The sequence below is a fragment of the Accipiter gentilis genome, chromosome 14 (assembly GCF_929443795.1).
Source record: "Accipiter gentilis chromosome 14, bAccGen1.1, whole genome shotgun sequence".
Classification (NCBI taxonomy): domain Eukaryota; kingdom Metazoa; phylum Chordata; class Aves; order Accipitriformes; family Accipitridae; genus Astur; species Astur gentilis.
Genome location: NC_064893.1, coordinates 19354739 through 19416854, shown reverse-complemented (window position 1 = coordinate 19416854; position 62116 = coordinate 19354739). Strand labels below are relative to the sequence as shown.

The 62116-nt window shown below is 51.0% G+C and overlaps 2 protein-coding genes across 5 annotated transcripts; one reads left to right on the top strand and one right to left on the bottom strand.

Annotated features, from left to right (window-relative positions):
* The first annotated feature begins 10124 nt into the window (after positions 1-10124).
* On the top strand, positions 10125-44600 carry ACSS2 (acyl-CoA synthetase short chain family member 2). 2 transcript variants are annotated; one of them, XM_049816387.1, is made up of 19 exons: positions 10125-10296; positions 10587-10782; positions 29222-29313; positions 29868-29971; positions 30269-30341; positions 31171-31246; positions 32690-32804; positions 34390-34428; positions 36309-36446; positions 36702-36872; positions 37753-37886; positions 38453-38585; positions 39041-39097; positions 39421-39501; positions 39940-40048; positions 40192-40260; positions 41528-41704; positions 42508-42582; positions 42795-44600. In XM_049816387.1, exons 1-19 carry the CDS (start codon positions 10173-10175, stop codon positions 42920-42922), a joined length of 2091 nt encoding a protein of 696 aa, XP_049672344.1. In that variant the 5' UTR covers positions 10125-10172; the 3' UTR covers positions 42923-44600. The 2 variants fall into 2 exon arrangements, with proteins under 2 accessions (XP_049672344.1, XP_049672345.1); XM_049816388.1 differs by lacking the exon at positions 34390-34428.
* Positions 44601-46675: 2075 nt separating this feature from the next.
* Positions 46676-57727, bottom strand: GSS (glutathione synthetase). 3 transcript variants are annotated; one of them, XM_049816390.1, is made up of 13 exons: positions 57700-57727; positions 56922-57058; positions 55451-55596; positions 53659-53734; positions 52968-53107; positions 52707-52823; positions 52169-52249; positions 51029-51106; positions 49608-49674; positions 48756-48950; positions 48473-48554; positions 47949-48138; positions 46676-47169 (listed from the first exon to the last, which is right to left on the bottom strand). In XM_049816390.1, the coding sequence occupies exons 2-13, from the start codon at positions 57048-57050 to the stop codon at positions 47046-47048; spliced, it is 1425 nt and encodes a 474-aa protein (XP_049672347.1). In that variant the 5' UTR covers positions 57051-57058; positions 57700-57727; the 3' UTR covers positions 46676-47045. The 3 variants fall into 3 exon arrangements, with proteins under 3 accessions (XP_049672347.1, XP_049672346.1, XP_049672348.1); XM_049816389.1 differs by lacking the exon at positions 57700-57727 and adding an exon at positions 57593-57647; XM_049816391.1 differs by lacking the exon at positions 57700-57727 and adding an exon at positions 57211-57240.
* Between the last annotated feature and the right edge of the window lie 4389 nt (positions 57728-62116).

Genomic DNA, 62116 nt, shown 5'->3' with positions numbered 1-62116 from the left:
TCCTGTGAACCTCCACTTCCCATTGTTCCCCATCCTTTTTCATGCTCTTTCACCTCTTGCCCTGTCCCTCCTCATACTCGACCTCTGGCTATCTCACCACCCCTTGTCATTCACCTCCCACACTCTCCCTGTTTCTCCTCATACTCTTCCACCTCTCCCCATCTCCCCATCCCTCCTTATCCTCCAAGTGTCCCACCTACTTCACAGATTTCCCCTCCACCCCTTCCTGACCTCCAACCATCCTTCCTTACCTCACACCTTCCTTTCTCACTGTCCTCTCATTCTCCTTCACTTCCCAACTCCATCCGGACCTTCCATCTTCTCCCAGCCTGACCTCTCCCATTCATACTCTCCTCCATCCTCCCTGCACTTTTTTATTCCATACACATCTGACTCCTGCTGTTATTTTCTCCTCTTCCTCTTTCCCCTGCCTTGTATCCCATCCCTTACCCTCCCAGGAAAGCCACCACCAGCACAGCCATCCCTGATGCAAGCAGGAAGGGCCCTTACTGTTGGGGATGGAATGTGGGGCTAGGTTAGATGGAGAACCAGCCTCCCACCCTACCCCCACTACTCAAGGTACTTTCATAGTAGAGGTAGTGGCCACAGCTTGCAGGCAGGGAGATTCATGCTGGACTACAGGAAACACTTTTCCCTAGGGCTGGTGCAGCTGGAACTGGTCACTGGGGAAGTGGGAGGATCTCTGCCCTTGGAAGGTTTCACAACTCAGCTAGATAAAGTCACCGATGTCCTGATTTAGCATTAGCCATAACTATTTTGGAATATGGAGCTTGACCAGACCCCCTTGGGATCCCTTCAAGCACACACATCTTTGGGAGGCTTCTCCAAGTAGTAGAAGATGTCCAGGAGGGGCAAGGAAGGCCAGACATGGCTTTGTATGCAGTGCTTGGAATGCTGCAGGACATGAGGAACTATCCCTGCCACTTGCAGCTGCTCCATGGTGCTCAAGCAAGACTACCCTTATGCTGCTCAAGCAGAACCATCCCATGCTGCCTGAGCAGGACCACTCCACACTGCTCAAGCAGGCATCTTGATCAGGATCACAACAGCCTGCTTGAGCAGGACCATCCCATACTGCTTGAGCAGGACCACCATATGCTACTCCAGCAGGACCATTCCATACTGCTCAAGCAGAACCACTCCAGATTGCTTGAGCAGACCACCCTAATACTCCTCCAGCAGAATCATCCCATGCTGCTTGAGCAGGATATCTTCAGGCTGCTTGAGCAGGATCATCCAATGTAGCTTGAGCAGAACCTTCCCGTGTTGCTCAAGCAGGACCACCCTATGTAGCCTGACCTGGACCACTACAGGCTGTTCAAGCAGGATCATCCCAGGCTGCTTGAGTACCATGGGCCAGGCCAAAGTGGCTTCCTGAAAGACTGCCAGATCCCAGGCCAGTGAGCTATCCCTGAGATGACCCCTCAGACCCTAGAGCCAAGGACCCTTGCATCATCTTTGTTTGCCTTCCCTCTGGCTGGGCCATGCAGGGACATGGCCATCCCCTTCCAATGACCTTATGGCTGTACTAGGGCACAAGGCTGCTGGCACTGCTGCCAAGGGGAGGACAGGTCTCCTCTGCATTCCAAGGGAGCCCCATACTCTGAGGGACCTGCATGCAGGGCCTATTCAGAGCATCCCACATCACTCATGCACAAGAGCCAGCCAGCCTCGTTTGACTGCAGACCTTGCCTTGCAATGTTGGAGGCTCCCAGCCATCCCATGGAGGGGACTCTGCCCTTTCCAAGGGGATGTGTCTGAGGGACCATCCCACTGCAATACAGGCAGGGACAGGGCAGCCAGTGTCTTGATGGGGTGGGGGTGACATTTGTAAAGCATTCCTGTCCACATGCCTTCCTGGCTGGTAAATCTGGGGGAGGGTGGAGGGAACTTGCTACCTGTGTTAGAAACTAGCTGAACTTACGTGTGTCCCCAGGCTAGATTTCTTATTCCAAATGTTCAAACTGTTGTATATTGTACTGGGATTTTTACACTGAATTATTGTAGAAAACAAAAAAATTAAACCAACCAAGTCTGTTAAAAAAACAAACATTAAAAATCTCTATGAAAAAATAAATAAAACCTGTCTTCAAGTCCTTTTCTTACAAAAGTGTCAGAGCAGTGATGTGTCTCCAGCAGTGGCTTTCCTGTTCCCAGCCCTGCCTGTCCCAGCCCCTGGGGACACCAACTATGGTGAAGATGCAGCTCCTGTGGGTTTGTAATGTCCTGGGTGATGAAGGAAACAGCCCCCATCTCGCAGCATCTGCCTGACTGTGGAGAGCCTGAGCCCCCAGCGTGAGGCTGCATGGGGTGTTTGCCAGTGGCCCCCTTGGGTCCCCAAAAGCTGTGTCCCCACCACAGGGGCAGGGCACAGTCAAGGCCACGGGTGAGCAATGCCTGGAGCCCCATTTTGGGGTCCTGGATACTGAAGACATGGCTGGGGTAGGACAAGCTGCTGCCTGTCCCCACTGAATCTGGAGGCAGCTTCCAGACAAGTCACCCACAGCTGTTCACCCTGGTGCGTGGTGCTGCAAGGTCCAACAGGTTTTCCCATCAAACAGCCATTCCCTGGCCCAAATCGCAGCCCCGAGGTGTGAGCAGCTCAGAGGGCTTTGCGCTGGGGATGCATGAGACCACACCACCCTCTGGCGTCAGCACCGACCTCAGCTCCCTGCCGGCCCTGCTGCAGCCACGTCCCTTTGCTCCCAGGTCTGCCTGGCTACCAGCGCATCCTTGCACCACCCCAAATCCTGCTCACTTGAAGCACGCCCCATCCTGCTCCCAGCATACAGACATGCCCACATGGTGTGGGGCAGGACATGGCCCAGCCAGAAGGAAGCAAAGCAAGAGTAAATCAGACCCACTTTGCCGGGTGCTGTCATCAGCCCTCGCGGTGCCACCAAGCACCGGTGCAGCGCAGTCCTGCCACCCCCCAAGCTGCCTGAGTGTGGGACATGCTCCTGCGCCCTCATACAAGCCCAGGCTTCATGTCCGAGCAAGGTGGTGGGGTACAGGACTGGGCGACAGCTTCAGCCTATCCTGTGCAGGTAAGTAATGTCTTTCTTGGTGCTGGGTACCGGAGAAGCATCCTGGTGAGGCTCAGCTCCTGGCTGCTGCAGGCTCTGGGCAGGGCGGAAGCAGATGGTGCCAGGGGACAGTGTGGGGACGTGTGTGCCCAGACCCCATGGCTGGGATGAGACCCATCGTGGCCAGCCCACGTGCTGCACCATGAGACCTGGCTGAAGTGAATTCATGCCTGGAAACCGCATCACTGGCACTTTGCAGCCTGCACTGCTGGCGCCTCAGCCCCCACGTCACTGGCACCTTGTGACCTGCGTTGCTGGCATTGTGGGCCCTGCATTGCCGGCATCGCAAACCCCACATCACTGCCACTCCAGACTCCGCGTGGCTGACACTGTATACCCTGCATTGCTGCCACTGCAGACCCTGCACCACTGGCGCTGCTGGGGATCCTGCACTGCTGGTGCTGAGGACCCTGCACGGCTGGCACTGCGGGCCCTGGCGCAGCAGACCTGCATGGCTGACAGCTTATCAGTAGAGGGCACGCCGCGGCTGCCTGCCTGCCCAGGCTGTGTGGGCCTGTGCTACATACACAAGGTGCAGGCAGGAGCCTGCAGGACATGGCTGCTCCACGGGCCACAGTCACTGAGCACCCCAGAGCTCCAGCTATCTCTTACTGCTCAATAAAACAAAGTCAAAAGAAGGTGGCTACGTTTATGGGTGTGCAAGGACACTCTCTGAAGCCTGGGAACAGCTATAAAGCCACATGGGGAAGCCAGTTATTAAACCCCGATCTCCTCTAATGTGCCGCTGATGAAGGCTCCATCTCTCCTGAGTCCGGTTTCCCTTCCTCTGCAGCCCGGCCCTCTGCCCAATCTCTTACCAACCTGGTCCCCTCTTCCAGAATGAAAATAGCAGCAGCCAGCAGAGCCCAAGTAAACAAATGAGCTGCTGTGAGAGCAGAGTGCATCTTTATAAGGTTAATTGGTCCCATCTAGGAGACAGACAGGCATTTTTTGTGGCTAGATCGCTCAAAAAGCTCAGGCAAACAGCACTAACATGTCTCCTGGGCTTGATTTATAACCCTGATTGTGTTACTAGTTCATCTACATGTAAAATGATTATGAATATATTGTCCGTACTCTGCAGAGGGCTAAATTACCAGGCTCTGATATTCATCAGCTACTCTTGGAAGCTTAAACCAGCCTGAAATTCAGAGGTCTCTCTCCCAGTGACGGCAGAGGCAGGAAGGAAACAGCTTGGACTTGATCTTTGTGTTCAGCACAACCTGGCCTGTTTTAACACCCCGATACCCCAATAGCTGGGGGCAGGCGGCTGGAGGGGAGGGAGGCTGCATGAGCCATAGGCCTGTGGAGCCAGCATGTGCCAAAACCCAGAGACATATTGGTATTTAGCAGTTACATTTACAAACAAAGGAGCTGATAACTCCCAGCAGGACTGAAAGGCTGTTATCAAGGTGCTGATTAAAATTTCCTTTGCAGTCAATGCAGAGGAGGAGTGTCATCAGTGGGGAGACCTGTGCGATCTGGTGTTTAACCTTATTGCCGCTATGTGCTGATTCATTCATCACAAGTGAAGGGCTGCCCAGCCTGGCCACGTGCTGAAAATTAACATAGAAAACCCCAGCAGGAAGATCCACAGCCCACTTCCTGGGCTTCACTGTTCCCAGGATACTGCTCTGGGGATCCACACTGCTTGAGTCCAGACAGTACTGTCATGTGCGGGAGAAGGGGGATGCCAGCGGCATAATCCAAGAGTGATCATGGTGCTGCACAGTGCTTTGCCTTCTGTCCCTGCAAGGCACGTTTGAGCCTGCAGCACCAGCCATGCCAGCCTCGAGCTTCCTGCTAGCAGTTCCGCTGCTTGCTTGTGTGTCGTCTCCCACACAAGGGTCAGCACAGGTATCTGCTGGGAGCATGAGCACGACAGACCCATTTTAATGTAGCTAACCTTGAGTACATCCCTTTGCCAGCACCAGCCAGGCCATAAGCTGACCCTTGCTGTCAGATATCCACCCTGCTCCCTCTCTCATGCCAGCTCTGCAGGTCCCAGGAGCATTTGTTGGTGTCACTTGGGATTCCTTCCAGATCCTTTGCTCTTTCTTTCTGCCCCTCAATTCCCTGCCCTTGCAGTCACCTACAGTTCAAGAAAAATTTCCCTTCCCACTGGAGGATATTCTGATAAGGCCTGCCACTGCCTCTGGCATGTCCATGCAAGGCGTAAGTTTGTTTGCGCTATGACATGTTCACCAGGGGTTGGGTCCATGCTAAAAAGATGTCTTCTCTGATTACTATCATTGGCAGCTGTATCACCAAGCTGCTGAACCTGCCTGGCCAGACCTGTTATGGCCTCGCCAGGCCCTGGTCCAGGCTGCCCTGTCCAGGAGATGCTCCAGGATGAGTGGACAGTGGGAGAGGACATGGCTTGCTGTCCTCTTCCTCCATGCAAGCCCATGGGCTTCAGCCATCACGCTGACCTTGATGCTGCTCAGAGACCTCTGCCTTCCTGGGTTGCTTCCTCCACCCTGCGGGTTGCATCCTTCCTGCTGTGCTGCATCCTGCACTTCCAGATTTTGGCAAAGAAAAACATTCAGCTGCAGAAGAGGCCCTTCCACAGGTTTTGCTCAAAGCTGGTCCCCAAAGTAGCTCACATTGACAGCACCCCAGATCTGACCCAAATCACCCTCTACACAGAGCCCATGCTCAGCAGAGCCTCATCCCAGGCAAACTGGATATCCTCATCCAGTGCACATCCCAGTGACATGGATGTGTGCTCCCATGGGAGGGCTGTGCCACAGCACTCCTGGGATGTGTCTCAGCCCTGTGGTGGCAGAGATGGTGAGAAGTATGGAGAGATTCTCTGAGGTGCATTGGCAGCATGCACTCAGTGGGGCATGGAGGTTTTAACCACTCCTAACTCACATGGATTTATCAGCAAGTGGATTTTAGAGTGGAAGAGACTTTGGATCAAGCGAGCAGGGGCAGGGGGTGGGGCAGGTGGAAGGACGAGAGGTCTGCTTGTTTCAAGCTACCACGTATCTGATATGCTTAGTTATTTGCATGAACAGGGATGTGATTCACACACACTTTTTGGCAATAAGGCCAGTCAGAAGGGAATGCCCTGTGACCCCAGGTAGAGCCACCCAGGTGAGTCAACTGCTCTACCACAGCAGTGCTTTGCCCAAATTAATGCAAGGCTGCCTCCCACTTACCCCACCGTACAGAAGGCCTGAGATGCATGGACCTTTTCTGATTTTTCCAGTTTCTTTCTCCCACCCCCAGCATCTCTAAGACTGAGGTCTTACCTGTCAGGGAAGGTACAGTGAAGAGTCCCACCATGGCTGTTGAGCTGCTGCGGGTGCTGCACTAGAAAGGCTTTTTCCAGAGTACCCCAAGTAGACAATGTGAGCAAGGCACCATGTATCCTGGCCAGTATCTTTTTTTTTGACTCTCTGAGTTTCTGCAAAAGACCTTAATATACATTAATGTGTACCTTTTATGTACTTTTATTCCTTTACAGGAAGAAGAAATGAAGGGCCCAAAATGCAGCTGCTTTTCAAGGGCTGCCTGTTGAGTCAGGAGGAGAGCTGGGAGCCAAGCTCAGAGCAAACCCTGTAGCATCCAGCCCCACCACACACCAGCTTTCAGGACAGGAGCCCAGCTGGATGCAAGCTGTGCTGGCATGGAGGGAGCTGGAGTAGCAAAGCATGGTCACGCAGCAGGAGCCCTTTCTCTAGACCCTATAAAATCACTGAAGGGTGGCCTGGACATGCCCATATTTCAGCTGTGGACCACCGAAATGAAATTTTGAGAAGGGCTGTGTTTGTGCCACAACACAAGGGTCTGACTGATGGTACCCCAACTATGTGGTTTGCGGCTCTGTACACAGGCACTTGGAGGGTTATTAGACTCCTGCAAGAGGAGAGAGCATGGGAAAAGGTGTTGAGGAGGCTATTCTGAGTTTTCCTCTTTGCAGGTGCATTGTGAGAGAGGATGCAACTGCTCCCCATCAGGCAGCTTCCTGGGCCACAGCTGTGGAGAGCTGAAGCACAACAACAAAATCCCCCGGCTGCAGCAGCCCATACTGGGCAATGCTGGACAGAGGACAGCTGATGGGCTGGTGGGACATGGTGCTGCCTTGGCCTCGTGGTTTGATACATCCTGCCCACAGCAGGCAACAGTTGCTGGAGAGAAATCATGCTGTCACTGAGCCTGGTGGAGAATTCCAGCTGGACAAATCACTGAAAGCAAAAGGCCAATGAGAAGGAAACCAGAGGGTACCTCCCAGATAAACCAGAGGGTACCTCCCAGATCTGCAAACCACTTCTTTGTTGGCTCTGGGGGACCTGTCCTGTGACAGTGAGAGTGACAAAACCCTTGCTCAGCAGTGGGGTGAACTACAGGCCCCTGCCTGGCATGTAGGGGAACAGAAGGTTTGTTAGCAAGCTGTTAAGCCCTGCTGGCTGGTAAATGCAAAATCCTTGAGATGGAGGCTGCTAAAACTAATGGTTGGCAACTTGTAATAGAAAATTTTCAGTATGAGGTGGCTTCTGAAGGATTTTAGAAGTGCTGGGCTTGTCCCGCTTCTCAGGAGAGGATCTGTGTGATTTCCAGTTGGCGTTGTTAAATGATGTGCCATGTGTACCCCAAAACTCATGGGGCTGCGCCTAGACCATGACTGCAAGGGGAGTGCTGGAGGAGTGTAACTCCCATAGCTCCTGGGGAGATTAAAAAAATTCTGTGCCAGAGGGCCCAGGCTGCATGGCCAAATTGACTTTTTCTTCAAAAAACTCTCTTTGTAATAGAGAACTTGGAGGTAATGATAGTACTGGCTGGTGGAGGGAAATACCTTGGAAGGTTTGGCTGTGTCTATACTATGTCTGCCCATGGAGCGAGCCTGTGCGTGCAGACTGGTGGTCCCAGGCTGAAACTCCAACAGGGAACGTGCTAAAACTGGGCATCTGGATGGATGTGGACTTGTGCTGGAGACTTTGCCTTCATCCATGTGATTTACTAGTAGAGACTGAGCCCCTGCACTCTAAGATCTAACTATTCCTTCCCGTGATTTTTTTGTTAATAACAATGAAATGACTAATATGAGGCCATGCTGCAGCTTTCCAGGACAGTAATTTTATACCATATGGCTAAGGAAGCTTTGTTACATGTGCTACAATGTGGTGTGAGGGCAGCTGGCCGATTTGGAGTGTAAAGCCTGCTGAGGTCATGTTGGGGAGGTTGTAGAGCATGTCTGGAGTGATGCTGCCTGCAAGATACAGCCCATGGAGGGAGTATCATCTGAACCGTTCCTGCGTTTCATCTTGGAGGAAACCAGCTATGTACTCCCAAATGGAGTCACAAAAGCAGCTTTGCCCTCAAGCAGTGTGGGCAGCCAGCACACTAACACCAGGGCAGGGAGCTGCAGCATAGATATGCCCTTCAAAACTAGGGAGCATCCTTAATAGACAATATGCACCAGCACCAGCCACTTTTATCTGTAGAACTGTTTCTGGCCTCTTTGCTCACGAGAACATCGCATGGAGTGGCAGATGATGCTCACCAGTCCACAGGTTTGCATCTCTTGCAGTGTACAGCAGAGCAATGCTCCCAGGGAGTGCACTGAACCATGGAAAACACCAAGGATCCCGGAGTGGGCTGTACCTGCTCACTGACACCTGACCACTGCTCTCCAGCATGAGGAGTCCTGTGCCAAATTCAAGGTTATGGCCTTTTATCTTTTGAGTGCTCCTCGTCCTTAGCCCAAACCACCACAAAAATTGTCTAAGGCTCCCTGGGCACAGGAGAGCTTTGCTTAAAGGGGTGATATTCCCCAGTGCAGAAGAGGCATTCAAGGTTTCAGCAGCCTACCTAGGCAATGCCATCAGGGCAGCCCAGCTCAGCACGGGAAATGTTGAGGACAGAGCTGACTGTGGGTCTGCTGCAGGAGGTACCGCCATAGGCAGCTCCTGCCTCTAAGGCCAGAGACTCACGGAATCATGTTGGTCCCTTGGGAGACCCCAGGTCCAACCTCCTCCCACAGGGCTGGTTGCTCAGGGGCTTGTCTGGTTGAGTTTTGACTGTTTCCAAGGGCTGAGACTCTACCACCTCGCTAGCCCCCTGTTCCAGCACTTGACTGCCTTCATGGTGAAAAAATTGTTTAATTTCTCACTAACTACACAAGATCTGTACATTCTTTTGCAGGGGCAAAGGTGCTCAGTGAACTGATGTGGCTCACTGTACTCAACCAGCCAGTCAGTGGCGGGGAAGTTGGAGCGTCGTGGATGGAAATGAAGGTTGTTTTCTGCAGGGGGCTGGGCACCGGGCGTGGCCATGGCCTCTGGGCTTTTTTCCGGGCTCGTGAAGGAGTGTCTCATCGATGGCGCCCTGGGCTGTTCCCCTGCGCCTGGCAAAGTGGCAGGGACAGGCCCTGAGGGGGCATGGCTTACAGGGGACACTGCTGACCAGGGAGACATGGCTGATGGGGCAACACTGTTAATGGGGGAACACTGCTGGCATGGGGGAGCTTGGCTGATGAGGGGGGGGACGTGGGCTGACAGGGGGCGCCACTGATGGAGGGGACATGGCTGACAGCGGGACGTGGCTGACACAGCGACACCACTGGCAGGGGGAGACACCACTAATGGAGGCAGCTTGGCTGGCGGGAGGAGACACCAGTGACAGAGGGGACACAGCCTGCAGGAGGAGACACCAGTGACAGACGGGACACGGCTGACAAGAGGCACATGGCGGGTGGGAGGAAACATGGCTGACGGGGCGGGGGGGGGGGGGGGTGTCATGGCTGACAGGGTGACATGGCTGACAGGACCGCACCGCTGACAGGAACACACCGCCCGCCGCCCCGCTGCCGGGTGCCGGCGAGCCCCTGCCTACCCGGGCCTCCTCCGGCCCCGGGGCGGCCCGCCGGCCTCCGCAGGCCCCGCCGCGGCGGGCGGGCCGGCCGCCTCTGGCGCTCCGGGGCGGCGCTGCCGCCCCCGCCCCCAGCGCCCGCCGTGAGGGCGGGCCGCCGCCTCCGCCGTCCCCGCCCCCGGCTCCGCGCCGCTTTGAAGCGGGCTCGGCGGCCGCTCGCACGCCCAGAGCCGCCGGCGCCCCGCCATGGTGCTGCCCGAGGAGCAGGCCCGGCTGTACCGGCCGCGGCCCGAGCTGCTGCCGGCGGCGCACGTCCCCTCGCTGCCCCACTACGAGCGCCTCTACCAGCGCTCCGTGGAGGAGCCGCACGGTGAGCGCCGCCGGCGGGAGCTCCCCCCAGGCCGGGGGAGGGCCGCGGCGGGGCGCGGGAGGCCGGCCGGTGGGGGAGCGGTCCCCGCAAGGCGTCGCCGGTTCCTGCGGGGGCTGCTCGCGGGGCGTGTGGGGGGGAGCGGGGCTGGGGGTGCCGGGCTGCGGGGGCGTTGGGGCCGCAGCGACCCCCCCACGCGGGGGGTGCGGGAGTGTGGGGGCTTGCCCCTTGAAGGGTTGTCTTCCTTATCCTGCCTGTTTCTGGGTGACGAGCTCTGGCCGTTGCCTTCGCAGAATTTTGGGGTGACATTGCTAAGGAGTTTTACTGGAAGAGTCAGCACACGGGGCCCTTTCTGAAGTACAACTTCGATGTGACGAAGGGGAAGATCTTCATCGAGTGGATGAAAGGGGCGACCACCAACATCTGCTACAACCTCTTGGACAGAAATGTCAATGAGAAGAAACTTGGGGACAAAATTGCTTTTTACTGGTAAATTTCTGGTTTTATTATGGTGTCGAAAGTGTGTAAATAGCATGCTAAAGTGTACAAACAGTGCCGATTTTTACCAAGGTGAATTAAAATGTGGTAAAACCTGAGAGGCTTTAATCTTTACGTAGGTACAGCAGGTGTTTGCTTTCTGTGTGTTTGAGAAGAGCCGTGCAGTGAAGCTTCTCTGCCTGTCCTAGGATGCACTGAAGCAGCCTAGCATAGCCGTGGGGAGGTCCTGACTCCCAGTGCTGCCTTTGCAGTTGTACCTGCTAAGAGCAGTTAGATAGTATGAGGCAGGTGCCACAATTGTCTAGCAAAGTAGGTAGATGTGGGTAGAGCCATGGGATGAGGAACAGCTAGCATCCAACAGCAAAAAGCTAATGAAACCCACATTTCCTGTATTTGTGTTTTGTGGGTCTGGCAAGTTTCCAATCCTGTGGCAGAAAGGTTCCTCTAAAACCTGAGCTTATATATTGATTCCTTGCACTTGAGTATGTGTAACACTGATGCTTTCAAAAAGGCTGGCTTCTCTAAGCTATCTTTGGGAAGAAAAGTTAACTTCCAGCCCTATCTGAAGTATGTTTGTGTTTTGTTTTTTTTTCTTTTCACCAGAGTAGTTACTAGTGTTAAAAGCCATGTGAAACTTGAAATTTTCATATTGATGCAAAATAGGTTTCACTGGTGATGTCCAAGATCCAGAATTAATGCTCTCCTACTAAACTAGCTCAGCTGCACCAGAGCTGAGTCCCCAGACTGAGAACAGTGCCTTGCCCACCCATGTATTTTGCTGTTTCCCTTGAACTAGCATGCATTTATGTTGCATTGGTATGACTGTATGTGGCAGTGCAGAAGCACAATTAAATGTACTACTTGTTAGGGATGCAGTAACTTGTTGGGTTATGGTGAGTCCCTTCAGTGGAGCAGCTGGAGAAGTCTTACTGTCAATGCAATAAAAATACCAGATCCTCCAATGATGAACAGCTGTGCTGCTCTAAGTGATTTTGTGCAGCTGAAGGCTCCCCCCCAGTCAGCTGGCATAAAGGTGACTAGGGGCTATCCTGCTACAAAAAAGAACATGTTTATACCAGTGTAGTTCTGGCTGTGACTGTAAAATTAGGTTCATACTAGAGTTTCTATCCATAGAGCTACTGTTCTAGTAAAAGAATTACACTTACTGCCTAGTAAATAGTCATATTGATAAGACACAGGTGAAATGATGGAAAGTATTTACTTTCTTGCTAGTCAAATACATTCTCTAACTTACTCAGATGTAAAATGGTTGCAGGTCCTGAATGAAAACTCCTTTGTAAACTCATTCAGGTGAAGGTGTGCCAGCAAATGAAGCCATTTGGCAGGCCAGTGCTGGCAGCTATGCTGGGGTTTATGGAGGAAGTGGGTGCGTTGTTCTTCTTGCACATAAATCTTTGGGTGACAGCTAGGCAGCAGCCTACAGCTTTTATTTGGTTTTGAAGATTTTTCTTGTTAGTTATTCTGGCAGCCTTTGTGGGGGTATTTGTGATGCTAAGCAAAATTTGGAGTGGATATTAAAATGGTGGGTGTCTGTCAGTCATGGTGCTCACAGTGCTGAAAAATAAGGTCTCTCTTCCTCCTTAGTAGTCAGTTTTCCCTGACTATTTGGGGATAAACTCTCCTAGTGTGGCTCTGTCACAAGTAACCTGGTACTGGGGTGTCTGGAGCTGTCAGCTAGGAATGGTGGTGGGAGGGATGGAAGAGGCACACTGAACACATGTGTGGTGCTGACCTGCAAACTTGTGGCACTGAGGTCTTGAGGAAGTGGGGCTAAGGGTTGAGACTTGTAAAATTACTCTTCTAGGAGCATGTGCATGCCTCTCTGGACACATGCTTTTCTTCAATAACAAAATGTAATTGCTGTCATCTTGTCCTTTCACGTTTTGTGTTTAACACTATTGAATGAGCCTGCTTTCCAAAAACACTTGAGACTTGTCACACTCCATGAAAGGTCAAAAAAGAAATGAGACCCTCTGAAAGCCAAAGAGGATTCCTGGGAAAAACTTGAATTTTTTTTTTAAATACCTTGGCCGCTTGCTTGCTTGCTTCTAAGAAAGTCTGTAACCTGCTAGATGGGAAAAGGTACCAAGGTATTGGTGACTGTCAGCTCTGTGAGAGCTTTGAAAAGATACAAGACCATGGTCTTTGCTTTCACAGAAGAGAAGTTAGGGAAAAAGTTAATGTTTCGAGGCATTGCTGAGTGTCTCTGAGAAGAGATGTGTCCTGACAAAACTCAGAGCTGCTGTGCGCTGCTGACTGTGGCTGTCTCAAGTTTTGCATGGACTGGAAGGAGTGGGTGGTTTATCTGGATCTGTTATGGTCAAGCTGCCCTGAAGGTTCCTGCACCACCAGCAGTCTAGGACTGCCCAAATTGGCTCCACTCAGAAGGTCTAATCCCAAGCCACATGGAATTGCTCTTTCAGCGCAAAGGGCAGTATGTGGGATTGCTTCATGCTGCAGAACTTGTACATAGTTGACATTTACTATTGTGGTATCATCCTCTTGGTGCTGTTAGGACTATGTAGTTCAAAATGACCATCCTGAGTTGGTAGGAAACGCGTTTACCCTGTTGCCTGTTTCACTATGATATCTCCTGCTGCTTTTGAACGTTACAAGTATTTCTGTTTCTGCCACTTTTGATTCCTCTTTCTCTGGTATTGCTGATGTGGCCTAAAAAGGAACAGAAGCTCCAGGAAATGTTTCTGATAAAGTGCTGCTCTCAGAAGTTAAATCTTTCATAATTGCATGGAAAGGCTGAAGTCAATAACACCGGTTACTGTGCATGTAGATACCTATGATGGCTTTTGCATGCCAGGCAAAATGCACTGGGCAAACTAGCTTGGACACTTGAGGGCATTTGCAGGGGACCTGAAGCTGTGCTGAGGACTTTGTGGTGGGTAGTGTTAATTAGAGCAGGAGCATAGTGTGCCTTCACCATGCTGTGGGCATACCTGCATCACATGGACAAACAAAACAAAACCTTAGTTCTGTGCTGAAGTGCCTGTTAATAATCTCATAAACATCAGCCTGGGCAGCTTGTGGAGGTAAAAATGTAACCAGGTGGGAATTCAAAAAGAACATCACCTATAACAAAACTCTCTCCAATTAGACCACGGGGTGCAAAGATACTTGGAAGCCTATTCTCTATGTAACCTATGCGTAGCTGAAGCACTAAGTTCTTGCCTTTGTTTCTCAAATCAGTCACTCCAGCTGCAGCACTGGTGGTGCCTGGTGGGATCAGGGGCCAGGGGCAGGAGGTAGTGCTTTGCACATTATTTTTAGCCTCCCTGTAGCCTAGGTGCATGGGCTTAGCAGGGTGCTGCTGGCTTCTGTCATCTTTGGGAGAGCGTATCAATTTTCTGCTTTCTTATGCTTGTATATGAAATAACACATCTAGAGAGGTGAAACAAAGATAGAAAAGGCTGCCAGAGCTTACTGGAGCTTTGTTTAAACAAAGGAGTAACTGCCTATGGTTCCCATTCTGGGCCTAGAACAAACATGACATGCAAAGATAAAATGGAGAAGGTTGGTTGTTATTTTTTTAAATGTAATAAAGGATTTAGTGGCTTGTAGCTGTGAGATTTCTTCCAATAAAGGAAAAAATCCCAACAACTGTAGAGCATGTTTAAAAAACAAACAAACCAACCCCTGAAAACAACACAAAATGGTCCAGAGCACTTCTGGAGGTTTTTATTAGGAAACTGGAAATAGTTTTTGGACAGCAGCCTTCCAGAGAGCATACAGATTGTCAGACCCTGGTTTGGTCTAAATGTGCTGCTGGGGCCTAATGGGACAAGACTATAGCTGCTGGTTCCTGGGGCCCCTGTGAACTGCTGCTGCACCTTGATCTGGTGGCTGTTCCTCACCATGGAGTGCTTCATTCTGGGATGTGCCATCCCAGAGTCAAAACTGAAGCCAGATGAAGCTGTGTTTCAGTTGCATTTCTGCTGTAAAGGTCTGGACCTCTTCTTTTTGCAGAAATAATCTTGCCTTAAACTGCTGAGCATGAAGTGCTTGGTCTCCATAATCCAGACCAGCACTGTGTTTTGTTTTTCTCTTTAGATATCTTTGCAGGTATCAGTCTTCCACTGCTGTCATATGCACAGATGCTGTGACTGAGGATGCTGGCTGTTAACAGCCAGACTTTCAGAAGTGGTTAACTGTAGCCAGCTTCTACACGATGCACTTGGCTCTGCCACTCCCACTGGCTTCAGGACTTTTTAGTGTCCTGTGCCAAACTGACTCTTCATTTCTTTGGTAACTTCCTGGATGACTTGTCATACTTCCAGTGATGCACCCTCTTTCAGCACTGTTCTGGCAGTGAAATAATGTCCCTAAATCACACAGTTTGTTTAAAGAACAAAAATTCACTACTGGGAAGGTTGCTTTTACTGATACACATTTGCAGGTGTGTGCCTGCAGGCTGCTGAGAGCAGTCAAAGCTATATTGCAGGTGCTACCAAATAGCCATACCCAATGCTGTTCTTCCCCCATTCCTACTGTGGAGGCATTACTTCCATAGGGGAATCTGAGTAAGCTCTACAGCAGTGAGAAGCATTACAGAAAAGTTCCCATATGTTTGGTTTATGCTTGCAGCACTACCCAGGGTCAGCACAGCTCCTTTCCCTGATAGGGATTCTCCATGGGAAAAGGGGTGGCCCCACTCAGCCCTGAAAATCAGGGAGGCTTTCTGGGGTGCATCCTCAGCCATCCATGTCATCTCCCCATTGCGTGTGCTGAGAGTGGAGTGATAGATTGGTGGTCTTGGCAGATACTAATTATTTTGGAAGCGTTGCTGGGCAGTACAATGCTTCTGAAAATTGGGCAGACTAGGTGCATCTAAAGTAGGTAATAAAATACATTGACTGTACTTGTATTTTATTAAGCCAGAGATCTTGTACCCTCCTTCAAGGGCAATGATAGTTGTAGCTTTCCATCACAGAAAGTGTAACTGTCTTCTGGTGGGTTTTGTGAAATCTTCCAGCCAGGGAGGGGGTTTACAAAACAGGCTGCATCTGCTTGAATGCTTTAGAGCGATGTTTCTCACACCTCCAAATGAGAACACCTCTACTTTGTGGGCCCCTTTCTGACTCTGAGCTGCGTGGGTAGTGCAAGACTGGGAATGGTGGGAGCATCAATAGAAACCTAGTATTAGAATAAGGAGTAAAAGAAGTAGCTGTTGTAGCTCAGACACACCCAGGTCATGTGCTTTCCTGATTTCTTTGGTGGAATTCTTCATCTCCCAGTTCTGGGACAGTCACCAACCAGTATGGTTAGTGCTGTGGTAGTAGTGGAAACAGCCGCTGTGTTCGGATGCTTGTAAGTAAGTGCAAACTGGGACAGGAGGGACTTGTAGCTTGTCCTCAGGTGTAGCTCCCTGGCTTTTCTCCATTGATGGATTGACTCTCCATCTTCAGCTGTGGGCTGTTTAGAGCAAAGCTGTGCTGGACTCAAAATTAACTGATTTCATATGATCACTCTGATTGTCCTACTGTGGCTTTGGTTGCAGATGAGATACAAAGATGGTGCTGCCCCAGAGCAGCATGGTGATTCCTGCTTAAGGGCTTGGAGATTGTTGGTTTGGCCTGAGGGGCTGGAAAACACAGGGATCATGGTCTTAAGCTTGTTTCCAAAGGCTACATATGTGTGTGCTAAGACCCGGCATCTGCCAGTTTTCTCCTGTCTTATCTCCAGGTTCTTCTGTCCCAAGTGTTTCTGTTAATGGCTTGTACTTGTGTGCTGCATCCTATATCCTCTTTATTACTAGTGGAAATCTCCAAGATAGCTACCAGGTGAGTGATTGTGCCACAGGAATGAACTAAATATGTGAAAGCAGCAAAATACCTACCTTCCTTAGGCAGGTACTATCCTGTGGGCTTCCAGTGTGGGGGGTGTGCTTTCCTGGATGCTGTGAGTCAGGGTTTTTGAGTGCCATGTTACTCAGCTGGCAGGCACGGAGTCACTTGAAATTGTTTTTCCTTTCTGAGGGCTGGCTGGAAAGCAGAGCTTGACTCATCCCTGTCAGGTACACATGCTGGTTAGCAGGGAGATGCTGGGAAGGATGGTTAGTTTGATGTTTTGGAGATCTCAAGTCCCGTTCCTGCTCTGCAGAGCCTTTTCTGTCATAGGATGCAGGGCAGAGCAGGAGCGGGCAGCCAGGAAGTGCTTTTAGCCTTGTGCTGTTCTGCTCTGCAGTGCGGTGAAGGAAGGAGACAAGTATTAAAGGTTGGTGACCACTTGGCTACACAGTGCCTGTGGTCTCCTGTGGTTTTGTCCATTCAGAAGCACCCCTGAACTTGTGCCTCCATGGGAGGGTGTTCAGCATTATTGAAGATTTCACTGGAAGTAGCTTTTACTGAGCTCAACTAACCTGTAATCTTGCTCCTGTAGGCAGAATGGTACTTTTCTCCTCTATTAAATCAAGTCTGTAAAGAAAGAAGGCACTCGGGCAGCACTTGTGTGGTTGCTCCGTGGCTGAGCAGTGAGGAAAGGGGTCGTCTAAGCTTTCTTGCTTGGGAACACACAGCAGCAGCAGCCTCAAATCAGGGGAGCAGCTTTCATTTGGGTTTTGTTGAAGCTGTTTGCTCCCAGCCTTTTGCTCTGAAACTTGCGGGAGCTGCTGCTGGCAGGGATACAGCATCTGTCTATATAAATACAAGGAATATTGAGGAAGTATTTGACCAGATAAACAAGTTGGATGTCAGTAAGTGCCCAGGATTAGATGGCATGCACGCCAGAGGACTGCACGAACTTGAATGTGAAATTGCGGAGCTGCTGGCCAGGGTATGCTGTATTATTGCAAAGGGCTGCTGTACCAAGGACTGGAAGGTTGCCCGCCTCTGTCTCTCTAGAGAGGGCAATAGAAAGGGGGTCCTGGAAACCAATAAATCTGACTTGCATCCCTAGTGATACAGTGGAATTGGGTCACTGTGTGCATGGACCAGTGCAGTCTGCTGGGAAAGGTGATGGAGCTGCTGTGAAGTGAAGTCCTGCTGGCAGACCTGCTGGAGTGCAAGGCAGGTGGCACTGAGCACACCGATCCGGCTGTTTTCAGACCGCCTTTGTGAGGTTTCCCACAAAGGTTGTTCAGGAAAGTAATTTAACCATGAATGGAAAAAAGGTCTTTCTATGGAGCTGGTTTAACCTTACCCTTTGCTTTTAATGGTCAATTTTCAGGACCAGCAGCAGGTCGCTCAAGGATCAGTGTTGCAGCTGAACTGCTGATGGTGGCCAGGCTCATGTGCCCTCCATAAACAGCATCTCCTGCTGCTGCTCCTGGAGACAGAAGACCGAACCCTGGTTCTGACCCAGCATGGTATTTTGTTTCAATCTAAAGGGCTCTTGGCTGAGCTGCTGTGAACATCCCAGTGCTGAAGGGCAGTACTGCTGTGTAAAAGAGACCTGTGGTACCTTTTATGTTCTTATTTAGTATTTTTTCCTCATGCTGCTCATTGCTTTGACAAAGGTCTGGCTCTCTTGATTCAGCATAAGAGATTTAATAATTTTTCACTAATTGCTTCTTACACCTCTATCTTAAAATGTTGGCTTATACCCTGTCCAAAGCCACCTTTCTGCATGATTCTGGGTGTGTGGTTGCACAATAACTACCTGGGGGAGTAGCGAGGGGCATGCGTGCACAGACAACAGGTCCCGGATTTTCAAACATCTGTGAAACTTGTAACGCTGGCAGATATTACAGGCACCTTGATATGTTTTAAGAGTAGTTTGCTTACTGTAGGGAGGGGCACCACAGTTATGCAACAATGCTATATTGTGGATCTTGGCAGAAGAGTTGAAACTTGGGGTGGGTAAATGGAGTTCATGGACAGAAGGATGGTGAGCCCCTGTATGGATTCAGGACATGGAAGATCAGAGCCTTCAGTTTGCTCATTGGACTAGAAAACCTGATTATTTTATTTTAGCTGTGTGCCTTGTGTGTTCTCCCCTGGCACCCTGGTGTGAACGGAGCAGAAGTGGACAAGGACTCAGGCTCGATGTGGATGAGATTTGCTCTGAGTAGTAGTGTTTACAGGGGACAAAGTGATCAGGCTTTGCCAGAAGACATGCAAGTGGGTGCTTGTTTCAAGCATGGCATTTTTCCTATGGGTAGTTGCATTTGTTGTGCCTGGTGGGCTTTCTGTGCCCCAAGCTGTAGTATTGATTGCCAGTGCTTTGACAAGACCTCTTGACTCTCACCAACACAATGAGCTTGCATTTTCCTCCTGTGCTCAGCCCTGCATCAGAGCTGTTATTTGTGGTTGGAGCAGGGTTTCAGTTCTCTGTTTATGTTTCTGCACATCACTTGTTGTAAATGTTGAAATGTGGTAAGATGTGAAATTGCGAGCCCTGGTAGTTCTCTGTAAATTCAAAGCCCATAATTTTCACACGTCACCTCCCTTCTTCAGGGGAATTCCTCAAGGAAATTGATGGCCTTCCTGGTTACTTTCTCACACCTGGGTACCTGATAGTGAAGCATGTTTTACATTCCTGTTGCCACTGACCATCTTCTAAGAGATGTTTGATGTATAGAACGAGCTGACAGTCCAGCAGGTGACATCTGGCCATCACCTGTCAAGGCTTCTGAGGCATGAAGTTGAAATGTCCACCAAAAATCTGATTAAAAGTTTAATTTCATCATGGCCTTGATGGATATTGTTTGAGCCTCTGTTGAAAGCACCTTGCCTGACTTTCAGTGTTTCTAGAAGGTCTTGAAAATTTGACACTATGCTCCACTGAGAGATGCAGTTTTTCCCAAAATGGGGCAGTTCCCAGCTGCAGGTGGCTTGTTGACTATTTTACCTACAGAAGCTTCATCCAGGGTATGTTTCGTGGCCTGGCTGCAAATTGTTTAAACAAGGAATCAGCTGTGTTGTGCTGAAATAAGCTTTCCTCCCATTGGACTGGTAAAAATAGTCCGTGCTCCTCTGAAAATATTACTTAGGTAAACATCTAAAATGTTTCCTCTCGTGTCAAAATCTCGTGTTCTTCTACAGCATTCTGTGGATTTGGCTTGCTGGGTTAGAAGTGCTGGCTGAGGTCTGTCAAACTCAGTGACCTACTGCATAAGTCTTGCGTATGAGCTCTGTTGCAACACTACATAATCATTTTGTTTAAAATAAACTTTAAAATTATTTTGTTTAAACATCTTAAACTTTCCTCCAAATAAAATAGGTAAAAAGCTATCATTTTTCTTCATTGGCTGTTTTCCTGCACTGTAAAATACTTAAGAAAGTAAGAACATAATTAGAGTTAATGCACATCCTCCTAACTTGCTGGTTACTCAATATGAAACAAGTAGGAAAAATGGGAAGCCACACAGGAGCAGAATTTCCTTGTCACTGAGCAGATACCCATCAGTGCAGAATGGCTGCTGACACTATCACCAGGGTATTTACATGTGTTCTGTATTACTTGTATACTGCCGTATTTTGCCAAATGTGGCAAAGTAATAGTAGATTTCCCTTGAAGAGGGGCTTGCTGACTGCTGTCGATCCTGTCTTCTCTAAAACTGTTACCCTTGAGTGTTTGGGCTCTCAGGTGTGAACACAGGCTGTACAAACCCCATCATATTGAGTTTACTCACTCGCTTACCTTGGCTTATGAACCAGCAGCAGCGTAAACTGGGAGGTGTTGGTTACTTTAGAGGTGTCTGAGCACCCCACAGCATAGAGAAAGGGGCTTGAAGTAGGTTTTAGGGTGTAGCCTGGCAGGTGAGTGGGAAAATTGGAGGGAATTCTGGAGGGTCAATAAATAAATGAGTTATCTTGAAGCAGTGTCCACCTCCATCTGGGCACTGTGCTGCAGGCATTGCTCCAGGGTATGGTGAAGTGAACAGTGGTTGGACTGCACAAGATAAATTTTATTTCTTTAGATGCCTCTGGTACTTGTTCAGGTTCTAAAAGGCTGCAAATAGAGTAGCTGAGAATATATTTAATGAGAAGGAAGGACAGAAAGATTGATGTGGTTTTTCCTATGGGACACTAGCAGCTATGCAGGGTGTTGGGTGCATTTCCATATGGCTATTTTTAAAGGTGATTAGAAGACTGATTCCCTGATCGTATCATAGAGCATAGAGATGGTGGCCCAGTGTCCTTTTAGAAATACACTCTAACTGTTTTGTAAAATACAGGTATGGTAATGCCTGCATTTGAGTCTGTTGGGCTGGAGAGAAAGGGCATTGGGGTCTGGACTGTCGTGGTTTAACCCCAGCCAGCAGCTCAGCCCCACACAGCTGCTCGCTCACTCCCTCCAGTGGGATGGGGGAGAGAATCGGAAGAGTAAAGTGAGAAAACTTGTGGGTTGAGATAAAGACAGTTTAATAGGGAAAGTGAAAGCTGTGCATGCAAGCAAAGCAAAACAAGGAATTCATTCACTACTTCCCATGGGCAGCCATCTCCGGGAAAGCAGGGCTCCATCGTGCTTAACAGTTACTTGGGAAGACAAATGCCATCACTCCAAATGTCCCCCCTTCCTCCTTCTTCCCCCAGCTTTATATGCTGAGCATGACATCCTGTGGTCTGGAATGCCTGATCCCTTGGGTCAGCTGGGGTCAGCTGTCCCGGCTGTGTCCCTTCCCAACTTCTTGTGCCCCCCCAGCCTCCTCACTGGTGGGGTGGGGTGAGAGGCACAAAAGGCCTTGGCTCTGTGTAAGCACTGCTCAGCAGTAACCCAAACATTCCTGTGTTATCAACACTGTTTCCAGCACAAATCCAAACCATAGCCCCATACTAGCTGTCATGAAGAAAATGAACCCGACCCCAGCCAAAACTAGCACATGAACACAGCACATCATGCGCCACAGAGCACAGGGCTTCTGCTTTGGCACGGCACAGCGCTGTTTGCCCACCTGGTTTGGGTTTCTTTACAGCGATAGGAACCTCTTCATCCTAGGTACATGATCAACTTTTAGTTGAGTTGGTGTGGCTCAGAGATGGATTTGACAGTGGAGCTTTGTTAGGCCCTACTACCTATGTGTATGGGGGGGCACTGGAGGGGAAAATCATAGGGTGGTTTTAATGCGGGTCTCAGGGTTAACTGTATGGTTTTAGAAGGTGATGCTGTTAAATTGGTAAGATTTTTCTTTTCCCTGAGATTTCTATTGCCAGGTTTACTCAACAGTGTTCTCTCAGTGCTGCCAAATATTTCTGAACATACTGGGAAAACCTTTTCACCAGCCCCTCCCAGGCTACGCTCCATCATTACACAACTTTTTCTTTCTTGATCCTTGTCATGCAATGGGATTCAAGCATGATTGCAGGGACCCTAGAGCTGAACTTTCTGGTAAACCTTTTACTCAAAAAACCTCTCAGCCTTCCCAGAACTCCTTTAGGTATTTGCTGCCATGCGTTACTCTGGTGGGAGATAGGTGACGTTAAGCATGGGCAGGACTGGGCAGTCTGTCCTGTTATTATGAAATGTTCTTGTGAAGGTTTTCTGCAAACCCATTTCAGCTTCCCCGGCTCCCTCCTGGAGTCAGCGGTGCAGACCCTGCTGGAGACCCTTCTCTTTGGGCAGTCTGTCTAGGAGCATTTCCATATTGAACAATCCTTGCAAATACAAGCATTTTTTTCCAATGAAACGGTGTCTTTTTCTGATTACCTTGCACAGTTGGTCTCTCCAAATTTCACATTTCAATGTAATCTTTTTTCTCAAGGACAGATTTTAAAGGGCTTTCTCTACTTGCGTGCCATTCCTGTGTCAGATGGGATAAGCAAGGCTGGGGATAGAGGGAGAAATTATATTTTTTTTCAGTTTTGGTGGCTGTTGTTTCCAAACTACCAAGCCCTCTCCAGGCAGACCCGTCTTCAAGCTGCAGGTTTCCTGAGTCTCCTGAGAACAGCCAGGGCCAAATGGCAGCAGGAGGTTTGTGAGCAGCTGATAGCGGCGGTAGCTGAGCACACAGCCCATGCATGCTAGTACAAGTGTCAGAAAGGACCAGGGCTCTCGCTGCCCATGCGGCGTGCACGTGAGCCCATTCCCCAGATGGCAGGAGCTTGGCCCAGCCAAGCTCTGCCTGGCATTTCGGCTGCTCTAATTCTGGACACAGGGTGGATTGGGAAGCCATGAGCCCCTTCCAGCTGCCCCCAGTGACCTTGCACGTGAGGAGGTGCCACTGTGCAGGAGCCTGTGGTAGAGGAAAGCTCCTGCCTTTGCCTCGTACAGTGCTCTGGGGACAGGCTGCTGGTGGAGCAGGAGCTGGAGAACTTGATGTCTCCATCCCATTGCCTCTCAGGCACCAACTTGGTCCCAGGCTTAGGGCGGATTTTGGGGTCTGAGCTTGTTTTAGTGTAGATAGTACCAGAGATGTTTTAGGGCAGACATTCCCACAGTCCCCATCTCTACTGTACTGGAGGCTTTGCACAGTTCCCCACTGCACAAATTCTTTCCATGATGTTGCATCATCTGGGAAGGGGTCCTCTCCCTCTTTCAACACCTTTTTCAAACTGGGAATCCATGTTTTCTTAAAGGTGCTTTCCAGTAGCTAAAATGCAGAGCCTTTTTCCTGCATTAAACAATACTGCTCTGTGTGCTGCCATCGCCTCTCTAGTAGTTGGGGTATGAAACCTGGTGGCTTTGAGGTGGTTTGCTTTGCTCTGAAAACTTACCTTCCAGGTGTCCCACACCCTAACTTTGGGTTAATGCTTTTATTTGAGGGTGATGTGGTCACAGGAGCTTAGAGGAGAAACTTAAATGATCTTCAGCCCCTTTGGCCCTCAGTGGGAGTATTTACAGGGGTCAGATAGGCTTTGGCTCTCTGCCCTAGTTTGCTTTGGTCTGTGATTTTTCTGTTTCTGACTGACTGTGGATCTGCAGATAGTCTGGCAGATCTTGAAAACTTGTAACACTTCACTTGCTCGGCTTCATTTCATCATTTTCTCCTGTACACCAGCTTCTTTTACTGGTGTTACAACCCTTGTAAACCACAATTATCATTGGCAATTACTTTGAAAACCATAATTCCCACTGATGCAACCTGTGCTTCCTGCTGCTCCATGCAAACACTGAGGCAGCATTGCACAGGGAAGCTGTATTCATCTGGTACTCAAACAGGTTATGCAAATAATTTTTATTTAGAAATCTGGTGAAAGAGAGAAACCAAACAGAATTTCTGATTTGTTTTTGGGTCAGCTTTGCTTGGCCCGTTTGGGTGCTCTGGGAAGCGTGCATCCCCTTGGCCACTGAGCAGTAGCAGGTTAAGAAGTTACTGCCCCTCCCTACTGCTTGTTATCCTAGAGCTGAGATGGGCTCAGCTTGCTTGGATGGGCAATGTAAGGCTTGCTTGGTTACATGATGAGTGGTTGAAGCAGACCAGTGCTTTGAAAAGTCCTGTAGTCAGCCCTGATGCTTGGCAGAGCACAGTAACTTCTTAACCTGCTTTGGTGCAAATATCCGGGAGTGCATCTGGCTACAGCTTCCCTCTCCCACGCTGCTGCTCTGCATCCCTGACTGCTCCACAGGGTCAATGCTTGAGTTAATGCAGCTCTAAAGAAATTCTCGCCTGCTCTTACAAACCATTTTCGCAACTACACAATGTATGTACAACACTAAATCTTTTGCTAGCCTACGTGGTCACTCTAACAGGGAGGCTTAACCTTGATTTAGCTACATGGTGAAATAGGTCTGTGACTTTGCATCTCCAAGGCCAAACTCCCAGCAGAGCAGGCAGGCAGTCTGTGAGCCTCCTGTAAGCGTGGTTGTGCCACAGAGGTGACAAGTGTTCAGGTTTCCCACCTGAAGTTTTCTTCCTCCCCTGCCCAAGGTGACTTCTCCATGTGGTCATTTCTTGCTGAGACACTGGTAGGGCCACTGAAGGCTTGTGCTGTGGGGCTTGTGTGCATCACGGCACCTGTTCAGAAGTGGGGACCCTGTTATTTTAACTGCTGGCAGAAGGGAGCAGTATGATAAGTGCTCTGCAGAGCCTGTGCTTCCTTTAATAGGTTGACAGGGATCTATTTTGTGCAGAGCTGGGCACTACCATCCTGCACACTGCTGTGGTGATGGTCCCTGATGCCCTTGGGCTATTTGGTCCTGACAATGAATGGCTGCAGGCAGATAGAAAGCTATCATCTTTGCATGAAACCTGACTTTTTCAACAAAGCACCCATTTTTTAAGAGACAGCCTGCCTCACAAGGTCCCCAGTTGTGCATCTGTGTGTTTGGTTTAAAGGACTTGCATTCACTTAGTTGATGGGTGGTTCAGCTGAGACCATATGGCCAAAAAATGCCTTTCTCCAGCTGAGCGTGCACACAACATGCAGTATGTAAAACATGGGCTTCTCAAGTACTAAAAAACTCAAATACATTCCTGCTGTGACCCAGGTGATACTGTACAATTTTGGATTACTAGTTGCTAAATGCAGGACTCAGTTTGAGGGAGATGAGCAAAACATCAGACTCAAACTGTGTTTCACCATGTATTTCATCTAATGATGTATCTGGGAAGTTTGGGAGGATGAAAATCAGTTTTTCCTTTCAGAAGAAGGCTTTCTGTTAGATCAAAGATTGCACGCAAGCAATCACAGCAGAACTGCTGCCAACTATTTTCATCACCAGTTCTTAAAAAAGGATATATATGGGGGATGTTGGATTCTCTGGGGCTTGGGCTGCATGCTGTAGGTATGGAGGTGAGCACTGCGATAATGCTTTCAGAAGTGTGACTTTTTAATTTTATTTTTATTTGGTTTTTCAATTTAATTTGGACAAGCACGTCTGTGTGAGAGGCTCAAGACTGACAGCTCTTGCTTATATTCAATGGGTGCCAAAGGGAAGATGCTACTCACAGAACTTTGCTGCCAGGAATTTACAGGCTTGCTTTTGATGCACGGAGTATTTGCTAGCGTGCAAGTGGGCATTCCTTTAAATGCCCCATCTAAAATACATAATTCTCTGGGCTTTTGTGCCAGAGAAGAGGACAGAGCAATCTCTGAGTGCTGCTGTAGCCTGCTGAGTGTAGCTGTAGGCACTCCAAACTATTTTCAGATGTGGGGAGACTTAAAGCAATTGCCTGCTCTTGAGAGACTGCTCAGAGGCCTTTGCCGGAGATGCGGTGAAAGGAGGCATCTTGTTCTGTAGAAATGTGGATGTGACTCATTTCCCATTAAACATGAGATAGTCGTAAAATCTGAAGCCTGAGGTTTCCCCTGCTGATGCTAGTGGAGCTCTTTCTTGGTCACACGAATCAATGGAAAGGACCTGAAAGCCCTCTGAAAATCCTTGCAAAAGTTTTAACTTCTCTTTGACCTTGCGTTTCTCCTGCAGTGCCCCATGCGTGCTGACTTTGAGGAGAAGCCTGGGTACATTCCCTGGCCTGAATTTTCCTCCTGAAGCCTAGCGAGGAGGAGGACCTGGCATATTTGAGATGCGCAGCTTGTGTGCAGGGAGAGCAGGGATGTCTGAGTGGTGCCTCGCACCCGGGTGGCTCAGGGCAGGGCAGGTCCCTGTCCCTTGTGGGTACCACGTGTGGGAGACAGCATAGCTCTGCCCAGGCTGCTCACCCCAAAAGCTGCAGTTTGGTGTGGCCTGGCTGCTGTCTCCCCTTGGCTGCCAGGCAAGTATAGGGTGCTCAGTGCAGCCTTTTACATAGGCTCTATCTCCATCCCTCCATCAGTCCATCTTGCAGCAGCAGCGACCACCCCAGCCTGAAGCAAATCAGCACCTACAGATACCTCTTTGCAGAGTGGGGCATGGCCAGGCTCTGTTGCAATCTCTTAAGCAGTCATATTAGAAATGCAGCCAGTGAAGGCTCATTCAAGGCAGGGAGCTGAGCCTTCCCGGAGTGCAGGATTGCAGAGCTTGTGTCAGAGGACTCCAAGGTTTTGCACCTTCTCAGGCAGGTATTACACCACCGAGTTGATGGCACTGGGAACCAACGTGCTTTCTGCAGTGTCCTTGGCTAAGTCTGCCACCAGCCAAACCAGCACTTCACCTACAGCGTCCAGCTGAGCCCCCAAATAGCACACACAGCCGTGGGCTGCCTGCCTGCCTACCTGCCTTACATGGGAAGTCTTCCAGATGGGACAGCCTGTGCTAGTCTGTCCTCCTAACTTAGTAAAGGTTGTAATTAGATCCTATGCTGCAGCAGAGCACAGGCAAAGGGACGTCCCTCCCCCCTGCCCTGTTCTGCAGGTTTACCCTAGGCTGGGAGGTGGGTTGCACAGGGCCTGCCCACAGCACTCAGCAGACCCAGGTGCAGAGATCTTCAGGTGAGGTATTAGTGGGCTGGTATCCTCCAGCATGCATTTGGAAGTGTTATAGTTGTCTTTAAGAAATATTTTGCAGCCAGGCTCATGGCTGAGGGGTAGAGCTGTACTCGCAGCAATACTGCACATCTGGACCCAGGCAGGTTTGCACAGCACTAGCCTAGATGTTGCCACACCTGTGGTGTAGATGCAGCAAGGAAAACCTCTGCACAGTGAGGGAAGGCACTCAGCGTGCAGCCAGACGCAACAGGAGCAGATGCTCTTCCTTTGAGCCAGATCAGTTACAGCTGCTCAGTCCAGCACTGAAATCAGCTCTTGGATCTTTGACCCTCAAGTAATGAAGTCAAAACGGAAATTCTCTGATTTCCTGGTTTCTCTTTACTAGCCGAGAGCCCTGCTCTAAGGGACCTCGTCTAATGGTTTCACATGTCATTTAGCTCAAAGCAATGCTCTTGGTTATGATGGGGAAAGGAGAGGAAGCTGCCTGGATGCCAGGGCTGAGCTGACTGCTCTGGGCGCTGGTTCTCATTCCCAAGCTGTTCTTTTTCTTTGTATTCTTGTTTCTCTCCTCTTTGCACTTAAAAGGGGCAAACTTGCATAAAGGATCAAGCAGGGAATCCCCTTCCAGGAGCTACTGGTGGGAAAATATGCTGCCCTGTGCATGTCAGTGCAGGTATCGATGGACCCAATTGCTGCAGAGCACCATGGAAGCCAGTAGTATAACTAGGTATCAAGAGGGGTAAGTCAAGTTTGTAAGCAACAGATCCATGAGTAGCTTTTAAATGGGATGATCTAAGTGTAACAACCAGTTTGGAAACCCTGTCCTACACGGGGCAGGAGGCGCAGAGCTTTTATCAGTGGGCCTGGGCTCTCCAACTCTTCTGCTGTTTCCAGCAGGACTCCCATCTGCCACTGGAGCATGAGGTCACTGTTGTGCTGACACACAATGCCACAGAATTACATGAGAAATGAGGGTGTTCCTTTATGCATTTCTGCATCACAGGAGCCTTCCTTCTGTTTGCATTGCTGGGGAAAGGGGGAGCAGTGGTTAGTTTTAGCTAGAATTCAGTACATATTTTTTGTATGCTCTGGACTATTTGAGATGTTAAAGAAGTGAGGTTTCTGTTCCCGAGTTAGCCGGAGCCTGGCTGCAGTCCGAAGGGAGGACACGTCATGGAGGTGCTTCCTGGCTTCTCCCCAGCACTGGTGTTGTTTTTCATTTGGCTGCACATGCTCAGGGGGACACTTTTCCAGGGGGACTATCAGCTGAGAGTGATACCCCTGTTCTTTCATGGATCACTAATGTTTCTGTGCTGGCTGCCCTGGGGAGAGAGCTGGGAAAGTGTATCCCTCCTTCCTGGGTGTGGGAGACATCTGCTCTGCCGAATGTGAAGTCATTTCAAATTCTTTGTTAATCTGATCCATTGGGAGTGCCACCTCATTTGCATGGCTGAAGCATTGTGTCACATGAAAATTAGCTGGTTTTTACTTTGGTAGGAAACTGTTTCCCTGGGGATGCGACATTCCTGTTCCATCTCTGGGTGCAGCTCTTGGCTCTTCTTCCTGAAGAGCCAGCCTCAGGAGCTCAGGTGTGTCTAATGGTGAGGTCCCACTGAACTGGCACCTGGGCTGCAGGAGCCCAGAGTTGGTTCATAGAGGACCACAGAGAGAATAATGCAGAGGAGGCATGGCACTGAACAAATACACACGGGTATATTTATATATGACCTTGGAAAATAAGACAGTCCTTGGCATCCCATACCAGTCCATCAGATGGTAGGTATTTAAGGGCTGGGTGTTGCTGCACAGCAACGTTGGCCAATGTTTCATGCAGACATGGCTGCACACATAAGTGCATGTGAACAAGGGTGCCATGCCATAAATCCTGGCTTGCTCTTGAGTATGTGCACTCTTAGCTTTCGTTCTGTTGGACCCTTCTTGCCTCTTTGAAAGTACCATGTATTTCTACTGCATGCATTCAGTTGCTTTCAGGTGTAGTGATCTACATGGGGGTGGGGACTTTGGACTAAATTTTCATGCTATTCGAGAAGTTTAGTCCAGGATTGGATTTCTGGGGTTTGGTTACTCTGAGCTTGGAAGGGCAGGTGAGGAAATACGTGTTGTCAAAAGCAGTAAGTACCTCTCAGTTTGCGGCATCACTCTTACCTTGTAATGCTTTTACAGTAACAAATATTACCTTGCTTTTCCAGGGAAGGGAATGAACCTGGGGATTCTGCAAAAATCACATACAGCGAGTTGCTGCACAAAGTCTGTCAGTTTGCCAATGTCCTCCGTGGCCAAGGTACGCGGCTGAAGCAAGAAGAGCATTTGGACACTGGGAAGGCATTAGACCAGGGTTTTGGATATTGGGTTCAGTTTTTGTGTGGTTGCCAGTCTGTTGAGTAATTCTGTGCAAAATGCTTCGCTTATCTCTGTTTCCACAGTTGTAAAGCAGGGTGGATACAGATTTGCTCTGCAATGCACTTTTGGAGATTCAGCTCTGGCTCTGTCTGTGAAAACTAATCAGTGCTGGTCATGTCAACTGTACAAGGAAGAAATCTGTGCTCAAAACTTCCTGCTCTGGGGTTTTCCAAGAAGCAGTGGGCACTGGTTACATTTCTGCCTTGTTCAAGGGCTGTGTCCAATGAGAACACAGAGTGTTCATTGTAGTCATCTTACAAGAGCCATAGGGCTTGAAAGGCAAAATCCAAGGTTGGTTCAGCTCTAACTCCAGCTGAAGCTTTATTGTGTGCATATAAATGCTGATTTAAAATCATTAGTTTCTTTCTGTATCCTGTTCTTTTGGCATGTGACCTGTTCATTTTGAGAAACACCATGCTAATTTTCCCTCCACAGGTGTGAAAAAAGGCGACCGAATTTCCATCTACATGCCAATGATCCTGGAGCTGGTTGTAGCCATGCTTGCCTGCGCCAGGATTGGAGCTCTGCACTCCATTGTGGTAGGAATAAGCCCTTTGCATTGCTCTTGGTGCTGAGGTCTTTGGGTTGAGCAGCTCTTGCTTTTGGGAGAGGAGCTGGAAAGATGGGTGCTGACCATGAGATGGATGGAAACTAAATTAAGGTGCTGCTGTTTCGTAGCCCTTTTCTGCATTAACTGTGGAATGAGCTCCTTTAACTCTCCATCAATGCCTGGTGGTATTGTTTACCATGGGTGAATTGCACAGCTGCCATTGGGTTTTCTGGCTTGGGTTTTTTTTTTTGCGTACTTGCTCACTTGGTTGTGTAATCTCTGTCAGTTTGCAGGTTTCTCGGCAGACTCTCTTTGTGAGCGGATTCTTGACTGTGGTTGTTCTCTCCTCATCACAGCAGGTAAAACATGCATCTGTGCCCCCGTCCTGGTTTCAGCCCCTGAGCCATTACTGTTGCCCGTCTGAAGGATCTTTATTTTAAAAGCCAGATGCACTTGGAAATGGAAGAGGAAGGAGCAGTGTTTCAGCTGAGCTGCCGCAAGGCGGATGCACTGCTTGTAGCTGCACTTGAGTACTGTTTTCCACTTTGAACCTACAGTGAAGCATCTAAGCAGTCCACCCACTTTGTCCTGTAAAGCATGATGTCACCAGCTGCTAATAACATGTTTCCGAATGCTTCTTATCCATGTTCCTCTTCAAAATCAGCCAGATGTTTGCAAGATGTATCATTTATGAGGCAGTCCTAATATGAGAATTCCCTCCCTTTCCAATTTCAAGGACATGGCTGCTGCAACTCTCAGCCTTGTAGAGTAAAGGATCAAGAAAGTGGTAGTGTTTGCATGTAAGCCCACTGCATTTCCCCAACTGTTTCTTGCAATAATGCAAAAAATAATGGTTTTATTAATAGGTCCTTGGCAGGGAAAGGACCCACTAAACTGCAATCTGTGTTATGGCCGTGTTGGATTATTTCCCACAGAATATTCCCAAGAGACTTGTCGGGTCAAATTGGAACCTCTCCCAGGGAAGGAATTTCACCATTTCTCTTGGCATCTGTTTCTCTAGGCTAAAAGGCTGTATTAGGAAACCTTTCCCATCAGCTGCCTATCTGCTTTCCCTCACTCCTGTGCATGAGCTCTCGTCTGCCCTCCTGAAAATTGCTTGTTGCTTCCAGCTGTCCCAGGCTGCCTTGGCTGTGAAGCCCGTCTAATGTTTTCCGTACCATTTTGCAGATGCCTTTTATCGAGGAGACAAGCTGATCAACTTGAAGCAGATTGCAGATGAAGCCCTCCAGAAATGTAAAGACAAGTAAGTTTGGATTCCCTTGTAAGAAGGGCTTTGCTGCTGGAATCTGCTCCTGCACAAATGGAGATGGAAGTTTTCATGGGTGGGCAGACTCTGCAGCTGGTCACATACGAGCTGCACTACATTCATGAGCCTTTCAGAAGTAATACACGCTTCAACTCCCTCATCTTAAAAATATTTTCTTTTAACTTTCCTCTTGTCCATTCTGACTTGAAGGCCAACGTACTGGATGAGAGGATTTGCTGGAGACAGACTGATCCACCATCATTATGGCCAATGGCAGATCTCCCAGTTCTGCAGCAGCAGCTGTTGGAGTGGGAGGGAATAAGGCACTGCCATATCAGTTGTGAACAGTTGGACACAGTGCCATGGGGCACGTCAAGATGAAGCTTAAGTCTTGCTCCAGAGCTGCTAATTCAACAATAATTAAATAAAGCAGAAATGATTCAAGTTTGGGAAATGGCTGTGTAAACAGGAACAGGCGCTCCATTTGACGTGCAGCGACATGTGCATAGGATCAGGGCCTGACTGCACACAAGTGTATGGTGAAGCTGCTTTATTATTTTATGCATCTTCACTGAGATACTGTAAACCATAAAGAAATAGACAGATCTATCATCAGATTTTACAGAAAGGGAAATAATCATGGTGAAGTGACTTAGCCAAACTTACAGACACAATGTTTGCATAGCTTCTGTGAGACAATGTGGTCTTGTAAGTTAGACGAAAATTAAAAATTTAGGGCAGATAGTCTGTGTGTTAGAAATTCAAACTCTTTAAAAGCATTTAAAACTCTAAAACTTGAAAATGTAAGTTTTTATGTCTGTAAAAGTAGGTACCTGGGAGGACAGAAGTGATCCTAAAGTTGGGAATTAACTGATGGTGACAGTGTGTTGGTACCCTGACAGGGCTGAAGGGAGATAAGATCATTTTGTTTGCATTATAGGTAGGCTGTGTTGGCCCTCAGGAGGGAAAAAAAGCCCACTCTTTTTCTTGATGTATAATCTGGCTTTGGAAGCCTTTCCTCCTTCTGAATCAGTCAGTCATGCCTAGGGTTGGGAGCAGCCACCTAATACCTCCTGGGTGCCATGGGAAGTCTTGTTCGTGGTCACAGGTGGGCAAACTTGGGATTTGTAAGGAAATCTCCCCAGCAGTGACCAGTGAGAGATGCTTGTGGCATCCCTGCTTCCTCCATAGGAAATCGCACCTGATAAACCCCCAGTAAGCTGTGAACAGAACCTTCCTATTCTCCAAGCTCTGTTCCTGTGGCTGGTGTCCCTTGGCAATTCATGGTGCACCTGGAGTTTGCACGGTGGCATATGCTCTAGCTCAACAAAAGCAGCTTGGGGCCCCTGCTCTGCCTCCAGTGCTGCCTGTAAAGCCCACGAAGGGCAGGCTTAGCTCTTGCCTGAACAGCCTGATCTGACAGCTCCTGCCTTTTTATAGGGGCTCCCCTTTGAAAAAGTGCATCGTGGTGAAGCACCTGGGGAGGGAAGAGGTAGCAGTGGATGGGACGTGCAGCAAGTCTCCTCCTCTCAAAAGGCTGTGCCAGGACATACAGGTATGCTCCTGGGGGATGAGAGGGGGGATTTTGTTGCTATGGGCCCGAGCCCAGCAAATCAATTAGTGCAACACCACTGCAGTGCTTCCCTGGATGCTCCTTTTCTCTAACTCCTGTTCCTGTTTCTCCCCTCCTTGCTGTTGTTGCATTGTGAGTGGTCTGAAAAATGGTTCCTTTGCCTTACCAAGATCCTCTCCCTGCTGCTTCCTTTAACACCATCACTAGCTTCCAGCCCACAGGACCCCTGAGAGCACAGCGGGGTATATCTTCGAGAGCTGCTCGGACAAGAACAAGATGCCCATTTTCCTCTGCCCAGTGAAGGACTTTTCCTTCCTAACCCTGTATCTGTCTCCCCTTTTGTGGAAAGACCAATGCTATCCTGCACTGTAGCTGTGAAAGTGGAAGCAGGAAAGGAAAAACAGGAGATTTGTGCTTGTGGCGTGGGTTCAACACAGCCCTCCAACATGACAACAATCACACACTGAGAATAGTGCAGTCTCTGTGTAGCTGGCACAGTAACTGTGTCAGCTGTCGGGGCTGGGGCTTTCCCTTGCAACTGAAACCAGATGAAACGATGTGGGCCAGAGGCACGTGGCGAGATGGGGGTAGAAGGAGGAGAAGGTGTCTTGGAGCCGTGGCTGCCTGCTGAGCTCCTGAGGCTGGTGTGCAGTCTTGCTGCACTCAGTGGCTACCTGCTGCCTTCATCCTCTTAAAAGACAGCCTGTTTTCGACTACCTAACAGCTCCGTGTCTTGCAATAGTGTCTTCTGTCCCTATGTGTTGGGTGATTATTTGCATTGGGTTATCCCCAGGCTGCTGCTTGCTCAGAAATAGGTTGTATCTGGGGAGCGCATTTGAGCTTTGAGCTCTGCTTTCAGAAGGGATGGTCTGTGCACGTCCCTGGAACAAGAAGTCCAGCAGATTCTATATCTTTGAGTTAATTTTCCTTGTTCAGCTGTGTTAATTTTATTGAGGTGTTGCTCAGTGTTTGCCAGCCTGGCCGTGTTACACTGGCCGCCTCCTCTTGCAAGGGCAGGGTAACTGCAAGGGGTAGGAAAACTGGAGCAGACCAGCCTTCCTGTGCAAGGTTTCCCTGGTCAGGTGGTGGCAGAGAAGCCTGTCCCTGCGCTGGTCACTGTTGGTGAGGTGAGGTTGTTGTGCAGAATGTCCCAGGAGGAGGCTGGAGGGTTCTCTTACCCTTTGGCTCTTGCTTGTTCAGACACTTTATATTAAAGATTGCTTTCCCTTGTGAGTGCATTTTTACCATGCCGTTGGTCTGTGTAATGCTATTGGGGTGTCCGTGGGCTGTATGCTGGCTTGGTGCTTCTGTACCCACCTGGCTGTATGCAGGGGGTGGCCTCTGTGACCGGCTCTGGAGGCAGTGGGTACCCAGGGAATGTGATGGAAACGGGCAGGCTTTTGCTCAGAGGGTGTCTCCTGGCCTGGCCCCGGATCTGAGCACTCTCCAGCCTGCCGGGACAGTTTCCCAGCATTTGGGCCTGTGGGCTTCCAGCTCCCTGCCTGCAAAGCCCAGTGTGGATCCTCTGCTTCTCAATTTTCACACCCTCTTTGTGGATTTTTAACAGGAGAAAAAGACTGAGAGCTCACAGAGACTCCATCCCAAGGTATTTACACACAGCACTGCCTTCCTCCTCATGGCACCTCCCCTCCGCTTTCCCCTCTGGCGCTCCACCTTCCTAACCACTCCAACTCTGCAGAGCCACACGTGCCTTCCTAACTGAGTTACCAGCAGTTGCATGTTAGCGATAGATACCACTTGCCGCTTGGCCAGAGCTGCCCACGTTTTCAGGGTAAATGCAGTACCACCAACTTTGCTGCCAGAAACAAATCTGCATCCATAAAAACCCCTGAGTGCGCATCAGTGTGCTGATGGGGGGAAATGCAGAACTACTGGGATGCGCTGTCAGCATTTGGATGACGATTCATCTCTGGCTTTTAAAAGCAGCTCTTGCAATGCACTTCCCTTTGTGGTTAGGCTGGCAGGGATCGCCTGCAGCTTCCTGGCTGTGGTGGCATGCCACAGGCAGCAAACCTGGAGCTCCAGACCAAATGTGTGGACTCTGCCCACCTCATCCAAGGAGCTGCAACCTCAGGACCCCGTGAGCAGGCAGGCAGAGGCAGGCCTGGCCTCAGGGGCTGCGTGCCGTGCCATGGGTCTGACCTTCTGCATGGGGCAGTGGACGTTGGGTGCTAAAATGGAGGGATCCTTGAAGGAGGGATGCAAGAAAGCAAGTATTGGATGGGCTCGTGTGAGCCTACCTTGGGCTTGTTTGACCTGGTGTCTTGCTGGGATCTTGCTGGTGGGACAGACTTGTGGAAACTGCTCTCCCAGGTAAAGCCAGGAGCCCTGGAGATCCGTGAGAGCTTTCCAAGTGGACTTGGTTATGCCATGCTGTCAAGCAGCTAGTGTCCCCTGCACCACATGTGCAGGAGCTGCATGCTGAGCTGTGGGGTCCTGGTGCATCCAGATGGCACACGAACATCTTTTGGGCTGCAGAGAGTCACCGTGTGACCCTGTGGCTGCTCTCCATGCACCCCAGCCAAGGGAGCTCTGGGGACTGCGCAGGCACTGGGCTCTAGCTCTGCAAGGAGATGTACCCCAGCTGGGAGCTGCAAGGCTCCGGGTCATCATGCCTGCCCTCGCAGCGATGTGGAAAGTGGAGGTCTGTGCTGAGGCTGGGGAGTGTTGCCCACTCAATTGCCCCCAAGCTCCTCTGAGGAAAGGCAAGAAGGTCAGGTGGAGTTAGGTCTTGCACTGAACTGTGCCAGCCTGGAGAGGTAGCCAGCCAGCACATCTCTCGAGGTGACCTCTGCTCATCAGCCACAAGCATTGGTGGCTCTGTTACAGCTCTGGCATCCTCAAGCAGTTCCTTCAGGTGGGCAGCGCTGGGTGGTTCTGCATTGGAGCAGTCACTTCTTGTCAGGGTAATTACCTTAAAATCCAGATAAAGGATTTTTTTTCAGGTCTGCAGGGCCAAGCATTGTGGGCTCAACATGTTCCTGGTTGTCTTGGGCCATGCTGCTGCAGGGGTACCTGCAAGGGTGTGCGGGACTGGTGCGTGTGTGGCTGTGCTAAGTAAGGCTTGCTGCTTTGCTGCTCAACTGCAGCTTGAGGCAGGCCAGTAGGGCAGGAGGAACCTGTTTGCTGTGAGAGGCAGAGCAGCTGCTGCTGCAGGCCCTCTCCTGGCTGCTGCTGCTGAGAGGGATTTTTCAGGGTTACCAGTGGTTTGGACAAAATGCTTCAGGTCTTTCAGCCAGACCGTGTTTAAAGGTTTTCCTTGTGGCTGTGGGCTAAGAAAAGGAGCTTCTGGAGTGGGAGCTGCAGCTCTGGTGCATGGTTTGCAGGAAACAGCTCTGGGGCAGCAGCTGTGCTGTGGACATCTGCCTCGATGGTCCATGAGGGGGGCGAGTTTGGGGCTGCACCCCTCATCCCCCACTCTCTTGCTTTTGGGCAGGCCTGTTTCTAATCTTCTGCTTTTCTCAGACCCCCTGGAACCCAGCCATGGACATGTGGTGGCATGAGCTGATGAGCACTGCCAACACAGAGTGCGAGCCTGAGTGGTGTGACTCGGAGGACGAACTCTTCATCCTCTACACGAGTGGCTCAACTGGGAAACCCAAGGTATGCTTCCCCACTCACTGCCCATGGGGATGGTCTGACCTGCAGTAACACCTCAGCTGTGGGAACTGGTGAGGGTCATGTTGGGAGGCGCCAATAAGAAGAGGAGCCATGGAGGTCTTGGGAAGGGGGCTGTGCTGCTCAATTCCTGCTCAGCTGCAGTTCGAGCTCAGTGGACTAGTGATGCTCAGCTTGGCCTGGGAGGGTGAGGGCCCTGGTAAAAGCTTGCCCTGACAGTTGCGTGCCTTCTCCTTGTAGGGTGTGCTGCATACAGTGGGTGGATACATGCTTTTTGCTGCCACCTCATTTAAATACGTGTTTGATTACCAGCCTGAGGATGTCTACTGGTGCACAGCTGACATTGGATGGATAACGGGCCATTCCTATCTCACTTACGGACCCTTGGCAAATGGGGCAACTAGTGTGCTAGTAAGTGCTGGATGGCAGCTGGATACTTTCACTCCAAGAAAGTGGAGATCATGATGCTGAGCTGCATCCCTGCATTGCTCTGTGATGAGCGTGCTTCTCACTTGGGTACAGTGCCCTGGGCTCTGCAAGGAAGGGTGGCAGTCCCCAAGGAGGGCATGTGTGACTGCTTGGTGGCAGACAGGGTGGCTAGTTTGTATGTGGCTTTTGGGTCGTTAATTTTTCAAATGCTCCCCTGTTTCTTTCCCTTAAAGTACAAGCCTTGTGTACCAGGGGAGCCAGGGCTACTGCAGGGTAATGCAAAAGCTGGATCAGGAGCAGGAAGTGATGTTTTCACTGCTGATACTGATTTGACAACCTGCATTTATCTCCTGTGCCTGTATCTCCCTTGGCAGTGTACGACTGTAACTTGTATATAGGTCAGGGAGTCAGAGGCCTGTGCCCAAGACTCTCTGGGGTAATGCAAGCAGGAAAATCACTGTCACATTGAGGGAGTCCTTTTTGCAGTTCTTGGTACTTTTGGTTGTGGTTCTGTCACTGTGTTTGGACCTCTCTCCCTGTACCATGTGGGCAGGGTCATTTGGGCTGGTGGGAGGGATTGTGTCACTGTGGTAGCCACTCAAGTGCCCCTGCTGCTAGGGTGTTTCAAGGGATGTTTGTTAGGACAGCTGGGGTGGGTTGATGTCAAATCCATCCCAAAGAAGCATTAACAGAGGTCTCTGGACTGGGCTGGTTTCACTGCATGATGCCCCTGGCATTCCTATCAGGACATGCTGAAGTCCAACTGCTGTTCCCCATTGCTCTCAGCTCCTCCTGCTTGGGAGGGTGCTGCAGGTCGCTAGCAGTAAGGAACAACTGTGTCAATGCCCTCTCTCCTGCTTAGTTTGAAGGTGTCCCCACCTACCCAGATGTTGGGCGAATGTGGAGTATTGTTGACAAGTACAAGGTGACCAAGTTCTACACAGCACCCACAGCTATCCGGCTGCTGATGAAGCATGGGGAGGAGCCCGTCAAAAAGTGAGTGCCAGTCTCCAGTGGCATGGGGATCCCTGACTCTGGCACGGCCAGAGGCTCCCAAGTGGGGACCAGGGGCCCCAGCTTCCTCTCTGAGCAGCAGCTTGCCCAGCGTATTTTCTGAACAGACCAGGATCTTCTGCCTTCTACACAGCAATACACAGGCCATACTTCTGCACTCCCAGCACTAAATTCATTATGGCACTTCTGAGCAGGTCTTCCTCTTTCACCATAAGCTGCAGCTAAGCTCAGAGATTGCAGGTTCTCCCTGCCTCTGACCCAAAGCTCACAGAGGGGTGCTGGGCAGAGAGCCCCTCTGCATGCTGCTGCTTGGCCCAAGGAAGGGAAGGAGCAGAACCAAGTGGGAGATTGGAATGGAGACACCAAAATCACAGAGGTCTCCTTTCTTCCTCCATGGAAGAGGACTGAGAAGGGTCTGAACCATGCCTGGAAGCCCCAAGTACAGTTTGGGTAGCCCAGGGGTTCCTGCAGGCTCTGCTGTGCAGCAGGCTCACAGCTGCTTCTCTCCGTGGCCTGCTGAGCCCCTGCCAGCCCCCTCCTCTCTGCAGGCACAGCAGGAAGTCTCTGAAGGTGCTGGGGAGTGTCGGTGAGCCCATCAACCCAGAAGCCTGGCTGTGGTACTACCGTGTGGTGGGAGAAGAGAGGTGTTCCATTGTGGACACATTCTGGCAGACAGAGACAGTGAGTCCTTGCCTGGGTGTTCCTGGGACCTCTCTTTCCCTTGTGCTCCCTGCAGGGTGTCTTTGCAGGTTTGCCATAGTGTTTCTTTGGTTCTATGTGAACTAGTTGTTTTGCTTGCCCAAGAGACTCCAGTATGGCCTGCAAGTGTTGGTTCCCTTCTTTCTTTCCTGGACCTCAGACAGGCTCCAAGGGGAGACCTTCCACTCCAAAGGGTCCCTGCCAAGGTCTGCTCTGGACCCTGCTCTCCTCCCCGTCTTTCTCTCCCCCAGCAGCTCCAAAGCTTTGTGCCCAAACACAGGCTCCCTGTTCCCTGCCGTATGCTTCCCAAGGCCCATCTCCACCACTGCCCCAAGCAGCCCGCATCTGACTGGGATGTGATGTGACCAGAGCCAGTGCAAACAGCTGTGGGATGGGCTGGCATGGCCAAACTCATTTGGTTTTGCCTCTCTTTGCAGGGTGGCCACATGCTGACACCCCTCCCTGCTGCCACCCCCATGAAGCCAGGCTCTGCTGTGAGTACTTCTGTTCTCCTCCCCAGGGGCAGAGAGGGCTCCCCAGGGGACAAGGCAAGGCACCGCAGCAGCAGCTGGCACTATCTGTACCATGGCGTGGTGGTTACCAGCCTGCCCAGGGTGGTTGTGGGACAGTGGTGCATGTGGGGACATGGCCACCACCCAAAATCCCAGGCCTACCCTGTGCAGCTGCACTTACAGGCCCCATGTGCTGCAGCCTCTCCAAAGCTGCCCTTGCTCTGCCTCCCCACTCCCTCTGGTTCGTGGGGTTTTAATGTGTGGGCTCAACTCCATGTCTCCTTGCTCTCTGGTCCCCATGGCAGACGTTCCCCTTCTTCGGTGTGGTCCCTGCCATCTTGAACGAGTCGGGGGAAGAGCTGGAAGGAGAAGCAGAAGGCTACCTGGTAAAGAAGGGCTGATCTTCCCCACCTTCTCCTTGTCCGTTCCTCGTGAGCTCTGGGACCTTCCTGACAGCATGCACACATCTCCACTTACTCTGGGTCCACACAAGGGACACTTTTGGGTGGTAGGAACTCCCTTCACTGCCATAACTCGCTGGGAGCTTTATGCTGTGAACAAACAACAGTTTGATCAGTTTGAACACAACTGATCATTAAATGCACTTGCTCACATGGGTGGGGCAGGAGGATGGGAACAACTTTTCAGCCAAGCTCCTTCCCCCATGCCAAACCTGGTGAGACTTTCGCAGTAGATCAGCACTGGGCAGCAAGTGTCTGGCTGTCATCACTCACATCACTCTCTAGCATCTCTATCGCTGTGGTGCAAAGCCTGGGTTATTGGTTTTGCTCTCACTGACTCAGGTCTGCATTTTTCACTATCAGGTATTTAAGCAGCCCTGGCCAGGAATAATGCGCACACTGTATGGAAACCACCAGCAATTTGAAACCACGTACTTCAAGAAGTTCCCCGGGTACTACGTGACAGGCGATGGTAAGGTTGTCTGGGAAGTGCATGGCTGCAGACGCCTGGGGACAGCAATTTAAATCTTGCCATGTTCTGGCCTCAGAATTCCGTATCAGTTGCTCCAAGAGCTGGCATTGCTTCCTCACGCTGTCGTTTCTGGCTATTTTTAGGTTGCAGGAGAGATAAAGATGGTTATTACTGGATCACAGGGCGAATTGATGACATGTTGAATGTTTCTGGTAAGAACGAGTTTTGTCTTTAGTGGGGACCAATGTGCTGACACTAGTTAAGAGAGACATGTTGCTTTATGGGGGACGCTTCTGCATCTGTTCCTGACACTAGTTAAAAAAGGCACCTTGCTTTATGGGGGATGGTTCTGCATCTGTGACTCTGCCTAGCAACCTGTCCTCAAAGTGGATCTAATTGCTGGGTCAGGGTTATTTCCAAGACAGACAAGTCCGTGGCTTGGTGACTTTCTGCATCATTTCCTCTGGAGACAATGCACTGGAGGGAAGGAACCTTCTGTAAACTCTTAGAGGAGATCCTTAATCAGCCAAGGTGCCTCTGTGCTGAAGGATTTAGGGCTACAGGGAATCATAGAGGTTAGGCAGGACCATGTGGTCCCTAATCTAACCTGCTGATCCATGTAAGGCTAACCTCGAAGCTGGATCAGGCTACTCAGAGCTGTCTACAGAGGTGGAGATTCTCCCACCTCTCAACTGAGTCTTTGAGATTCAGCTGCTTCTTAGCCCATCATTTTCCATATACTGCATTTAATAGCTCCCTTCCTCCTTTCCTGGAGGCTGTAGCCTACAGGTACTTACTGGTGGCTGTGAGATGCTGCTGTACTTGCCCCTGGATCAACTAGATCCTTTCATCTGATCAGCAGTGCTTGATCCTCCACCAACTGATCATTCTGGGAGTTGACCACCTTCCTGTGGTTTTCTGTGACAGCAGTCCCAGTCAGAGTGCAGGTACAGGAGCAGAGGTGTACAGGAGTGAGTTGTGCCCCTGCCCTGAGATGTGGAGCGTCGTCTCATCTCCCCACGACAATGAGCTGCAGCAGTGCGTGGCAGGGCTGGTTCCTGGGCTCTGCAGATCCAGCCTCTTCCTCCTCTGCACCTTCCAGCTGACCATGTGGGCAGGTCTCTTCTTACCAAATCCAGCTCCTCCTCAGCCTGTGCTTTGTTTAATCCCGTGGGTGTGAACAGTTCATGATCTGTTAAAGAAAGAAGCCTAAAGGTGGGAGGGAGAACAGCCAGGGGAGGTGGCCTTACCTGCAGGTGAGTGATAACCTGTCAGCCTTTTGGGCAGCCCAGCCCCTGCACTGCTGAAAGGAGTTTCTCTCTCCAACTGTTGTCTTTCCTCAAGCAAATGAAATTGATGCTCTCAAACCTATAGTTCAGGGTCTTTTACACCTGCAGACCTCTTCCTCTCAGCTGCCAGGAGGCTGCAGGACCCCAGCCCTGTGTGAGTCTGTAAAGCATTGCCTCTCCTTGCTTCCAGGCCACTTGCTGAGCACTGCAGAGGTGGAGTCAGCCTTGCTCGAGCACGCCGCCATCTCAGAGGCTGCAGTGGTCAGTCACCCACACCCTCTGAAAGGCGAGTGCATCTACTGCTTTGTGACCCTGAGAGATGGCCACGAGTTCACCAAAAACCTGATGGATGAGCTGAAAAAACAAGGTAACAACAGCCAAATATTTGGGAGGTTACGTAGCAGGGAGAGGGAGGACAATGTTGGGCAGGTGATGGAGGGGTTAAAGGCTTGGGTGCTTGGTGAGGGTGCGTGTAGTCTGGGGAATGCAGCGTGGACAACTGCGACAAGGTGCCCCCTCTGAGTAGAGAGCACGGCTGGTGAAGACTAAAATTAGTTTTCCCGGCCTTTGGCTGCTCATGTGATGCCATCTCTACCTCTAGGGAGCTGGCAGCCACATGAAGGACTGGGGTATCCAGCAGGCTTTCATTTGCAGCAGCGCTCTCCTGTGTGGGCACGGCTCTTGCTGGTACATTTTGACTTGCTGCAAGGATCATTTGGTTGCTTTGGCGTAGTACTCTGGGCATCTGTGCTCTGATCTCAAGAGAGATCTTCTGTTGCTATATGCAGCCTTTAATACATGAAACGGACCTGTGGCAGTTTCTTCTCTGTAGGGACCCAACAGCACATCAGCCCTTGCTCTATCAATATGGTAATGGGGATTGCTCTAGCCATTATAAAGGTCTCTTGAAGATGGAAAGAATGAAAAAACGAGTACTCTTGCCTTTGGGAAAATGTGCTTATAGCCCCATTGGCATTGCAGGTCTTGCTGCCCCCTCCCACATCCCGGAGGCTTGGGTGCAGCAGCCCTAAGCACTGCCCTACCATGTTCCCCAGGAGCTGGGCTCTGCATGTCTTAACTTGGTCGTCCTGCCTGAAAAGGATGTGTGTGGTATCTCCTAGTACCTACAATGAAAATTGTTTTGTTTTGTTTTGTTTTGTTTTTTTTCAGTCAGAGAAAAAATTGGACCGATAGCAACACCTGATTACATCCAGTATGCCCCTAGCCTGCCCAAAACCCGCTCAGGTAAGGGGCCCAGTGACAGTTCTGGGGAGAACTGAGTAGTTCCTGCCCATGGAAGGAAATCAGCCCTAAATTGCTTGTCCAGGGCCACTCAAATTCGGGGGGGGAGCAACCTCAGGGCAAGCAGGATGCCACAGGTCTGGGCACTCCCCACTCCTGCTAAGGATGCTGAAGAGATCCTGACTCCTGCTTTCCTTTCATGGCTGTCATTACAGGAAAGATTACCAGACGGATATTAAGAAAGATTGCCAAAAATGACCAAGATCTGGGGGACATCTCCACTTTGGCAAACCCAGGCATCATAAAACATCTTTTCAACAGCAGATGTGACACTAAACAGTAGCAGCATGACCTGTCCCTGCTGAGTGGAACTGTAGCAGCAGCAGTGTCCTGATGAGCAGGTCCCTTGAATAACCGCTGTCTGCCCTGGAAAGGAAACCTTCACCTGTTGAATGTACAAACGTTATGAATGAGGGAAAGGCTGGCTCTGGAGAGGCTGTGTCTCACTGGCATGTCCATGCATTGGAGGAGTGTGTGCATTGTGTTCCAGATGGGTATTGTACATCTGAGGTTCAGCCTTGTGCACAGAGGGACTTGTCCTCCTCCCTTTTCAGCACCTCATTCTTGAGTTTTTTGGGGTTTTTTTTTGGGGGGGGTGTTAATTAATTTTATGTAATTGAGGGGCCCTGGCACTTTGTGCACTGTGGGAAGGAACTTTGGGGGTTGGAGGGGAAGTGGTGCTGGAGTTACTCAATGCAGGCAGGCAAGGGAGGTGCATCTGCCACTGCTCACATGCCAGCTAAGCTTCCTTTTCTACTAGGAGTGCTGCAAGCAGCAGGAGAACTTAAAAACACTCTCACTTCATAGCTGTAGCTGAGTTTTAGTCTTGCATCCACTGCCCAAGCCTGTTGCTAGCAGAGGTCCCCTAGCCTGAAAGGGAGTGAGGCAAGGCTCAGGGGAGCTCTGTGCTTTAAACAGGTTTTTTTTAGAGCAATTTGATACCAATATCTGCTACTTCCTAACTGCCTGGTGCCAGCTGGTGTGTTTTCCCAATCCAGGATCCTTCACTGGCCATGGACATGATCAGAAGCCACGTATGGTCTTGGAGAAAAGGTCTTGGTCTGACATGTTCCACAGAGCACCCCTTCCACCTGCTCTGCTGCCACCAGCTACAGCTGAACTCAAGTTGCACAGCTGGATGCTCCTTTTGTGTCCTGGGGTAAGAGTGGGTGCTGTTGATTCCAAAGAATGGAGGGGAAAAGCCATGCAGAGGCACCTTACCCATTGCAGGCAAACCAGGTGCTGGGTTATAGTGCACTACAACCGTAGCTACAGCAAGGCAGGCAGGGCTGTGTTAGTTCTAGGTAATGTTTTCTCATCAGGAAAAAAAAAATGTTGGAAAGTTAGCTTTTGCTTAAATCTGACATAGCTTTATGATGATGAGAGGAAAAAACCCCAAAACCTCTAGCCCAAGAGCCTAAGCATCACAGGGCTACTGCCAAAGCCATTCTTCTTCAAATGAATTACATTTAACTCCAGCCCTGGGTTGAGCTGGGAGATACCTCCTTTGTAATATCTGTATGAAAATTGCATGTGAATTGTTTGATTTTGCACTTAAACCAAAGGAGAAATGGGCTTTAAAACTTGTTGCAACAGCTGTTTTGGCAAGTGCCAATGTACAGGCTTCACCTGCAAACGGAGCTGACTTTTGGCTGGGCTAGAAAGGATGAGGCAACTGCCTCTGAGGCTGGCTGCTCAGGGCAAGTGTTGCAGGTGCTCTGTTGTCCAAGTCCCACTTCTTACCTGCTGCTCTCACTGGCACAGCACTTGTCTGTGATCTATAACCTCACTGAGTGCCAGTGTCCCCCACAGCTCTGTACCACTGGATGGTGCCCCCTTATTGACAAGGATTCCTACATTATCTCTCCTCTGTTACTCTTTGTCCGCTATGTAATTTTGGCTGGAAACAGCTAGAATTTTATCCCAAATGGAATAAAGTTCAAGGAAACAAAACGGAAACAGGCTTAGAGCGTGTGCACGGGTTGTCTGCTGTTGAGCCTGGGGGAGATGGGGGTGCTCAGACATTGCTGTTGGACCTGCCATGCCTGCCCCTAACTGGGGTACGCTTTGGGGGATGTGGAGAGGTAGGTTACTGCCAGTGTGATGCTTTTTCATGGACTGGGATTTACAGGCTGCGACACAGTTCATGCTGCTGCTCTGCACAGGGGCAAGGGCAGAAGCTCTGGCTCCAGGGCTGGAGCCTATACTTCAGTTTTTCCCTTGTCTCCAGCCAACATTGTTCCACTAAGGCTCATGGAAAACACAAAACAGTGCAATAGCCATCTGTCATCAACCCCCCCCTCCCCCCGCACAGGACCAGTGCCAGGGAGATGGACAAGCACCCACTGTGAGCAGCCAAGGAAGCTCAAGGCTGTTGATAGCTGCCTTGCCTCCACACCAGGCCTCGTCCTCACCCAGGCACAGCAATGGATACCAGCCTCTGCCTCCACTCTGTGGTCCCCCATGTCACCTTGGGCTCAGGCCACACCAGCAGCTGCCTCCAGCAGCTCAGGGGTGCTGCTACAGTGCTCTCCTGCTCCTCACAGCTGCCATCTGACCTTGTGCCCTTGCTGCTCCAACAAACTGCACAGTCACAGATCCAGGCTGGGAGCATTTCCTTCTGGAGACGGTCTTCCTGGCACCCCTCACCACAGCAACTCTCCATCCAGTGATGCTGGTAGCACTGTGGAGCCAAGTGCCAGGACCCATCTCCAACATGGTGCTGTGCAGCCCTACAGCAACCACAGCAGAAACCGGTGGGTTGGCTTTAGCTGTCTCTGGTGTGAAGGTACATGAAGGGGCCATGCACAGGTGTACACCTGGCCAGGGAGGAGGCAAACACCTCCCCTTCGCATCTAGTCTCAAGCCAAAACTGGCACAAGAACAGCATGTTTTAATCTCTGGCTGGGGGTAATCAACTCCCCCCAACAAAACCACCACCCAGGAATTGTAAAATCAGTCACACTTCTAGAACTGAACTGTTTCCAAGGTGAAGGACTGATGATTGAAGCACACAGCACTACTGCAATACACCCAGCAAGGTGCAGGTCTGTCAATCAGCATGTTCATTCTTCAGGAACACTGGTTTTATGCTGTTTCTCTCTGGTGTCACTAGAAGGGTAGAGCTGAGGCTGCCTGGCTGCTTTACCAGGGCACTGCCAGCAAGGTGCATCTTTTATGTTTCCCCTTGAACTATGTGGCTGGGAAGAAAGAGGCAAAAAGCCCATGGATAGAGAGCCTGCACTCCTCTGTCCCTCTGCTGCTGCACTGTTCCCACTGATTCATGAAACCTGGAGGGAGACATGTCTCACCATCCACAGGTGCTGGTCCCAGAGTGAAGGGCTTGGCAGCTGGGGCTGTGCCCACTCAGCCTCTTCTACAATTCCTTTGCTTCCTTGCCACAGCCCCCAGACTCGGCCCATCCCATGTCCCAGCAGGACCATTACCAAGGCTGGGGCTCCCTGGCACTGCTTTTGGGCTGGGCTGTACATGCTGCAGCAGACCAGCTGGGAGATGCTCAATGCATGACTTGCAGTGAGATGCACTGGCACAAGCCTTTGGGGATTCAGGTTTTATCAACATACTGGCTGTGACAGAAGGCTCCAGTTTAGCATCACACTGGGATCTGCCACCATCATTGAGGGATTCTTGTGCCTTGTTGTGGGGATCTGTTGGACAAGGCTGCAGAAGGCAACAGGAGCAGATGCAGCCTTGTCTAGCACAGAGGCACTATGTGGGCTGAGTACTGAGTCCAACAAAGCAAGCAAGAGGCCTTTGGGGAAATTACACAAGGGCAGCTGTCCCTTGTGCAGGAACCCTGAGGATCCTCAGGCACAGGGAATAGTAGAAAGTGGGGCTGGAGGGGCCATGGGCATGTGGAGCTAGGCTCCCCTCTTTAACCTGGAAAGCACTGAGGCACTGGGCCACAAATCCCACAGATGAAGGCTGTTACTTGCACATATACCTTTCTTCTCCCATTCCCTAAGCTTTGGGGTTGTGTATCTCCAGAAATAACCCAGCACCAAGGAGCACGAAACTGGGAACAGCATGAGTGCTTGTTGTGGCACGTTCACCCTTCAGCTTTGCAGTACCTACCCCTGCCCACAGCCTAGACCCCAAGGGAACTACCCAGACCAATGCAGTGCTGAGAGATCACAGCTGGGACACACATGGGGCAGGGCCCCCTGAGCAGGCAGAGCAAGGGAGTCCCTTCTTCCTGCATGAGGAATTGCAGAGGAGAAGCTGGGGCTGGCACACAGGACGCTTGAGTAGTTTTGTCCACGCAGTCCCTCATCACAGTTCCCAACACATCAGACCTTGGTAAGCACACCCTAAGGAGAACATCCCTGTGGCAGATCAGCTCTTCAGGCAGCAGAGTGAGGCGGGCAGGATGGGACATCACCTCCTCACACCAAGTAAGGACTGTCCAGCACTGCTACCCCAGCTGCTACCCCACCATCTGCATGCTCGATTGCCTTCGTCCGCAGGAGGTGGCCGGCGGCCTTGTTCATCACCATCTCCTTATCCTGTCTGCAAAGAAAAGGGCAACTGAGCACCTGCAGAGCAGAAAGCATATGGCATTTCCTCTTGGACAACTTGATTCACGTTCCCTGCCACAGCACAGGGCAAGTAACCAGCATGTAAAAGCCCTGAGGCTAATGCAGAGGTCTCTGCAGACAACAGTTGTGCCTGTTTTGTGCCTGTTTTGTGCCTGCCAGCAACAGTGCCCTTTTTCAGCTGGGCCATTTTGGTCTGATTGCTCTGCACATAGGCAGTGTCAGGTTCTGAATGCTGCCAGAGTACATTTGTTTCTAAAATTGTACGAGAAGGACTTTAATTTATAAGCTATGGAAACATTTCTATGGGCCTATGAGTGTTTTAAACAAAACCAGCAGCTATTTAGGGTTGAACACAACCACATTAAGCCTTCAGGTATTCTGAGATCGCCAGGGCTTCAGAAAAGCACGTGGCTGCATCCAGAACCCAAAAAGCGCTCCCAGAAATCAGGATGAGACACACCAGTTCCACATGGCTGCTTGTTACACCAGTAACTGCCAGCACCAGCTCTATGGTTTTTCAACAACTCGTTTGGCAGCAGGTACAGAGCAGCAGTTCAGCATCTGAACACAGTGCTCAGAGAACTGCTGACAGGGGCAGAGACTGAACGGTCACATCTGTCACCTGTACCTCCACCTCCCCAGAGACATCTGCCCTGCTGCTATGCTCAGACAGCACAGAGGGGAAAACGCTCCCAACCCAAGTGCGAGCTGGAGCAGGTAACCACCCTGTAACACAAGCACGTTTCTCACCTGACATAGACACCAAAAATACCAAGCTCTGAGATGCACTCAGACACTTGTAGGGGACTGTGAGCCCTCAGCAAGTAATTCATTGCTGGCTGTGGTTTGATCTTATCCATCAAGATGTAGGAGGTTCTCTCAGGGCTGTCTCTGATCTTCTCCAGAACCTGCCTGAGCTCTTCACCATAGAGGTTGTTCCCTGACAACAAAACCAGCAAGTCAAACACTTCCCAGCACAGCAGAAGCTGTTGGCCCCAGCTACCCAGCCTTGGCAGCTCAAAGAGACCCAGCCTTTGCCTCCCCACATGCTGCCTGGGCTCCCCACACCCCAGCTCTGGGGCCTTAGGGAGCTCCTCCAGGAGCAGCACTACCTACAGCCACGACTAGTCCCCATGGCTACAAGTAGCTACAAGCCACCCCACTCCACCTTTTATCCATCAGCACAGGACCAGGTACCATCACAGAGCTACTGCCTCTCCTGGATACAGCACAAACCGCAATAAAAACCCACACAGACCCAGTCCAACTCATACCTCCACCTTCTCGCTGCGGCTTCAGCACAAATCGGTCAGGGTCAGCGATAGCTGTAGCAGCTATCTTGTCACCCTCTTCGCCCTGGTAGGAAAGGATGGCAACAGCAAAGCATCAGGGAGGAGAAGGGGCTCCTTGACAGACCCCTCTGTCAGGGGTCAGGATCAACAGGGTCTCCCAGGGACCACAACAAAGCCCTCTCATCTTCTTAACCTAAGAGAAACATCACACAGGCCAAACACACGTCTGCACGTTCGTTCCTGCTTCAGCCCAGCTCACACTCACCATGTCCAGGGAATAAAGTCCAGCAAACGTTGCTCTTATTCGAGCAATAGCCTCCGTGCGGCCGGGCAGTAACCTCTCCAGCGTCCCTGGCCGGCTCAGCTCCTGCTGGACCTTCTTGGTGCCTGCAAGCTGGGTAGCAATGTCAGGGCACTTCACTGCCCTTGATCTCTCCAGCAGCAACCGTGCCTCCCAGTTCTGAGACAGAAAGAGAGAAACCATCCCATCAGGACAAAAGGGGGGGGGGGGAGGGGGAAGTAGGTTTTCTATACTCTTTTCTGTTCAGTTATTGACATATGATTTGCCTCCTCCCTCCCTCCCTGGCAGGGATGGGGGGTGAGAATAGCACTCCAGAGACAAGCAGACACGCATACATGGATTTCCCACCACCTCTGGAAACAGCACAGGCAGGTTAGTCTACTGCCTTTGCCTCCGCCCCCTCCTCAGCTTGTCCAGTGCTGCCACCTCCAGACAACAGTAAGATCTGGTCTGTATTATTATTACTTGCAGCCTAATGGTCCTAGCAGAGGACAGAGTGTGATCTGCAATCAAGTCTAAACCCTTTAAGCAGGTGCCAATACCTGTGTTAACGCACACTGTACAGAAGCAATTCAGTGCTTTGGTAAGACGTCACCACATTACTGGTTATTGGAGAAGAAAGCCACTCATTTTTCTTATCGTGTGAGTGCCAGGGACACCCACATGCACTGCAGAGTCACAGCTTCCTGATGCTATCAAGCCACGCTGGACAGGACTAACCCCACTCAGGACAGGACAGAGGCCCCTGGGATCACAGGGCATTTCAAACTCACTGGCAAGGCCACAACATGGGCAGGAAGAGTGGTCAGTACTGACCTGCTGGTCGTAGTTCTTTGGCACGTAGCCCTCTCTGTAGTACACCACTGCTACCTCCTGGCCGTCACTGGAACAGAAACCAGAAGTATTCACAGAACCAGGCCAGTCCTTGCCCACCTCTGCCTGAACCCCCCAGGACCGGGGGGCTGCAACAGGGTCAGGCAGACAAGACATTGCAGCATTTGCCCCTTCTCTTTGGCATCCTGGGCTGTTCTGCTCCTGGCTGGCTCTGCCAGAGAAAGCTGAGGACTACAAGCCCTGGATCCTCTCCGCTGAGCCCCAGCTGGTTTGCCCTGTCCTGAGATACAGGGAGCTGACACCTGGCCTCTGCCATGACTAGCCAAAGTCTTAATTAGTTCAGGCACCCAGCCCAGCAGGATGGTAAGAACCTAAATTTTTTAATAGCTTTTGCCACCGGGAGCCAGGCCTGGGAGATTCTTGAAGCTGGCAGGGAACAGGGTCCTTCTCTGGTGGCAATTCAAGGCAAAACATCAACTCAACAACCTACCCAGGCAGCAAAACATCCTGCCAGGGCAGGGCCGTCAGCATACGTGTAGCACCACACCCCCAAGCTTTGGCCACACAAACTGTCTGCACAGTCAAGGAAAGCAGCACAGAAACTGCTGGCAGCCAGGCAGTGTAATTAATTGGAAAGGCATTCATCAATAAGAGGAGAGGATGTTCTGGAGGAAGTACAGTAGATACACTTTCCCCTTAACTGTCTGACAATGACAAATGTATTCACTAATTAAACACAGCAGAGGCACCAAAGGTCAAACCATGGAAAAACTAGCCTAACTACAGAAAAAAACCAACATTGGCATGAAACCATATCTTCCATTAGGCTTGTACAGCTCCAAGCACATTACCCTGGAAATAGGACAAATGTCACGCTTGAGATCAACTACCAGCACTTGGAGTCTACGACCTGCATGCCCTGGCCTCCACAGGGAGTGGGCAAGACACTGAGTGGATTCAAAACCAACAGATACCATAAGGACATGTAATGCTTCCTCCTGTAGCACTAATAACCCAGCCTAGCTCCCACTGGCAGAGCATCACGTGAACAGTAAACAGGAAATGTCTTTGTGGAAGCCTCTGAAAAGGCCAGGACTTTTTGTAGCAGATGTATGTGGAGGAAGTGAAGATCCCACAGAGCTCTGAAGGCTGCAACTTGAAGGAGGGAAATTATGTTTCCAGCTGTAAGGGACTGAAGTGTGTATGCAAAATCTCACCACTGTGAAAACAAAATCATTTCAGCTCTAAGGGGAAGCAGCAGTCTGGAGCATGGAAGAGAACTGCTTTCTCAGAAAGTCACTATTTACACTCAAAACATACCACCAGCTCTGTTTGAAAATTCCCATTTACAGCCCTGTGTGCCCAACACACAGCCAGGAACGCGCACCTTGGCTCATACTCACATATACAGCCTCTTGGCATCATCCAGAGACCCCTTTTCAAACACGTCTCTGAAGCGCTTCCTGATGACCCGAATATTCCTGTTAAGAGAAGAGTAGGAGAGTCACCAGGCTGCCAGAACACTGCAGGAAACAGAACACATGCCTAACGCTCTGGATTTTTCCATATTCACCTTTCACCTCCTAAGTTTCTAAGAGATGTCAATATTTTGTTGTTTTTTTTTTTAATCCCTACACAACAGATTCACTCACTGTTGGCTTCAAAGCCAAGAGCTGCAGACAGACAAGTGACTTCCTGCACGTTTTATCTCCTTTAAGCTTTATAGTCTTCCCTCCACACAGCGGCAGTGTGGACTTGCTGATCTGGAGACTGTTCCATACACCTCCTACTGCTCTAGCACAGGTCCAGGGCTAGATCTCATCAAAGCACTTCTTCCTCCCAAGTTCTTTGCTCCACTGCCTCGTTGCTTACTTTGCCCAGATCTTTCACAATGGGTTTGAAGCTTTGTTAATTTAGCTTTTGTTAAATACCCTGTGCCCAATCCCAAGTCAGAGAGCAAGCAGTAGCCTCATTAACCCCACTCTGCTCTTTATTGTCCTGCCTAAGAGACATGGCCCACAGAAAAGCTACCACTGGTGCAGCTTTGAGGACTACACAGGCACAAAATCAGCAAGGAATCAGACCTGGAGACCACAGGCTTTGATGGTTGCTGGTATTTCCAGCAAAGAGCTTGTGACAGGCTTTGGGAGGCTAGAAGACAAAGGTGGATGCTGAGGCTAGGCAGGAGGCCACCAAAGGAATGCTGAAGAGAGCTGCATAATAGACCCCAGAGAAGTCCAAGATAAAGGCTGCCCTGTTACATACCAAGACATGATCTCTCACAGTCCCAGAAATGATAAAGTGTTTTTAGTTTATCCTCGAGCAGGCGACAAAGTAAAAAGCAAACGGATTCTGCACACCTCCATCTTTCCCTGGCCTGCTCCTATGCTCCCACCGACACGCTGTGCCTGCTGGAGAGCCTTGGAGATGCCCCACAAGCTGCCTTGAGGTAAAGACTGTGATCTGGCAGCAGTTCGCTCTGCTTCCCTTTTCCAAAACTACTATCTCCTTTCTTTCCCATCCCAGGAAAATTCAACCTTTACCTGTTCCAAAGCTCATTTTCTACACATCGCTGATCAAAAATGTTCCTCTGGACTTCTTCCACTAGAAACATCACCACAGCACTGGAAAAAATACCAAGGACATCATTAAACCCTGAGTCACTCCACATGCACCCAGGACCACTAACTTTTGATCTCTGTGATTCAGGCTTCCTGCACTGCTCCTGCTCATTTTCTCCAGTGTTTCTAAGGGTCAGCATGCAAATGGAGAGCAGTACCGACCCTGCATAATTACCAAACCAGGGTGGGGCACAAGGACAAGGGCGGGAGGAAAAGCAAGCTCTGCGCAGGGTTGTTAAACCACACTTCTCCAGGGTCCCTCTGCACCTCTCTGCCTTTGTGACACAGCAGCCTTGTGCACTAAGACAACCACATTGCTCTTCCCAGGGCGCCACAGGCTTTTCAAGAGCAGCTTGTCTTGCAAACAGGCATCTTTCAGAAAGCACAATTTCAAAACTTAACACATGCATCCCCAGAGGAGACAAGATAACCCAGCCTCCAGCACTTCCTCTGTCCTTACCTTTGGGAACCGTAGAGCTCCCAGGCTTTCGCAATACCCAAGGCAAGCCCTTTAGATGGGTTGTTGGGCAGCAGGCGTGATGCCTCCTCAGACTTTCCCAGCACTTTCAACACCCGCCTATGGAACAAAAAAAAGTTATAAATGCCCTGACCAGACCTAGGGAGCAGGAGTTTGAAGCATACACAAAGACACGGAGTGCAGCAGGCCATGTGGTGCAGCTGCTGCAGCGCCAGGCAGCATGAGCCAGAGATGCTCCCTTACCCATGGACTGCTGCAGTGCGGGAGGTGAGGCCTCCAAAGCTGGCAGCAATGGTGTTTATTTCTATCTGCTTCAGAGCTGGCGTCCCATCCACCCCACAGTCAAACATGTAATCAGAGCGGTTTATGCCTAAAAACACAGACTGAAACAGAGGGGAGGTGAAGTGGGTTCTCCTGTTGCCTTTAACTGCAAACCCCTTTGATGATCTCACTTCAGAATCCTCCTGGGGCAGATCCTGTCACCGTCATTTTGATAAAAACCTCTGCAAGACATGCCTGTGAGTGCTTTGACCCTTGCTCAGGGCCCACAGCCCTCCTCAGTACTCCAGAAGAGTTAATACCACTAGTGAGAGTAAAGGAACTTCTGCACGGACAGCCTGTCCAGCACAGGTCCCAACATGGCACACGTCCTTGCGCTCTCCCGACTCCCAGAGGACAAAGACAAATCATGTTAAATCCTCCCAGTCAAGGCCTGACTGTCTCCAGGATCACTAACCAAAGGTCATGACTGTCAAACAGGGCAAGGTCCTGAGCTCACAGGCTGTAACCAAGACACCATAGTGCAGAGAGTGACTGGCCTGACTACAGGACAGTTCAAAGCCCACAGCAGCAAGCTTGCAGACAGAGACCAGGCAATCCCACCACAATGCAAAGGGGCACGGCTGTTGACAGCTGGGGTCTCCTGCCAAGGTACCTGAGCCAAGCCTTCCTCCAAAACTTGCATGTGGATTCTGAAGAGTTGAGCTGTGAAGTCATCTACCTTGATGGTGCTAGAGAGAAAGAAAGACCAGATCAGCCCCCTTACACCATCACAGGGGAACAAGAAAATTAATTGCTCTCTAGAAAAAAACCTTAGCATGGAGAGTTTTAAACTGAAAGAGGGTAGACTTAGATTAGATGCGAGGAAGAAGTTCTTTACTGCGAGGATGGCGAGACACTGGAACAGGCTGACCCGAGAGGTTGTGGATGCTCCATCCCTGGAAGTGTTCAAGGCCAGGTTGGATGGGGCTTTGAGCAACCTGGTCTAGTGGAAGATGTCCCTGCCCACGGCAGGGTGGTTGGAACTAGACGGCCTTTAAGGTCCCTTCCAACCCAAACCATTCTATGATTCTATGACATTCTCTGGCACAAATGGCAGGGCTATAGTTAGATCAAGCCCTACAGCACTGTTAAGCATCTCGCCATGAATGTACTCTTCATCAAGTGCCACAGTTCATAACCATAATGCAAATCTAGTTTGCTCAGCACAGCCATTCTATGAAAAGTGCCGCTGTAGGAGGTGACTTTCATTTGCAGCGCAGAGAGATGGGACAAGCAAAAGCAAAGAAATGCAGAATTCTGCAGAAACAGGAAAGAAATCAGAAGTCTCTGTGCCTGCACACAGAGTTCATACAACAAGCTGCAGGAGCTTCAAATTCCCCCTGTCCTGTTGAGCTCCAAATCCTGCACGCTGGAGTGCCAAGTGCTCCAGTGGCCACAGGAGAGCAGGTCCGGCTTTTCTTCAGGGTCCCAAATCCCTGAGCTAATTGTGAGCAGCACCTCCAAGGATCTGCCCCGAGACACTGAGCGGGAGTTGGTACAAGGCAGGCGTCTGAGTGCACGGAAGCCCCAGGCGCTGCGTTCTTTAACCACAAGTATAAACATGTCCCCAGCCACAAGCTCTGGTTGCAGCCAGCTCTGGAGCTAGCACGAGCATTAAAGCAGCTCTGAGGGGTCAGGCTTTAGCGAAACAAGGAGGACACTGGAAAACAGTTTACTTTCCTCTGTCCCAGTGCCAGTGAGCCAGCAGCACCTGCACAGACAGGCAGCAGGAAGGGAAATGAGTTTTGTGGAAGCATCAGCGCTACTGATCAGACTATGGGGGCCACAGTCAGGGATGCTCGCTCCAGCACAGGGCAACAGCCACAGGTAAATCCAGCAGAGTTCACAAGGCAGAGCTGAGCAGTCCTCCAGCACCCAGAGCTTGCAGGTCACCTCCCCAGCACAGCTGGGAAAGCAGGGGACACAGGGTGACTGATCAGCGGTAGGGGGAAGGAACAAACACCTCTTCATAACTGCAGGCAGGCAACAGAGCTGGTGGTTATTGGATAGCCACAGGCAGATACAAAACAAGACCAAAACAGACTACTAAATCTAGGACTCGAAGAAGCCTCCAGCAATTTGAATTTAAGGTCCAGGAGCCAACAAACTCACAATTAAGAATTCACAAGCTTCAAACACTGGCAAAATTTAAGATCATTGCAGGGAGTCAACTCTTGGCCAGATATCCCATCTTCTGAGGCCCAAGGAGACCCCAAAACACCAAGACCTGATGGAAATTAATCTTAGGACAAATAACATAGCAAAGGAGACAACTTCTGCAGAGGACAGGAGTGCCCGCCTCAGCTTGAAGGACATGAACGGATGGAAGGTAGGAATGCCTGAAATATGATAAAATGCTTTCCATTTAAAATATTTCATTAAAATGCAACATGCAAGAACGTTACCTGGCCAGAGTATGCTCCAGGAATTCTTTGTTTTGACTAATAGCATCCACCAGCAGGTTAAAATCTTGCTGAACAGCGTATGCTTGTTCAAACAGGGCACTTGGTACTGCAGACGGAAGCAGTGTGAAAGGAGCATAATTCACCACCTGCAAACAAGGATGGAGCAGCAGAACAGTCAGGTCTATGCAGTTTAAGTTGGGCTAAAGAGGTGCTTCCTCTGCTTGTCTGAAAGCTGAAGTCACCCCCAGCCCTCCTCAGCGCACCCTGAACAGACACATGGCCTCAACCCCGCTGACCCCTGACTTTTGAGGGCTTTGCTTTACAGGCTGTCCACAGGGCACTGTGGAGGCAGAAGCAGGTGCTCCAGAGCTCAAGCTGGGCTGAATGCTTCCCTCTGAAGGATGCTTTGTTTCCACCTTAACTGGAGAGCACTGTCTCCAGAACACCTCTGTTTCAGAGAAAAGGTGAATTTACCAGTCCTGGGTTCTGGCCATCAGAGTCACTTCCTTTGATCCCTGCTCACTGAGTCCCAGGGGTGACTCTGGACCCCTGGTTCACCCCACAGCTCAGGCACAGGGCCACCCTCAAACACAAAACATTACACCAGAAAGAAGTTCCCAATTCACCTTGATTTTTACATGAGACAAGGGACACTGGCAGCGTGTTTGGCCTCTCCTCCCAGCCTCCCTCTTCCTCTCACCCTTCGAGGTTCCCTCAGACCCCTGACCTGACCGTGGCGTTGACATTAAGGAGCAGACCCCGTGGTGGAGACCTCCCTTCTCATACCTCTGCCAGCTCCCAGCACAGCTGCCTGCTTGCTCCCAGGCTCCTTGGGGACCCATCCCCGATGGTGTCCCACCCTTCTTGCACAGGGGTACTTCTTCCTCTGAGATCCTTCACAGTAACCCCCTCCAACAGGCCGAGACCCCCATCAGCACCCCCGCCCCAGCCAGCTGCCACAAATTCACCAGAGGTAATCCCACACATCAGCCACCCCCATCCCCATCGCCTAGTCCCAGGTATGGGGGGGAAGGTCGACTTGCAGCCGGGAGCAGGCCAAACACAGACGCCCCTCCGAGGGATGCTCCCCTGGTTCAAAGGATCGTACGGGTGTTGAGAAGCTGGGAGAGGGATGAACTCCCACCACCACACACTGGCAGGGCCCCTGGCAATTTCCCAAACCTTTCCAGATCTATCCCTCTCCGTGGAAAAGGGGAACTGTATAGCAGGGCAGTCTCTAGGGGAGGCGCGGTCACGAGCAGGATGGGGTGCGAGTTACAGCCCCCAGGTCGGTCGTGCTTCAACCCCGCTTCAGCCAGGCAGCCGGCTGCTCGCCGCAAAGCAGCGCTCGCTGACCAGGGCGCAGCAAACCCAGGGATGGCAGCCGGCTCCTCCCCGCCCTCCTCTCGCTTTGCTGACTCACAGCCCGGCCAGGATCGAACACGTCCCGTGACTCCGCTCCGGCACTTACATCCGACGCGTTGGGCTCCCGCTCGGTCCGCATCAGCACACCTTCCAGGAGCGCCGCGTCCACGGCCACCGACGCTGCCTCCTGGATGGCCGCCTCGTCCCGCAGGACGTCTTCCCAGGGCGCGGCCATGGCCAGCGCTGAGGAGGCAGAGCAGAGGTCACCCACCTGGCCCCCACCGCCTCACCTTCTTCCCCAAGAGGCAGCCTGGCCCTGCCCTCTCGAGGGGGCGGCGGCGGGCAGCCCGGGAGGGCCGGGCAGCACAGAGCGCAGCACCGCCCTCGCTGCCCACCTCAGGCGCGGCGGCGGCCGCACAGGGGCCCCGCGCCGGACGAAGGCACCTCCACACCCCCAGCCGAGACCGTGGCCAGTCCCGGCCGGCCTGGGCCGAGCCCCCGAGCCGAGCCGAGCCGAGCCCTGCCTCGGGAGCCGGCACCGCGCATTGCCACGGCTCGAGGCCGCCGCTCGCCTCAGGAAGGCCGGTGCGGGACCCTCGGGGCGCTGCAGGGCACGGGCCTGCCTGCGCAGGGCCGCGCCGCGACACCCCTTCGCCGGCACGGCACGGCACGGCACGGCACGGAGCTGGCCTGGCCTGGCCTGGCCCCCGGCCCCTCGCTAGGCCGCGGCCCCCGAGGCGAACGCCGGACCCGGAACAGCCCCTGCCGCCCCCCTACCTGCTCCCGGCCGCTCCGTCCCGCCGCTCCGCCCGCCACCAGGCGATTGGACAGGCCTCCCACCCTCGCCCCGCCCCGGGAACCGATTGGCAGCGCAGGCCACCTACCAGCGCGGGGAGCGACACCTCCGCGTGCCAATGCAGCCGACTGGGGGCGGGGGAGGGGGAGGAGTTGGGAGCGCGCGTGCGTGCCTGAAGCAAGGGAGGGGGGTGGTACTCCGGCGCGGGGGTGCGTCAACGGGGACGTGTGACGTCGTGTGACGTGATGCCGGGCGGGCGGCAGCGGCGCTGGCGGGGCGCGAGGCGTGCTGTGGGGCTGGGGCGCTGGGGGTGCTCGCCCGCAGCGGGGGGCTCAGGCTGATGAAAAGCCTCCGCTGCTTCCAGGAGCGACGCTGCTAACCCACAGAGAGAAAAATTGTCGGCCCTTCCACGTCATCGTCAGCAATAACGACGTCATAGCCTGCAGAAGGGATGTCCATAGCACTGCGCAGGCTCCAGGAGAGTCCTGGCGGAGGTGCCCCGTGGTGTGTGGTGGGCTGCGGGACCCCTGGGGAAGGACCGCTCCTGCAGAGTGGAGCAGGGCTTCCCCCCTCTCCCTCGGTATCGTAGGTGCTCTGTCCAGTGGGGACACAGTGCCGCACGGCTCGGGAATTGGCGCTGGGTTTGGTTGCTCCGGCTGGAAAGCAAGGGCTGCATGCCATCCCTGTGGTCACAAAGGTGAGGTGGGCACCGGGCTCGCCTATGCCCGCAGCCTGAGGAGCAGTTAGGGGCTTGCTAGGGACGTTCTCCAGAATGGATCCATCACCAACGCTTGATGAGATCATGCCTCGTCTGAATATCGGGGATCGATGATTTTGTGGATTTACTGGGGTAGGTCTTGTTTTGCTGGGTAGAAGTAGTCTCCAGTGTAAATGCTGAGCACATTTCCCTGCCTGCTGTGATACCAGTGATCTTCCCACTGGTGTCGACCTGAGGATTGGCATCCTCATGGGAAGGGCAGTGGGAGAAAGGCCCAGGACCCTGTGACTCGGCTGGGGTGGTGCTGCTCTCTGGGAACAGCCTGACAAAAGTACAAGTGGTGATGACCACCTCCTGCTGCTGATGAATCAATCACAAAATACATGGAGGCATCCAAAAGAGATGTCTCCAAAAGCTGTTGTGTCTCCAGGATTTGGCCAACATCTGAAGACTTTTGGTCATTTTGGGGTTGCTCGGCCAAGGCGTTCGCCCCAGGAAAGGTTTTGTCCTCTGGTGGCAAAAACCCCCAGCTGTCCCATCCAAGAGACTGTCCTCCATTGGTCAAACCCCACCCAGATGGAAAAATCAGTGGTCCACCAATTTTTCTTCCGCTGCACAGCGCCGGGCTCTGCTGCAGAAAGGGGATCCCAGTGAGCATCTTCTCTGTGAATGCCTGTGTCAAGCCACACATTGCAGAGTCACTCTCAGGAAACTGAACTAGAAGGTGGCACCCATGTTTTGTAAAACTGAAGGTATTTGCAGTCACAAGACCTCAGCTGGTGAACTGGTGGATTTGAATTTGTGTTGTCCCTTGGAGGCAGCGTGTGGCAGGACCGGCAGAGTGCAGGCAGTGCAGCGTGGCAGTTTGCATGTCAGCTTGTTGGCACTTTCTCTTGTACTGGAGCTGCACCATCTATTGCCTTCGCAGGAGCTGAAATTTGCCCTTTGCAGGCAGGGGAAGACAGTGGAACTGCAAGCCTGGCTTTGGAAATTAAAGAACCTGAACTGAACTGATATTGGACACATCTTCATGTTTTCCATTTCTTCAACATCTTCGTTGCCCATGTCCCTTTGCTGCACTGCACCGACAGGACCTGGAAAGGGGGTGGCCGGGGCTACCTCGATGCAGCCGAGCCCGTTGGCAGCCCCCATTGCAGATGTCTCCCCATTCGTTGTTCCCAGAGGGGCTGTTGAGTGCACCCGGGTGTCCCCAGGGCGACATCCCCGACCATGTGCCATGCCGCAGTAGGGAGGCACTCCTGAGTCCTTGGCGGTCTCTGGGACGCCCTGCGGCATAATGCAAGCTGATATTTTTCTCCCACTTTAGATGTGTATTTACGCTCACTTTGTCTTAGTTCATCAGGAGATAGGGTTGCTCTCTGCTCTCGTTTCGGACAGATCCGAGGCTGGGGGCTGTTCTGTGCCTCTTCAGTCGAGTACATCTGGTAAATCTCAGATTTCAGAACAGTTTCATATACTTGCAGGACATTCATTTCCCAGCAATAGAGCTTGAAATGGCAGTGTGACAAATCAAGGGGTTCATTTCTGCAGGAACGTGTCTGTATTAGTAACAGATAAAATTTGTTTATGTGTAAATAAATCCAAACTAAACCAGGTCCTTCCTACTTTTTTGTTTAACTATACAAAGGAACTGTCAGTCCTAACTCGCTCTGCCCTTACAATAAGTGTAATAAAATGAAACAACCCTAACGTTTGCTAGTAAGGTACTGTCAACACAACAGCGTAACTAGAAAAAAGATTTATTGTCATCATAAGGCAATCATTTGTGTACCTACTGGAGTAATATAATGACTTAAAGCATTTTCACATCGCATTTATGGTATAACTGTGAGGCTCCAACAAAAGCAGTGGCACTGGACTTGGTTTGCAACCTGCGTTACAAACGTTTGAAATCGTTGATTGCTGGTGAAGAGAGGGTTGTGTGATGCTTGTGTGTAGCCAGCAGAACAATGGCTGAACACCAGCCTCAGATCTGCATCTTTATTTGGACTTAATTTTTCACTAATGCAGCTTTGGGAGGGGAATGAGTAAATCCATGTTATGATGCTCAGATCCTGCAATCAGAAAACCAGGAAACTGTGCATTATTTCATTGACTCCAGTGTGCTGCCCGTGGATGCTAATTTTTTCTGTCTGCTGTACCACTGGGGATTAGCTCGGACATTGCCTTATGTCAGGGAATGAGAGAGGGAAGGGGCTGGTCTCTCACCCAACCTGCTCACAGTGGGACTGTCTCTAGCATGAGATCAGAGTGACTGTGGCTTTACTTAGCCAAGCCTTAAAAACTTCCCAGGATGGAGACCTCCCCATCACCTTGGTGACCTGTCCCAGGGCTGTAAGATGTGTCACTGGACTGCCTGGGAGGAAGAGCAGATCCTGTCCTCGCTTGGCCACTGACTTGATGACTTTTTGCAAGTGACTTTATCCTTTGCCTTGTTTCCCATCTGCCCTAAGAACTACTGTTATCCAGCAGCAAAAGCAGCACCAAGTCTGGAACTACACCAAGTACCAAGCTCTGCAGCAAGCCCTTCACCCCAGAGCCTGTCTGTTCAGGAGAGTCTCCAACCCATCTAACCTGCAGAGATGCTGTGGGTTGATTAAGACTGTATATACATACATACATATATATATATATATATGAACCTAGAGCATGACAGCTGAGGAGGGTGCCAGACTCACACGGGCATGCTGTGCTCACACGTGTGCTGCTCAGGTCCTCACCCACGCCTACAACCTGGGGCAGCAAGGGAAGGCCCCAGGAAGGGGCACCCTGCAGTGGGATGCATTAAGAAGTGGGTGCAAAGGCAGCCTCCCACCCTGGGACATGCCTGCGCACGGTGGAGGGATTTCTCCAGCAAGATCTGGGCAACGCCTGTTGTTACACTCGCTTGCCCTCCACAGACGGATCATCACTGGTGGCCAGGCCAAGCCGTGAGATGGCTGGCTCTTTATCCTATTACCAGTGCCAGGAGTTGTCCAGGTCATTGCAAGCCTCTTAGCTCTGCTTTTAGAGATCTATCTCTGAAATAAAGCTCTGTGATTATAGCTCTCCAGTGCACCCACCTTGTCTCTTTTCTGGGCTCGAGAGTTCTACTCTCTTTTTCCTCCCTGCCATCCCTTTGATCAGTAACTGTGGATTCACATCTTAATTAATACACATCCAAGGCTGTGAATTTGGAAGTGGACTGGTGATCCAGTCCTGTCTTGCTGGAAAACTGCTCTGTGCCAGGAGCCTGCCTCGACCCCTCCATGGGGCACTGGCTGTTTGCCTGCGTGTTGGTCGAGGGATGGAAGCAAGGAACAAAGTCCAAGAGTTTTAATGACTATGCAGAAGGACAGAGTTTACTCAAACAGGAGCATTTCTCCTCTCAGTCCTCAGCCCTGAAAGGATCCTGAGTCCCCCCTCCTCTCTGTTTGCTCTGAGAGTCTGAGAAAGGGCATAAAAAGCTTGAGTTTCTAAGCAAAACATTGCAAAAAATGGTCCCGTTTCATTGCAAAAAGTTGGGAAAAGCTGCTGCCCTGTCCTTGGGAGTTCCCAGGATGAATGCACCCTGTTCAGACTGGGAAAAGTCTTTTTATAGAGAGCTGTGACTTGCCTTGCCTTTCTCTCTTCCAAATTCAGTCTGCAGAAGGAGATCTTTTCAAAGTAATCCAGTAGCCCAGGGAGGATTTGTACATGCAGATAGACCATAATCTCTGCTACAGCATAAGGGAGCCACAATGCAGCTCAGAGAAGGTTAAATGATTAAAAAATATGGCAGACATGG

Bases quoted from the DNA above. Each gene is read 5' to 3' on its own strand.
- ACSS2 (XM_049816387.1), top strand. From the start codon at position 10,173: ATGGTGCTGCCCGAGGAGCAGGCCCGGCTGTACCGGCCGCGGCCCGAG. The intron at 10,297-10,586 runs GTGAGCGCCGCC...TTGCCTTCGCAG, and splicing joins CTCCGTGGAGGAGCCGCACG to AATTTTGGGGTGACATTGCT. The intron at 38,586-39,040 runs GTGAGTCCTTGC...CTCTCTTTGCAG, and splicing joins CATTCTGGCAGACAGAGACA to GGTGGCCACATGCTGACACC.
- GSS (XM_049816390.1), bottom strand. From the start codon at position 57,050: ATGGCCGCGCCCTGGGAAGACGTCCTGCGGGACGAGGCGGCCATCCAG. The intron at 52,250-52,706 runs GTAAGGACAGAG...TATTTTTTCCAG, and splicing joins GAGCTCTACGGTTCCCAAAG to TGCTGTGGTGATGTTTCTAG. The intron at 48,139-48,472 runs GTATGAGTTGGA...TTTTGTTGTCAG, and splicing joins GCCGCAGCGAGAAGGTGGAG to GGAACAACCTCTATGGTGAA.